The sequence below is a fragment of the Phaenicophaeus curvirostris genome, chromosome 23 (assembly GCF_032191515.1).
Source record: "Phaenicophaeus curvirostris isolate KB17595 chromosome 23, BPBGC_Pcur_1.0, whole genome shotgun sequence".
Lineage (NCBI taxonomy): Eukaryota > Metazoa > Chordata > Aves > Cuculiformes > Cuculidae > Phaenicophaeus > Phaenicophaeus curvirostris.
The window spans coordinates 5,930,082-6,001,267 of NC_091414.1; the positions used below are offsets into that span (position 1 = coordinate 5,930,082).

A 71,186-nucleotide genomic window follows, 5' to 3' on the forward strand; every position below is an offset into this window, starting at 1 on the left:
GACCAGAGGCCAAGATTTTGGATGTGGAAAACGAGACAGCAGAAATCTTCTCCGTCGAAGTTCAGGAGTTGGTAGGGGTTACTCTGGGATCTGGGATATACAAGGTTTGACTGAGAAGATGAGTTTTGCTATCAGAACTGACTCTAGTCCTTGAGCTAGTATTTGGAAATGTGTTGATTCATTCCAGCAAGTCCAAGAGTTAATAAATGATTTTTGTTGTAAAAGAAGCTTTTTTTGTTTTGAGAGAAGGGTCTCAGTTTCTCTATGGAACTGTTTCTTCTCTTCCCTTGAAATAAAATGTTAAGGCATGAGATGGAGACTTTCCTACCCACTAACAAGACTATAGAGAATTGATGTTGTCAGGATGCTACCTCAAAGCTTGCACAAAGAAAGAAGCTAAATTCAAATTTAAAACTTTCAGCAAATTTTTAATATTCGCCCAAGACACATCTGCTATGGTGACATTTCTGAACAGGCCAAGTCATTCTCAAAAGCTTTTCACATAGTCTGAAGTATAAATATTTTGATACAAAAAATGAAAATAAGGAACCCTCCAAACCCAGGCACTCGTGCTCACATTCAACGGTGCTGTGGATAAACACGGCCTCTTCACTCCGTGCCTAGCCAGACTACAGCTGTTGGAGACAGGCAGCAGTAGATTCTTCCAGCCCACGTTGCTTTTTGTCTTGCTGGTGCCAGGAATCCAGGAACAGAAGAGTCTGAAAGGTATTGAGATGAACTTGCTGGCTTTGAAGGTGCTTAGAGGTGCAGGATAAGGAAGGAGCTACAGAGCCTCTGGATGACTGTGATGAAGGTGCCGCGTCCATCGGCAGCAGCTCCAACTGCAGTTCCCTGTGTTTTAGGTGCTAATGACCTTTTGTAGCTGGAGATGAGGACGTGGAGACCAGAGAGACAAGGATTGTGGGCAGATCTCCTGGGGCTGGTGTTACCAGTGCTGCCTTGGGTTACACGGAGCCACGGCCGCTGGTCATTGCACATTATCAGGACTTACCCAGGACGGGTCTAGCTCAGGCAGCTGCTACTTCTCTGAGACACTATGAGAACATTCGCTGGCTAGGAAAGCTGAGCTGCTCTACTTTCTATATTGTACAGTAGCTATGGATAAACCCAACTAGCAGCAGCATCCTATCCTTTCTCATCTGCAAGGTGCAGTTAGAGATAATTATTATATTTCACCTACTTACTGACAAATGCATCATGCTTACAATAATAAGCTGATCAGCGGCTCTGACTTTTTACACTCAGCATCTGAGTTGATTTTAAGTCATTCTGACTTTTAAATTAAATTATCTCATGCATAGAAACAAAAGATGCAGAAGAACACAGAAAGGATTCACAGTACTTCTTAACACGTATATATATATTAAGCTTTAAATCAAAACCAACTCTTTCCAGTTTTTTTATATGCACTCTATATGATGAAACAAACATAAGCACGGTCTAGCTCTTCCACACAGAGTGCTCTGCCCGTTATACAATTTCTGCTCTACTATGCTTCTTCCCTTTTAATCAAATACAGGTAGACTAGACTCTTTAACACAACACAAGCTGGCCATAGCACCATGGCTGAGCTGCCCTCCTTTATAAGTGAAGGAGTTCTAGTTTTGATACATTAGGAAGGAGGGAAAACGTATTATTTTGGGATCTTAGATGATCTTGTTCTCCAGGGCTTCGATCCTTTTGGCCACAGCTTCCAGTGAGCAAGGGTTAAGGGAAAAAAGCGACAGTGCCCATTAGTGATTCATTGCTCAAGTCCTCTCCTGGCTTGCAGAACAGCTAAAGAATAGAGCTGGGAGCAGGTAGCACAGGAATGCTGTCATAGAATCATAGAATAACCAGGTTGGAAGAGACCCACCAGATCATCAAGTCCAACCATTCCTATCAAACACTAAACCATGTCCCTCAGCACCTCGTCCACCTCTCCCTTAAACCCCTCCAGGGAAGGTGACTCAACCCCCTCCCTGGGCAGCCTCTGCCAGTGCCCAATGACCCTTTCTGTGAAAAGTTTTTTCCGAATGTTCAGCCTGAACCTCCCCTGGTGGAGCTTGAGGCCATTCCCTCTCGTCCTGTCCCCCGTCACTTGGGAGAAGAGCCCAGCGCCCTCCTCTCTACAACCTCCTTTCAGGTAGTTGGAGAGAGCAATGAAGTCTCCCTGGCTCTGGCATTTCCAGAACTGCTCAGGCTGATGAACTTTTATTAGAGGTAGGAAATGTCCATGCATGCTCACACGCACCTATAAATTTACTATAAGAGGAAGAGTAAAAAATGTGAGAATGATTGGAATGTGTTTGAATGGCTGACAGAGAAACCCTGACCTTGAGCAATGTGGGCAGCACAAAGAGTGGAGCAGAGTGTTTTTCTTAGAGTCATACAGTGTGTCTCAATTTTCTGCTCTTTTCACTAATTGCTTTTCATGATGTGCCTGGGAGCGGCAACCCACTGGGTGAGAACTACTGATTTACTCTGACCTTTGCATAACGTGTCGTGGATTTCACTCAATTTGAGTTAAAGAGTAGAAAATATACTGTGCCACTGATGTAGCAAAGCACAGAAACGTGTGAGTAAATTAGAATGCTGCCTTTGAAATTATATTCTCCCCTTATTCTGAACAATGAAAGATCTTTAACACTTTGTGAGTCCCTCCAAGGTTTCACTGATTCCTTGCTCCATAAGAAATCTGATTCCTATTCACAACTTGAATCTTTTTCTTTTCTCCTTCAATCACTTCTTAACAGTCTTTGTGCAATACGAATAAGTTCATATGGGATCCAACTCACCTCACCAGAGATGTTTGCAGTGAGCAGTTCCATGAGAGTCAATCTCTCATAACTGAGGTTTAGCTGGGTGGGAGAACTTGGATGTATCCCTGTGACTATTGAACCTACCCCTCTGACTTTATCCAGACCACCAACCAGAGGTGGTTTGTTGTAAAAAACCCTCTTTCTCTCCAACGTTATGGAGAAATTTAGGCAGCCAGCTTAGGTGTTTGCATTGTAGACTTTTACCATCAGAGTCCCATCCATGGGGCTTTAAGGACTAAGTGAATCAGCTGTATGTGCACACCAGTGGTTTCCCCTGTTCACAGTCCAGTGTCAGCCCCTGCTGCTCCCAGCTCTCATGTTCTAGGCTGCTTCACAGCGCCTGCAGCTCGCATGGGTAGCAGCAGCATCCCACGCATGAACTGTGCTTTCGAAAAACTGATCTAGGTCTTGGTGCCTACAGGTCATTGCTGCATTGCAGTGGTCTGACATATTCTACTCTGGCCCTATTGATTTTGATCTCTTTATTCTGTGTCAGACCAGTAGCTATGCACTCCAGCGCAGGGACTCTTCTTGCTATACACATTAATATACCAAGTGTTTTGTTTCCCAGGTTGGATGAGGCTTTGAGCAGCCTGATCCAGTGGGAGGGGTTGGAAATGGATGGTCTTTAAGGCCCCTTCCAACCCAAACCATTCTATGATTCTATGATTTTAGATGTTCTCACTGGTCCCTCTGAGGGACTGAACCCACTGAGTTCTGAATAGAGGCAGCTTCCAAAGGATATATTTCCGCTGCAATGAATTTATGAGGTCTTCTACTTTCGTCTGGAACTTCACAATAGATTTACATTCACATGGATCTTCCTCTGTGAATCAGAATATCGAGAAGGTGAGTTAAGTGGAATAAAAAAAAAATAGGATTAAATCAAAATTATAAGTGAAACAACGCAGTGCTTATTTTCTGTATCGCAAACATGAAGGAAATTGAAATAACATTCCTTCTAATTACCTGACTGACTACTTCTGGCTTTAACCTCAGATCACTAGAGAATCTCACATTTTTGTGCTACCTAGATTTCCAGTTTCCTAAAACCCCACTGACCTCTACTACTGATGCTTAAAGTTTGCCCCCAAAATTGAGATCTGCACAAATACAGTGCTCAAAGGAGTGTCTCTTTGCCAGTCCTCTTCCAAAGAGCATCACCTTGGAGGGCCAGGCTTTTTGCTGCTTATAGACTTCTGTGAAGAAAACTTTGGAGGCACCATTTACCCCCTGAGAGCCAGAACTTGTTTGAGCTTTGCTTCCACTCTCCATTTCAGAGTGATGCATGTTAATCAGTTTGCTAATGTACATCAATAATTCACATATGTTCTTCAAGAAAAATTAACGTAAACTGGAATAAGTGTAAAAGAGGGTGCTGAGTTGATCAGGAAAAGAAAGGAGGTGTTTGTAGGACCACAGTGAGTCTGCTCAACTGCCCAGAGAGTGGAAAGAGAAGGACTTTTAAAGGGAAAGTGCAGCACTTGCACAAAACCACAGCAGGATTAAACCAGTCACAAACAAACTAAAGCTGGATATCAAGAGAAAAATTCCAGCCATCTGTTGATAAAAACAAGCTGGCATTGAAAATCAAACAAATACAAATATTTTCTTTCCTTTCCTTTTGTTTTTAGACCCAAATGTTCAGATATTTACAAAAAGCGGTTTTTTTTTGCGAACAAGTACTTTTCCCAAAATGTATTCTTACTTTTTTTTTGAATGCTGACATCTAACTATATTTGCTTTCTCAAAAGGTACTTTTTTTTTGTGAATGGACTCCTACGTTTTAAACTAGCCATTGCAAAGAATGTCTATCTTGCAAGCCTGGCTCTCAGGCTTTGCAGACACAGGACTCTGCAGGGTGTTGTCCCTCTCAGACTTCCCCAGTAGGAAAGGAAGGTCCCATCTTTAGGGATCTGGAGGACAGGGCACTTGCCCAGCATGACCCTGGACATCTCTAGTGAAGCAAGGAACTGAATCTGATTTTCCTGAGGCTTCTAACTTCCCAAGTACTTTTCCTCTCTAATATACACTTAGGGAGAAAAACAGATAAGTCGCCTACTAATAACACCAATATTTACATGGCTATCTCTTGGTTTTGGTACAAATCACAGTGATAGAAATTGCTAAGCAAGGGAAAGAGGAGTTTAACATTTGGCAATGTGCATTATTTCATCCAGATGATGCTGTAGAGCATCTCTGCGTGCCATTAGAACAGTGGAGATCTCTGCGTTGTGCGGGGCCATGGGGCACACAAGAGCAGGTTTACACACTCATGGGATGTAGAGCTGAGCTTGGCAGAGCTCTCTTGGGAACTTGATGACCCACAGCAGAGCTGTGGAACTGGAAGGAATCGTTTGCTTATCAGGACACAGGAGCCTGAACACCTGGACTTGATAAGAGGATGCCAAGTTCCTGCTGAGCCTGGCAGCATAGATCTTGGAAGTACTGCAAGCTATTCAATGCCTTAAAAGACTTCTGAGTGCTGGGGATTCACTATGATCTGCCTGATCAAGCAGATGCATTGCAAAGGGCCAATGTTTCACAGGAGGCACGTGATTCCTTCAAACCCAAAATCTAAATTAACCGTGGTTATTTTTATCAAGTAATTTCTGGACATTCTTAAAATTTTATGTTATTTTTCACCTCCTCTTGTCACACTTGTCTCCAACTCAGTCCTCTCTCAGCCTTTGCTTCACCAGGCTACTCAAACGTGAGCAACTTAGCATTCATGTTTCCCAAATTTAGACACCTGTGAGTCATGTGGAAGGCACTACATTCTTATTTTAACTTGAAATGTGTCACCCCCGTGGTGCCAGTTTGACTGCAGAAGCAGCCAGTGGGTAGCGAGCTTCAACTCAAGTGTCCAGTTTTTGTGATGATCTTCAAATTAAGCCAAATAAATCAACCCTAAGCTTCTTTTTTAAGAGCAACTCTTCATTCCTTAAGTCACTTTTGGATATTCTCAGGACCTGGTACAGCCTGAATTCATCATTATTGAAAAAGGAAGAAAGACGGGCAGAAAGGTGGAAGAAAAGTGAAGCAGTTTGTGAGAAGAGGAGATGACTGGTGTAGGGTGGCTGTGGTTCGGGTAATTACCCAAAATGTTGATGTTTCATGGTCCTTCCAAGTACTCTGCAAATATGATACACTGAGAACACAGAGCTCTTTCTAACATCCATCTGAAGGGGCATTTTTGTATTTCTTCTTCCAGCCTTCGAACGCTGTGACTAAATCCCCCACTATCCCCGATCCCCCACTCTCACCAATGCAGATTTTCATTTGCAGCTTCTTCCCAATCTTGCTGATGGTTCTGAAGTCAGCCGTGTAGAAGTAGTGCTCGGCTACTGGTTCTGAAGCAATTTCCCTCAGCTCATCCTCAACGGCGTTGCCAACTCCTACAGCAAACATCCTAAAGCCTGTGAATGATGAGAGCGTGTCAGCTGAACAGCACGGAGCATCTTAGGCTTTGGTACCAATGCCCTGTCAGTTTGTACATCCTTGTTTATGTCCTGGACGCAGCCTCCACCTGGAACTCTAGATGTTAACTGGAAATTAAACCCTTTACCCTCACCTATAGATTTATTTCAACCAGGTCAAATAGGGTTCAAAGTATTTTTTGTAGGCAAAGTCTTACTAGAATTATCCAGACATGACCAGCACCACAAAAACAATCTTTTTGAGACACAAGAAAGGACAGATGATCATAACACCTTGACAGGATCATGCATCCAACTAATAGGGAAGAGATAACACAGCAAAAGGAAACAGTGGAAGTTTTCCCAACAGCCTGAAGCCGTCATTAATCAGCCTATGTAGCTGCAGATTCCCCTGTGCAATGGAGACCTGTGGTTCAGCAAAATTGGAGGCAAATCTCTTTCAAAAATTGCAACTCATACAGTCTGTAAGGAGCAACACACCCTGTGAGTTAAGAACATGCCCATGTATCATGCTTCACTGCCAAGGAATTGATCGGCCACCTCTGACTTAAACCTGTTTCTATTGACCTGAACTGCAGTTTTCCCCTTGTCTTCAGTGGCAACACCATTAACCCCTGCTTTAAATCACTTGTCTCTACTTGTGTGTCTAGACACAGGTAATACTCTCCACTCCTCCCCTTTTTTCTTTGTCTTTCCACCTCTGTATGTGTCAATTTTTTTGTTTTTTTCAAAGCTCAACTCAAAGGACAAGGCTGGGGTTAGAGCATCTTGTTATTTGTCCCAGTGCAATCACTTATGAGCAGGTGCTGGAGATCTCTGTGGGGATGAGAGAGAAGGAAGAAACAAGGCATAATGTTTTATCGTCACAAAGGAATAAATTGTATCGCTACAGTTTACGTGGACCTTTTGTTTTATAAGAGCTGAATGTCCACATAAGGTGTGAACATGCTTTGCAAACATCAGTTTTCCAGGAGCTTATACCTGACCTTGATTATTATGTGCTAGCCCTTAGTCCCATCTAGTGGTCAAGACTGAAGTTAAAAGAAAGTAAAGAATTTAGCAATTAATGAACGTTTTCACATAAGCTTCATCCATTTAACACAGAGATGTCAGAAGACTGGAAACTTCAACAGGTCAGCAAAGGGGCGGATCTCAAGATATTTATACTTTATCGTGTTTACACATACAAATATATCAATAAGCAGCACTTTCAATATTCCAGCAGAAGCTTCTTATTAGCGTGTCTGGATGTGTCTGGGATTTGGACAGGGTTGCCCCCTGCCTTGTTTATTGTTTTACTTCTTCATTTTCTTTTCCAGCCCTTAAGGGTGATATAGACAAGCCACACTTGGCCCTACAACTCCCACTATTCTGCAGGGGGCTCTCTGACGGTCATCTTTGCCTCACCATGAGCGCCAATGAAGCTGACCTGACTTTCATTATCAACATCAGACAAATCCTCAGCTTCTCCCTGAGGTTTTCTTCACATTTGTATGAAGCATGCTAGGCCAGTGTGCAGCCCCTACTCCATCCTGCCCAGCAGAGAGACCTCCAGAAGTCTTAGACCAAAGACACGGAGAGGCTCTGGGAATGAAAATGAGCAGCTGGGAAACCAGGATTTACATGAACCCCAGCCGGAGCTGCTCCAAGCTCTTTGTGAGTGTGCAAGGATAGTCAGGCAAAGTGACTCTATAGTAACATGTAAGAGACATCTCCAGGGAGTCATAGCCAGGTGGTTGATTCACCTTCCCTGGAGGTGTTTAAGGCACGGCTGGACGAGGTGCTGGGGGGCATGGTTTAGTGTTTGATAGGAATGGTTGGACTCGATGATCAGGTGGGTCTCTTCCAACCTGGTTATTCTGTGATTCTATGATTCTATGATCCTATATCAGGTGCGGTTCCTGGTCCAAGGGAGAAACAAGCCATGGGAATTCAGGAGACCTACCTAAGTCTTTGGCTTTCTTAGCAGCATCAGTGATGTAATCTTGTGACCGTCCATCAGTGAAGACTATGCCCACCTTGGGGACCCCAGGCCTAGCTCCATTGACGATGGAAAAGGAACTGTCAACGAGGTACTTCAGAGCCTGGCCCGTCATTGTTCCCTTCTCCATGTAGGCCATTTTCTTGACTGCTGCTTTGATGTCCTTCTTGTTCTTGAACTGCCCCAGTGGAAACTCCTGTCTGACAGAACTGGAGTACTGGACCAGGCCAACTTGGGCCTGTTTGTCTGACACTTCCAGCGAGTCCACAATTTGGTTGATAAATTTCTTCACCAGCTCAAAGTTCTCAGGCCTTACGCTCTTGGAGCCATCGATCAGGAAAACAAGATCCAGAGCAGATCCTGACCCACCACTGCAAGCTGAAGCAAAATACGAGAAGAGGGCAAAAGAAGACAACAACTAAGACCTCAATTAATTATGTAGAAAAAGATGACCCTAGTTTCATTTTATTGCTAATGTAATAGAGTTAATCAGTCAAAATTCAACAGGAGTTCACACTAATGTTTTCAAATTACTTCTTGGTTGTAAGTGCATGGTTTCCTTTTCTACCTTTTCTGAACAGAACAAATCTACTCTTTCTCAGCCCCATCCACCTTACAACTGCAGATCACAGCTCGGCTCAGTGCGAATGAAAATCATTACATACCGCTGCAGGTCTTCCCATCGCTGTTCAGCGTGAAACCCTCTTTACAAGCACACTTGTAGGTTCCTGGGGTGCTGATACAGATCTGCTCACAGTCGTGGTCTCCGGTGGCGCACAGGTCTGATACCACTGTAAGCAAAGGTGTGTATTAAATCACAGACTGCCAAAGCTTCTCAACCCAGACCCTGCTCAGCCTACGCACAAATTGTGGTGTTTGTCCCACACTAAACCCACTCTGCAGCCAGATAAAGCAGCTCAAGTCATTACTCTTGGATAGTGACTGAGATTAAAGAGGCAAAGAGACATTTTCAAAGGTCTCTGGACTCCAAAGCACAGTCAGGGCTAGGAATAGTCTCCCTACTGAGGGCAAACCCCATCCTTCTGGTGAGCATCTCATAATACACTTCATTCTCCAAAGCTACTGAATGAGGTCTGGTTTCCAACCTACCATCTGGGCTGGCCAACTCCATTTTTTTTCCAGCACAATTATGATTAGTGAGTTCAGCTCCATGAACAGTTGTCTTTTCTGGATGAGATTCATGTCCAAACATAGTTGGAATTCACTTCAGAGCTACCTATGCGCATGCAGCTTTCAGATTTGCTCTCTACAAACATTTCTGCCTGCTGATGTTAATGTGGATCTGACTCCTGAGATGCTGTGCAAACAGAAGCCGGATGGCAGCATTCTGAGCCAGCAGTGTTCAGTGACTGACAACACTGTCACAGCTACAGCAATGATGATGGAAACCAAACTTAAAAGTAAACAGATTTGGTTGAAGCAAATTAATTTACAAAAACGAGGGAAATCTGTGCAGAAAACGGAGCATTTCTGGTTCTATCATAATGATGGGAAATGGTGCAAATTCTTTCAAAGGTAAGGGGCTTCTACTGATTGTTTCAAGGTTTTGTGGTCTACTCTGTGTGTATTTTGCTCTTCTCCTGACCTTTCCAATTCACACGTGTGCGGATTGTGCCAGTGTAGGTCTTTCCAGCACATATGTAGCTCACATCACTAGGAATATTACTACCCATGCATGGCTGTAACATGGAGTTGAGTTCTCTGAAGCTTTCAGAGACCTAATTATCTAACTAACTGACTATTACCTAACTATTATCAACTGGATCTTCTAAGGTCTCCCTTTTCCCATGTAGTTCTTGAGCCTGGGCAGTGCTGCACAGTTCTTCCTGCTGTCAGTACCCACTAACAGCGCTTTGCAATAGCAGGTGGTGTTTGGGTACATCTCTGAGGATGGTTTTGTGCAGCTGCTTGCATAGCACGATAACAGCCCGCTTGGCAGTTAATATGGTGCTATTCTCTGTTATCTATAATAACCCTTAGCACAGCACTTCCCTTGGATACATCTCTGAGGGTTTTTACCATGGGGAGAACTTTGTCATCTATGCGTTACAAATTTGAAAGGCAAGACATACAAAAGATTTTTTTTTCCCTTTATCATTTTGAATGACACCAATGCCAGAACTTCAAAACGCATTGTCAGGCCTCTCCACCTCTGGCTGATGGCTGGCTCCAGGGCAGCCAACATGAACTCCCACAAATATCCATGCCTCAAATTCCACCTTCTTAAAGCTTGTATCTATCCCCTCTTTAATATGTAGTATTTGTTCCCTTCTTCTATGGGAGCTTGGTACACCTGATTATAATACATGACTCACTTCATACTCCAAATTTTCCTCCTTCCTACAAAGGAAGGAATTTTCCTTGACGAAAATCTGCTCACCCCCATCATTTTCAGCCTGAAAGTTGAATCATGAGATTTTACACCTCTTGAAGCAATTGGTCTCGGAGAGTTTTCCAGGTCCATCTGTGTGTACGTGTTTGCGATGCCTTTGCCGTGGGCACCGCGGGGCATCACACTTTTTAAAAAGTGTCGCTATACATCTGTGCTTTGACAGGATGGGCGTGCGAAACCCCCACGTCTCTCTCGCTGACACAGAAAATGGGTATTTATAGACCGTCTCCTACTGGCTTGTGGGTACGTTTGAAAGTAACAAAGCGTTCTTACCGCTTGATGTAGAAGTGAATATGCGTTTGTAGGATAGTCAGGCTCTTTTTATATGCTGTGCAGAAAGGAATCAGATACTGCACCAGCCGGGGGAGGTTCCTGCCTCACAAGCCTTGCAGAAACAACAGTAAAGATGGTTCAGACTCTAGCAGGGAAGTGAAACCATCCCTTGCCCCAGTGGGGATTTGAAAGAAAATACTGGTGGGGGAAATTACAGGCCAGATTCTCAGGATTGGCTACATAGGCTTAAACACCAGGACAATGATTTAGCTATCTAAAGATCATGTTTTCCAGGTTCTTTTTCCATGCCTCAAGTCGTACATGGGTGATGGTTACAAACCCTTCTGTGCCAATGAAGTCTGGAGCCTTCTCTAGCTAAAACCTGAAATTCCCTACCCAAAACCTGTATTTCTTGCAAAGCAACTTCAAAGAGCATTTGCCTTCCATTCTGCTTCGTGATTCTGCAGACCCATGTGCTTGGAACAAGGAAGCAGATGGATGAAGGATAATCACACATGAAATGGATGAAAGAGCTGGGGTTGTTTAGCCTGGAGAAGAGGAGGCTGAGGGGAGACCTCATTGCTCTCTACAACTCCCTGAAAGGAGGTTGTGGAGAGGAGGGAGCTGGGCTCTTCTCTCAAGTGTCAGGGGACAGGACGAGAGGGAATGGCCTCAAGCTCCACCAGGGGAGGTTCAGGCTGAACATCAGGAAAAACTTTTTCACAGAAAGGGTCACTGGGCACTGCAGAGGCTGCCCAGGGAGAGGGTTGAGTCACCTTCCCTGGAGGGGTTTAAGGGACGTGTGGATGAGGTGCTGAGGGACATGGTTTAGTGATTGATGGGAATGGTTGGACTCAATGATCCTGTGGGTCTTTTCCAACCTGGTGATTCTATGATTCTCTGATCCTATGATTCTATAAAACGCTTGCTGGCAGCCACTTGTAACCCAGGGTCATGGCAGGAACTTACCACAGAAAGCTTCTTTAAACTTGTGGGTCAGCTTCTCTATGACACTGTAGCTCTCCACATAGTCCACGTGATCGTCCAGGGGCTCGCTAGCAATTTGCCGCAGTGTGTGCATGTCCACCCGGCCAACTCCGATGGCGAAGATCTCAATGCCAGCTGCTCTGGCCCTGGCTGACACATCCTGCACTCCATCCTGGGGACGTCCATCGGTCACAACGATTGCCACCTACGCAAAGAAGGGCAGAGGCAAGCGTACACTTGAACAGAAGCTAAGATCACTATTGCTGGTGGAATGGGCTGGGTTAGTAAAGACGGCTTCACCTTTCTCAAATTAAAGGGAAATGCCACACCCTCCTCTCCCTCTTCTCATTCTTCTAGAGATGACACAAGACATTCTTTTATGTGGGATTTGTTTCTTTTTGAGCTGAAAGTGTTAAACTGCCAGGGACCTGACGGATTTAATTAAGGGACAACTGGTGCATCTTGCCCCTAAGGAGACCAAAGTAAAGGTTATGTTCTTCACAAGCAAACTAATGCTCAAACCAGACTCTAACTGCCTTCATGAACCCCCAGCTGACAGTAAGGACAACTCTAACTCAGTATGGGACACTAAAGAATCTCAGGAAATGCCATGGAAGCATCATGAGATGGAGGCTTTTTCCCATTTTATAGATGGAAAAGCTGAAGCAGAGAGAGAGGGGAAGAGATCTGCCTAGTATCACAGTGTGTGTCAGTGCCTGCCATGACTCCCTGTTCCACAAGAAAGAGCAGAGATGAAATCCTACCCCTACTAACAAGAGCATTGAAATAACAGATGATTTAAATGGGAACTGGGTTTCACCCTGGGTTAGATGGAGCCCTGAACCAGTGCAAAGCCTTTGAGGGTCCTGTGACCATTGCTACATTGCCCATTTTCCTCTTTATTTTTCTTCTGATAAGTGACATTGTCACAAAAATCTTCTTTTTTGTTCTTTGCCAGTTCATCTGCTCCTGCCCCTTTTCCTTGCAGCTGTTTTGTTGTGACACCACTGTCATCTCCAAAGCAAATGATTCGGGTATAATGCAATATGGAGAAATATAATCAGCAGGAGCAGGTGAGCTACTAAGCTGAAAAAAAACTCCACATCACAGGGAAATAACCTCAGTAATGCAGAAAGTAAAGAAACATCAGACAAAAAAAGGTAGGAAAAAGTCTGGCAGCAGGGTTTGAATGAGCAATTGTCTGGTCATTATGGCAGTATTTGCTGTTCTCCTCTATACCGTGTGTGCACTCCATCTTTCTGAAGAGAAAATCGGATCCACCAGGTGCTCAGTTAGGAGAGTGTAGTGACTGTTTTACATCCTCAGACAGGAGAAAAGTCATCTCAGGTAAGGTCAGGAGTGGGGTTCCCTGCCCCATGCATCCAAGGGGCTTTGGCCATGCAGGTGAGGTGGCTCCTTCCCCCTCTGCCTGCCCTGAGTCACAGACTCAATAGAATTGTTTGGTTGGAAAAGACCTTCGACGTCATCGAGTCCAACTGTACCTGTCCACTACTAAACTATATCCCTGAGAACCTCACCTACCTGTCTTTTAAATACCTCCAGGGATGGTGGATCCACCTCTGTCCTGGGCAGCCTCTGCCAGTGCTTGAGAACTGTTTTGATTATGAATGCTGCAAGTATCAGCCCCAGAGCAATACTGCGATACCGAAGTGATCTGCTGCCCCATTCAGAGCTTTCTTTCTATGCAAAAGGTGGGTGAATCTGGAGAAATGTAGAGCTTCTCAACCAGGTGATGGTCGTTCAGTTCAGGTGTTCATCTGCCCTTCCTAAGGGCTCCAAAATGAAAAATTCCTGGTGGCATCAGAATTCTGTAACTGGCTGCTTCCAAGGGAAAAAAAGTAAATAAATGCAAGTAATTCTCTTCTGCTCATAGCCAGAATAAATATAAGTGTCACCTATGGCAGATGTCAGCGTGTGCCTGAAAGGGAATGAACAGGAAAGCCAAAGTCTGATGGAAAGGAGCACTCGGGTTGTTTCTGGACCAGCAGCCAAGCCAAGATGTGGATCCAGCCATGCAATCGTGCTTTCTGCCAGGAGAGAGAGCCCTCGACTCAGGCACTCAGCAACTCTGCTTTCTGCACACAGGCAGCAGCTCTGAGATGGGAGCTGCCAATTAGAGCTTATCAAAAGCCAACCTGTCAGGGAACAAGATACATTATCACGTACCTTCTGTGAACACCACCACCCTGTGAACAGGTTTCTTTCAGAAGCTGCACATCTTTCTCTCAGTGTTTGTCAAAGGATGGAGGTGTGTGTCCTCCTGGCCCTTCTCTGTCTAAACAAAGTGATTCTCTGAGTTTAATCAGTTCCTTCAGTTCTGCACCTCCAGGGTGGCATCTTCACATAGACTTGAACCCCAGAAACGACTCTGGAGGTGTCTGGTGGCAGTTCCCATGTCTGGATCTGGTGGGGAAGATCTTCATTATGGGTCCGTGTGAATATCTACTACAGAGCACTCAAAATTCATATTGTTTCTGACCTACTGTTGGAGAGAACAAAGCTCGGAGATGCAAAGACTCCAGATCAGGCATCAGAAATTAATCAGTGACCCTGTGGCTAAAATGAACGTAACAATGAGTCAGACCAAGTGCCAACCAGCCAGGAGCCTGTCTGTGACCTTGACCAGGATCAAGTGCTTACAAAAAGAGTGTAAGAAATAGAACAAGTATAAAGTGATCTTCCCATCATATGCAGTCATCTTGATAATCAGGAAATCTTGATTTTATTCCCAGGATTCTCCCTCTAGTCTTTGCCAGTCTGAGGCAGTGATGAAACTCACTGCCTAAAAACTCACTGCATAAAAAAGGTGTCCTTGGTAATCAGGGTTTTGGTTGGACTTGATGATCTTAAACGTCTTTTCTAACCTAAATGATTCTGTGATTCATTTTTATTTTTACAAACCTCCTCCAGTTTCAGGATCTCTGTAATTCTCTGTGTTATGACCTTGTCTCGTAGTCCTGGTATGTGCCTAGTTTGGTAAAGAGATTGGAAGACAGGAGCAACCGCTACAGCCGGGACAGGTTGCCACTGTTCTGCGTGGAGGGCTTGTGTTAGACTCAGCAGGTACCCGTGTGAGGAGAATTAAGGAAGGGTGAATGCTTTTGCTGTCTCAGAGAGCTGAGCAGGATCTCTGCCCTAAGGAAACTCAGAAACTTTGTTTTTTCAAGGGCAAACTCTTACTCATTTTAACCACAACCTTTCATTTTCCTGTGAATTCCTAACTTTTTGGATCCTTCCTGTGCTGCTTCTGTTGCATCAAAATCCCCCACGTTCTCTTGACACAATTTATTCTTGGTTAACTAAGACACCGGAGCATTCACAGCATCCCTGGGTATCTGTATTTCAGAGTTGCCATGTGTAGGCAACCCAGCAGCTAATGAGGTGGTGGTGTCTCATTATGCAGTGTGCAACGTGAACATTGCAGCAGCCTGAAAGGAGAATTGGACAGAAAGTTGAATAAGCCCTTGATTTTCTCAGCAATTTGACAATCTATTTGTTGTTTCTCCTAAAGAAAGATAAAAGTAATTGGGCACCCCCGTAGGTTTTGATAATGGTATAAGCAGACTTGACTCTGAGCTCCTGCAGAAACAAATAGTGCTTTTCCCTGTCCTGGGGTGACATTTGCTGCACAGAGCACAGCCAGACTGGATGATCTTGTGATGCTTTGACCAGAGTCCCACATGACTGACAATCATAGCATGGATTTTCACAAGGTTTTGCTGGATTTCTGCTGTTTGCAAGGAGCAAGGACCATACCCAAGGTTTCTGGACGGCTGACCTCCCTAAATTACTGCACGACCTGTTCGTCTTCCGAAGCAGATGATGGAGCCACCACGAGCAGCATGAGGGGCACAGATGGGAAAAGTTTGCTGGACTTCAAGGCATCATGGAAAAAAGAAAAACAGTAACCAGGAAAATGAGAAATGCAAATGGTTCTGGAGTCTCCCAACTTGGAGGTATTCAAAAGCCACAGTCCTGGGCAACCCGCTCCAGGGGAACCTCCTTGAGCAGGGAGTCTTTGTCCATATCACCTCCAGAGGTCCCTTCCAACCTCAGCATTTCTGTGATTCTGTCTCTTTGACCAGGTCCAGGGTGGAAGGAAAGAGGTAAAAGCCTGTAGTGATTTTATTATTCTTCTTTTTCAATGCCTAAGATAATGAAAAAGACCGAAACTATTCTTCAGCTCTTTTAGATGTCCAGAAAATAAATGAGGTTTCAGGGAGATACTGCAACTTCAGAGTTCTTTGCACCACTTTCCTCCAAAACTTTGATGCTTTAGCCATGCTACTGCAGTGATTTTGATTTTTTTGGAAGTGTTTGGATATTTAAACGTAAAACTTGTTTGGTAACTTAGGAGGGCATAGCAGCTCTTATGCATATTGAGACGACAGGAAAACACAAGAACTGCAAGAGCATGTTGAGTAAGTTGTCTAGCAGCCCAGCTGTAGAGTAGACAAGAGCAGGGAAGCAGTGCATGAGGAAAGAGGTTACTTAGATGGTGTGGAAGAGATTAATTATATAAAGACCCAGGCATTTTCATAGGCAGCTCAGTGAAAATGTCTCTTCAATCTACAGGAATGGTCAATGCTGTGTGTAAGGTGTCAGGCTGTTAAGAAAAGAAATAGAGACTAATACGGAAAGTATTATAAGAGTATTGTATAAATCAGGTCCGAGTCCCAGTCTTGACCTAAATATAGTCACCTTTTCCTAAAATAGACAATTGGGAATTAAATAAAGGCAGGAGAAAATAAAGAAAAATGGTCTGAGGGTTGTGAATGGATTGGGTAGCTGCCCTAGAGGAAAATGGACATGAAAATGACCCATTATTTGTTCTATTTGAAAGGTAAAGAATAAGAAAACCAACGAAATCAAAGGGACCTGCCTTCACGCAACAAACTGGAAATGAGACCCCACCTTCAGGATCCTTCATTCATAACCCAGGTTCTGTTCTAGGCACAACGGATTTTAAAGCTCTTTACTAAAAAATAATGTTATAATACTAAAAATGCCTTTCATTTTTTGCAATGATTTTTTCCAGTGAACCTCAAAGAATTTGACGAACAAACATGATATGATTTTAAATAAAAAGCCATAGCAATTAGGTCTCTGAGATCCCCTGTGAGAGCCGGGCTATTAGATTTTGCACCAGGTGACTCCTAAACTTGATTAATGATGTGATCATGATAGCTCATCAGATGAGCTCCTCTCTCAGGCAATGATGAGCTCCTCTCTCATCCCTGGAGTTATTTAGAAGACGTGTACATGTGGCACCTAAGGACGTGGTTTAGGGGTAGGCTTGGCAGTGTTTGGTTTCTGGTTAAACTCAATAACCCTCAAGATCCTTTCCAACCTAAATGATTCTGTGATTCTATGACACAGAATCTATGAGCCCCACAATAAGGGACCATGTGAGGATGGATTCATGCACATTTGCAAGTTGCTTATAATTCAGCAAAGAGAGGGAACTTGCAGGGCATTTAACTGCATCATGCATTTAATTCCATCAGCCACATTTTCAGAGATACTTTGTTGACTGCAGACCAGCTGAGCATTCAGGTTGCTGATTTTTGGTATTGACAGACCTTTACTTGTACCTATTTTTCACTTTTCAGTGTTATTTTTGATTTGGCATCCCTGGGCATCTTTTCCATGTTCTGCTCAGCCCTCCCTACAGCATTACTAGCAGCAATGGAAATGGAAAGGGACTGATGTTCAAAAATGTTATAATCAGGAGAAAAATCCCGGGCTGCTTTGCTCCAGCTGCCAGTCTTTTGTCCAGCTGGTGTAAAGGTTTAGCCACCTGCAAATGCCTTTGCTTATTTTTCTGATCCAGTCTCATAGCAGACAGCCAGTGCAGCTGGCATGGGACACAAGGATCTTGGAAGTGTGTTCACAATGTTTAGCTAAAACACATGTTGTTGAGAACTGAGAGAGTTGGGGTTGTTCAACCTGGAGAAGAGAAGGCTCCAGGGAGAACTTAGAGCAGCTTCCAGTACTGGAAGGGACTCCAGGAAAGCTGGGGAGGGGCTCTTGATCAGGGAGGGCAGGGATAGGATGAAGGGGAATGGTTTTCAGCTGAAAGAGGCGAGACTGAGACGAGATGTTAGGAAGAAATGTTTTGCTGTGGGGGTAGGGAGGCCCTGGCCCAGGTTACCCAGAGCAGGGGTGGCTGCCCCATCCCTGGAGGGGTTCAAGGCCAGGTTGGATGGGGCTTGGAGCCCCTGATCCAGTGGGAGGTGTCCCTGCCCATGGCAGGGGGTGGGACTGGATGGGCTTTGAGGTCTCTTCCAACCCAAACCATTCCATGATTTTCTCCACACTCAGAAGGGAGTTTTTCTGTTAACCATCTCTGGGTTTAGGTTTAGTTACATTCATGGTCGAATCCAAAGTGATGAGCAAGGTATTTGGGGAAGGACTTTTTAAAGAATGAGCCTCTTGGACTAGGAATGTGGATCAGGAGCAGTGATGCCCTTTACAACCATGTGTAGAATTAAGCTGATCTACCACAGCCCTAAATGCTAAATGGTCAATAAAGTCTGTTTACCTGAAGAGAATACCTCGAATGGAGAACAGAGCCATCAGCAGTCTCTGAAAAACTGGAAGAGAAGTGGAGGACACTGAAACAGCTCTTTGCTTTGTACCTGCCTCTGAAAGGGGCCATTTCAAAGGAAACTTAAAGCAGTTCATCTCACTTTTACTATGGTGGATTCTGAAACATTTTTATTAGTATATTTTGGGAAGATGAGCATTGTTCATGGCTGAAATCATCATCTCACTGGGAGCAGGAAACCATGTCCCAGAGGACAGACACTCCAGGCAGAGAGAAGAGCTAGTGAAGCTGAATTAAATTTACCCTGACAACTTCTAGCCAGCCCTGCTCAAATCAAAGCTGAGCTCTCTTTTCAAGATGAGTTGTGAGGTTCCCACCTCCTAAAGGTTTTCCACCTTTGGCAATTAACTCTGGCTTGGCCCCACACACTGAAAGCACAGAGAAATTCACCTTTCCTCCTTTGCTGATTTTTCCAATCACTCCATCATGAGCCACACGAAAGAAGGAGCATCTGAGAAATGAATCATTTGCTTACCTTATTAAAATTGGGAGACCTCACCCTGGCCCCTTCTGAGTCACTAAAAGCCCGGCTAATGGCAAACTGGATAGCCAGACCAGTCATGGTCCCAGTGGAAAGTGGTTCTATCTTCCGGACTGCTTGCAGGAGTCCCGCTTTGGTTTGGTGGGTCTTGAGGGAGAATTCATTCTTGACAGCACTGGCATAATTGATCACACCCACCCGGGTGGAGTTTGGGCCCACGTCCAGCCCCTCAATCACCCGGGACATGAAGACTTTGACTTTCTCAAACTCCTGTGGGCGCACGCTCCGAGAGCTGTCGATGATGAACACCAAATCGGTGGGCTTGGTTCTACACAGGGTGCCTGGAAAGAAGAAGGAGGGAGCAGAAAAATAAAAAAAGAAGAAGAAGAGAAAAGCACACTAGAAGGGAGAAGGTGGTCTTCTTCGAGCAGCGGCTGAGGCTAGAGGACCTGCAGCTTCAATCTTTTCTCTCTCTGTCAGAAAGGCCCAATGAGACCACTTTAACCTAATAGTTCTGTGTGTTCTTTTTCCTTTCATAGGAAAGTGTCTGCAAGAAAAGCACAGTTATGGGTTGACAACGTGTATTTCTGAAGGAGTGAGTTGATGAGGTAGCAGCGCTGCACTCGTGGGAGCAGGATACCCTCTGTCACCCCAGGCTACTGCTAACGTCTACATGAAACATGATTCACTTAAGGCAGAAGTGAGGGAGGAATAAAGACATGAACCGAAGCCTGCGTGTGCACTTCTGCATCAAACCCACTCTCGAAAGGAGATATTGCATTTTGGACATGGATAAGCAATCCGCATGGATGTTAATTAATGAGATTATATCTTTGTCATGCGTGACCAGAAGCTGGCATGAAACTCAGCCGCGCAGATTCAGTGGTGAATCGAGGCCCCAAATCAACCGACCAACCCAACGTGAACCGGGCTTGTGTTTTTCAGCTGGCGGCACTAATAATGAAATTCTGTAACACAGCAACCACCAGCGCTGTTTTATTCCTGAGAGCTGGTGAGGAAGGATGCAACAGAGAGATGCAGAACCACACAGTTGTTAGTTAATCTCTACAACCCCATAGTAAGACACAAATTTCCACTGTAAAAAGTAAACGGCACAAACAGGAAGCATTAGTGATGCAAAGAGCTGGGTAATTTTTTCTAGTTTCTCATTTGCATGCCACTTTCCATCCTAATTTTCAACTGTGGCGAAATATAAAAAGGAATGACATTTTTTATTATTTTCTAAATGAATTGTCCTGTTTTCCCCACCAGATCTATAGCATTCTGTCCTTTTAATTTTTTCCTGTCATTTAACCTGTCTCTGTAGGGGCATCAAGTGCTCTGTTAATGTTTGATTTCTACAGAAAGGGGCCATATAGGTTATATCATAAAGGAGATTTCTGTGGACAGATTTTTAAATGTGAGTTCTTGGGCCAACAAATCTGTTCCAAATTATGACATAAATATTACATCTAGTCTTCAGTGTGAAGTCTAATGGAGCTTTCAGGCTTTCAAACAGATGAAAATAAATATCCTGTGATATATCCATAAAGAGTATAATCAGGTTAGTTTCCTGAGAGACACTAATACTGAATTTGCTTCTGGCTCTCAAAAAGACATCTCTAAAAGCCGCTGTGTGTTGAAGGGAAGCTGGCACTGGTTACTTGGTCAGATGCTCTAGTTCCCACTAAAACGCCATGTAACCTTTTCCCATGTGGGTAACTTTTGCTTTGTCACCATAATTCATTGCAGATGAAGGAAAAACTCTGCTGTCAGTCCATCTACAGTATTGCAGATCCTTTAATCAGGGGCTGGCTGTGCCCATTTAACAGGTGAGAAATGAAGGTCTAGAGAAAAGCTCTAAGTCTTGCAATCAGTTCTTCTAGAAATTAAGCACATATTCCCCTTTGCCACTGTAGCTAATGAATCATGTCTGGGTTTATTTTTTCAGGAATAGCTGAACCTCCTGCACTGTTTTAGCAGAAAATATCTCTTAAGGCACCTTTGCCATATTCATTAAAAGAATGGGAAACTTGCCTAGTAATTCCGAATTAAAAGGTGTTTATTTTAGGAATAAGTAGAGCTGCATTGAATGACTTGTCTGTTTAGTTTCCTGACTTGGGTAGTGCTCAGTTGTTCTGCAGCAAAGACAGCTCTTCCTTTCCAAATTGCTAAGGAGAAACTGGTCAGTGCATTAGAAAACGCTTGTCATAAGCAACAGCTAAGCCTGCAGTCACTGTCACGCCTGTTTTCCAGCTATCAGTCTGCCCAGGTATGTGCATTATGCACCATCATAAGATCATCCAAGCATTTTTAAAACCCAGCAGTAATTTTTGCCTTGGCCACCTCTCCTGCAGAGAGTTCTCCAGGCTGGTGGGAGCCCCCAGCACCAACATATCCCTGGCAGAGGAAAGATGCTTCCCCGCTACCAGATCCACCAGCCCTTTGGGTTTGGTATTTGCTGGCACTAGTTGCAGACTAGAAGTAAGAGACCGTGCAGTCTAAAGATCAGGCAGCGTATCTCCCATCTGGCTGCTCTACACCCTCCTTGGAAGGACAAACAGAGTATGATTCCGCTCAGGAATGGGTGAAGCAAAACGTAGGAAAGGCCCTTCCTCAGAAACCTGACCCAGACCTTCCCACTCGGTGAGGTTAACCAGATCTCGAGGCATCTGGCCAACTCCCCCTCGAGCCCCTAGCCCTCTGCAGAGGAGAGAAGCAGCTCTGGAAGGCAGAGGAGAGCCCTGTTCCTGCCTGAGCATCCTCCAGCCAACAAAGCAAACCTCGAGGCTGCTGCTATGCTGGGCGATAGGGCTGACCTGATACCACCTTTGCCGTGCCTCTGTGCAGACCTCCCACTGTTTCTCTAAAGCAAAGTAACAGGCAGAAGCAAACACATGCCCAGGTTTCACAGCCTTGGGAAAATATTTGAGAAAGCTCCTTTGCTTCTCTGACTGATGTTGGGTACTTTTTCCTTCATCTCCTTCTCAGTTCCAAAGCAGGGTGGAGGCAAGGAGGTAGAGAACCAACACCGTGCATCCCACCACCGAGCTCCCCACTTACCTCTTGGCTGGGGAGGTGTCCCAGAAACTCCATAGCTCTGGAAGAGAAGCAGCAGAGAGAGCAGCAAGGCAGAGAAAATCCTGTCCATGGTTGCAGAGGAGCTGGAGGCTCGATGCGAAGTGGCAAGCGAGAACCTTGGCCCAGAGGTATTAACCTACCCTTCTTCGGGGAGGCATGGGGCCAACCCCTGACACGTGTGAAGTGCTGGAGGGGGGCACCGAGGAGAGAGGGACAAGCAAGGACTAGGAGAAAATATTGCACCAAGGTGGGGAGGGGGAGGATGGCGAGTCCTGCCAGCCCCCATGCCCTCCACAATGGCCTCATTGCTGGCGAAGGGGCCGGGAAGCTATAAAGAGACCCGCAGCGGGCGTGGTATGTGGGGAATCTGGGACCGTAACAGTGGGAGCAGTGAAACCAGCCCTGGGGAACTGGGGTTGACCTGTCAATCTCCAGCTCCCATCTGCAGATCCTGGACTTTGCCACAGTAAGCAAACAGTCTGTGGTGTGTCAGTCTTGTGTCCTTCCTCCGGCAGAGCCCAGGGAGGCGGCGATGGTGGGAGGGGGAGGTGGGAATAAGGGCACACAAATCATCTCTCAATCCCTGCCTTTGGAAACCAGCCTCTGGGATCAGGGGGCTTTGCTTCCTTGGCTTCATTTGTGGGTGAACGCTCGGTTGCAGGAGGAAGGAAGAGGAAGAGGAGAGCAAGGCTTGGGGAGGCACAGGGGAAATCATGGGATGCAGAACAAATTTCTTCCTGCAGGAAACAGTTACTTCTCTGTGAGGCTGTGCCCCCCTGTACAGGAGAGCAAGGAGGGAAAGAACAAACTCAGGAGCCTCAACTAGCTAGATGAATAGACAAGAAACTCAGGGTCGATCGGCAGAGTAGAATTTTGATTTATATTTTACAGCACAGCGCTCAGGTCTGTACACACAAGGGAGATCCAGCTCCTGCCACAAAAAGCCCAAAATCTAAATCAACAAATAAGACTGAGGGTGCTGCAAGTGAGCAGGAATTGAATGCTTTCTTTACGGAAGAGCAGCAGGGAGGTTTGGTACTAGATAAAGGTGAATTTAATGATGGGCTCATCACGTAAAGGTGGATTTAATGATGGGCTCATCACGAAGAGTGCATCTATTTTCTTTTTTTAACTACTGTATTGCCCTATTGTCAGTTGATTAAAGCCCTTCTCCTCTGATGGATGAGTCTTGCTCACTTTTCCAGAGGAACACCCTCGGAATACTCTTCTATTTAATCTGTGTTGTGCTAGTGCAGCACCACGGCAAACTACCTTTAATTCAAAGCCCAGCTTCTCTTCTCCTACACAGAGTCACTTTTCATGCCAAAAGTGCTTCGGCAGAGACCAAGGGCTCCTGTAGAGAAAGGCTCTTTGATTAGGAAAAAAGAGGACCTGTCCTTAGTGAAGTTGCCAAGCTATTCTTAACTCTTTCAACATGAAAAGTGTTAATTAAAATATTAAAAGATGGCCATGTTCGCATGCAAAATCAGCATGGATCTGCCCCACTGCTATTTCCCAAGTACACGCCCTCAGTCACAGGTTTTCCACCATCTCTGGAACAAGCTGGAAATTTTTAACCAGAAGGAGAAAGTGCTTCAGATGAAATTATTTTTTTTGCTCTCATTTCACCTCTTTCTGTCATTAGGGCCCTTTCTCAAGCTTGGTGGCATTTTATTTTATTTGCTTCTTAGTTCTGAGCCCAGGAATTAAAAGGGCTACCATGTAGGGTGTGAATAAAGAAAACACACATAGACCTTGGCGTATAGGTGTGCACACACAAAGAACCCAGTATAAAAACTTCACGTATAGATGCTTATACCTGTGAATGGATACATAAAGGTGTATCAATATAAACATGATTGCATGTATGTGTTTATGTATATAAATAGGTGAACATACATGCAGCATGTAACTCTCCACCATGCATGCTTTTCGTGGATAGATCTATATGTGCACGGGTTTAGGTGAGCGCTAGAATGCGTAAATACTGCTCACTAACATCCTTGTGTGCTTATATGCACGTAGGTACATTTGCTCCTCAAATATATAGAACAGATACACCCATACATTTGCTACCATTAGGGAACAAAGTGAAATAAAAGCATAAAATCCAGGCGGTTTTACCTCCAGCCCCATCTATGGTGGGATTTCTCCTGTCATTCTGCCACGCACACAAGGATCTGTTGGTGCAGACAGTGCTCATTTGCCATGAATAGGGATCATTCAGAGCCCTCCGTAAATGAAGCCTCTATGGCTGTTCTTGCTGAGGAAAAATATAAAGTTTCTCTGTGTCATTTTGCTGTTAATTAGCAAAGAAAGATAAATACATTTCAGGTGCCTATTTTCACTTGTCGAGGTTGAGGTACATAAGCAACATTAAAGCTTTGAAAATACTGTGAGAGGCAAAGGTGTGCTGGATACTGTAGGTCTGCATTTATACCTCTGTAAAAGCAGTGTTTATTTTGAAAATATGAAACATAATTTTTCCCCAGGCCTCCAAAAATGAAAACACTCGATTCAATATTTCAAGAGGAAAATATGCATTTAAAGCTCTTCCCCAGCCTGCTTGTAATGTAAACAGACAAACCATTAACGGCTCCTGCTGTCCCCAGTGCGGCCGCTCCGCAGAGCTGCTGTTGTGGGCTTCACATGTCCTGGCACAAGGAAGGGCTGCCTCTCCCTCCAAAAATTCCATGTCCAAGTCCCCTTACTGAAAAAGTGCTTGTTTTAAATACCAGATCCCCTCTTCTGTTCCGCTGCTGGATGGTCAGCAGGAGATTCTGCGCCCACCTTGTTCTTGCTGAAAATATAGGATGGTTTTGGTCAGAAGGGACCCTTAAAGATCATCCAGTTCTAACCCCACTGTCATGGGGCAGCCACACCTTCTCTGGGCAACTTGTGCTGCTGCCTCACCATCCTCACAGCAAAACATTTCTTCCCAACATCTCATCTCAATCTCCCCTCTTTCAGCTGAAAACCGGCCCCCTCATCCTGCATTCCCTGATCAAGAGCCCTTCTCCAGCTTTCCTGGAGCCCCTTTCAGTGCTGGAAGCTGCTCTAAGATCTCCATGGAACCTTTTCTTCTCTAGGCTGAACGACCTCAACTGTCTCAGCCTGTTCTCGTACAGGAGGTGCTCCAGCCATCATCTCCATGGCCTCCTCTGGACTCGCTCCAACAGCTTCATGTCCTTTCTGTGCTGGGGACTCCAGAACTGAACACAGGGCTCCAGGTGAGTACATCTCATTGCTGGCTCATGCAGAGCTTCTCATCCCCCAACACCCCAAGTCCTTCTCCTCAGGGCTGCTCCTAATCCGTTCTCCACCCAGCCTGTGTTTGTGCTTGAGATTGCCCTGACCCCAGCGCAACTGGCTTTGTTGAACTTCATGGGGTTCATACAGACCCACCTCTCCAGCCTGTCCAGGTCCCTCTGGATGTCATCCCTTCCCTCCAGCGTGTTGACCATGTTACACAGCTTGGCATCATCAGCAAACTTGCTGAGGTACTGTTCTCAGGTTGGAGGTGACAATTATTTTTTGGAGAAACCTCGAACACATGATAGGACAATCAGCTCTGCTCCATCCACTCTATAGCTAAAAACCCTTTGCCAATGGCAGAAGCCTCCATGCTCCAATCAGCAGGTGGACAGAGGAGCTGGAGCCACTGGGACCATCTTGTCATTGCTGATGTAAGACCATGCCCATTGTTGCCCAGCTCAGGTGGATGCGCTTGGCTGCACTAAGATTGTCTGCAGCGTCTGGATGTCACAGCATGGATAAGACACGTTTAATGACACAGCAGCATGATGCTCACCGTCAGAGTGCTTAAACTGCTGGGAGAATTCAGCTGGAAAATAATAATACCATAAATGCTTAGCAGGGCTGGAGAGCCTTTGCACTGCCCTACCGACCACCAGAGCCAAACTGCAGCCAAGGCTTCTGCCTGCAGGAGAATGAGACTGAATTAAAATAAACGGCTTTCCAATGGTCCAGTAGAAAACTCCAGCATGAAATCAGGAGATACAGCTTGTCCTCCCTGGCATGACCAATTGGAAACATCATAGAATCATTAAGGTTGGAAAAGACCTCTAAGCTCATCCAGTCCAACTGTAGCCCAACCCCACTGTGCCCACTAACCATGTCCTGAAGTTCAAAGTCTACATGCTTTGTGAACCCCACCAGGGATGGAGACTCCACCACCTCCCTGGGCAGCCTGTTCCAAAGCTTGATGAGCATTGACCTCTGCACCCAGGCACGAGAGAGGTTTTCCTGTGCTTGCTGGTGCCTCAAAGCTCTGCGTGATATCCCAAACTTTGCTGCCCCGTGGTTTGCTTACTGTGCTGTGTTCTCCTTTGCATTCTCCCTTGCTTTTCTAACAGCCTTTCCCTGGTTTGGAAAATTTTGATGCTAAAATCCTGCTTTGCCGGATCCCTTCATTATTGGGATTGTCAAATCTACCAGTCGTGGGATGGGCCAGGAAAGAGCAAAGCCCAGTTTAAGACTAAGTACTTAAAGTACTAAAAAGCAAGGACACACTAATATGGGCAGAATCACAGCTGGGAGAGGTCATGATTTCTCATTTGTCATAAAACAAGCAAGACTGGTGGCATAAACTATATAAATGCAGGTTCTTTCTCTATCTCTATACACAACATTTCACATGAATGTAGATCAGATGGGAAAAGCCTAGAAAAAAAGAACATTTTAGTTTCAGTGGTGCAGATATGCTTTGTTTGGCTGTGACATTTTACTTTTCCAATTAGCTTTGCTCAGGTTTTATTTAAAGCAGTATTTTAGTTTTATATTTACATATTTCCAATAAACATACCATTATTATATTTAATATCTTAGCATAAATTTTACACCTCAACAAACTGAAATGATAAAATCAAAATTAATCCATCCCTGAGGAACTTCCATGTAAATGACACAGAAGAATGGGAAGGTTTTCTGCAGGGAAAAAGGAAAAAGATAGTTCAATGATCTCAAGACATTTCCGAACTTCCAATAGAGTTCTAGTGGAAGGCATATAAAAGAATGGATTTTTCTTTTGAATAAAGCACGGTGTTTGTAGCCTTGGACCACAAATGCTTCTTAGAAGGGATTGGAGATGCGGTTGAGTGACACTGGTTGGGGCAGCAGAGCAAGGGGAGGGCTGGGAAGGGACAAGCAGCCAAATTCTGAGTAGTTTATTGTTGATTTTTTAATTCCATTCTGAACAAACCTGTCAGCTGTAGTAAGCACGGCTTCCTTGCCCTCCAGCCACTGGAAGACTCCAAGGTTTAGCAAAATCGTAGAATCACAGAATAGTTGGGGTTGGAAAGGACCTCAAAGCTCATTCAGTTCCACCTGCTGCCACAGGCAGGGACACCTCCCACTGGCTCAGGGGCTTGAAGCCCCATCCAACCTGGCCCTGAACCCCTCCAGGGATGGGGAACACTCAGGAATTGTTTTGTCTAGTGCAGGCTTCTTTTGCTGCCCCTGGTCGGGGTTTCTGAGCTGGGGTCACAGCTCCATTTTTCAAATACTCAGAGAAACGGTGACACAAGCTGCCATTTAGGCAAAGCTGCAATCTTATATTTGATCCCTGTGGTGTTTCTATTTCAGTTTGTTAGAGGGAGTGGTGGAGTCCCTCCTAGCCCGCTTCATTTCCAGAAAGGATATTTACGGCACCACCTCTGTATTGCTAAAGTGATATTTACAGCAGTGGGATTAGAGCAAAGCATAAAACAAATGGTGTAAAGGGGGAAAGACTGGGGAGAGATGAATAGCTTTAAATATAACCTTTTTGACAACTCAGGATCAAAAGAACTGCTGTTTATGCTTGTAGCTGCAAATGGCTGGCAAATATCCTTGTGCTCTGATGCTGTAAATAGCAAATGCTGTTTATGGTTAGTCAATGTTTATGTATTTTACGGGTCACATTTATTTCAGAGGGATCATTCTTTATTTGCCATGTAAACCTTGCCCTCATCTTCCTCCTGGGACCAAGTTGTCTCCTGGGCGCTATTTCTGGCTCTCCTGCTGACCACCTGCAAACCTTTAAGCAGCTCATGCCCTCCCTCTGTGCCTGGACTTCTCCACCTGTATGATGCCACCAAAAGTGCTGGCCCGGCCCAGAAGTCCCTAAGGTTCTATCATCTGTCCTAGCAAACTGCGTGAATGAAACAGCAGTACAAGGAATAATTTGCAAAGCAGAAGGTCACTGTGCAGGCAGGTCTTTTTCCCTAAGGTGAATGAGACAACATGCTGGCTGGATTGAGGGAAATGATATGAAAGGATCAGGCTAGGAAGATATAGTAATGAGGACTCTGGGATCATCCAAGAAGAAGAATGTCTTTGTAAAACCACTTTTACATAATTGTAGAATGGCTTTTGTTGGAAGGGACCTCAAAACCCATTCAGTTCCACCCCCTGCCATGGGCAGGGACACCTCCCACTGGATCAGGGGCTCCAAGCCCCATCCAACCTGGCCTTGAACCCCTCCAGGGATGGGGCAGCCACCACTGCTCTGGGCAACCTGGGCCAGGGCCTCCCCACCCTCACAGCAAAACATTTCTTCCTGAGCTCTCATCTCCGTCTCCCCTCTCTCAGCTTAAAACCATCACATTTCACTAGCAGAAATGTTACAAAATACCTGCGGGCAGACGCATGGATCTGTGTGCTCCTCAGCTGGAGTCTGAGGGGATGTCTGTCAGAAAAGATGAGTGTGTAGACAGAAGGCAAACGGCAGCAAAAGGATTTGGGTTGATGCATGACCATGTTGCCAGTTTCTGTCATTTTGGGACCACTGCTAGGGACAGAAGTTGCAGTGACTTCATTTCACCGATAGACGTGAGTAATTACCTTAATGAATTGTCGGCAGCAAAGCTAAAGTAAAGTCTGTCTTTTTATGGTGTTTGATTTATGCAGTTACAACAGTGCCTGTCCCAGGCTGTAGGGTCTGAATCCTGGGAGGTTCATAGGTATCATTCAAGCCTAGGCAACAAGAAGACTAAGGAGGACAGCATGGTCCCTTGATGCAGATGGTCCACAGTGACAGGCTCCTGGAGAAAAGCCACACATCCATCATGCGGGATTCCCTCTGCTGCTCCAGGGCCACTCAGCACGTTGGATTACATCAGCTCGAGGAGATGCCAGGGAATGCTGCCAAGTTGCTGTCTTTGCCCTCTTCAAGGTCTATTTATACCCACTCATGGGCATCAGAACACCCTTGGGGTAGGAGAGACCTTTCCATCATAGTGGATGCTATGACTTGACCTGCCTGGGTTTGAGCACTGTTGCTCCTATTGCATTACGCATTAGATTTTGCCAAGTTCCTCATAGCTCAATCACGTTTCCGATGCTATTTCAAAGTCTGATAGAAGACGGCACCAGAAATTTTTTTCCAATTCTCCCCAGGCTTTCCTGACTCTGAGTTTTCTGCCAGCTTCGGTGCTGTTTAATATCCAGGAAGATTTGTAGAATCAGAAGTTTTCCTGAGATTCCATGTCAAAGCATCTCTTACAAAAAGACACGGTTTGGATTGCCGGAGCAACCTGTGCTGTTACCATCACCAGAAGACATTCACATCAGTGGGATCATTTATCAAACACGTGGCTTAAAGGCTGCGCGTGGGAGCACATCCAGCACATGGCTGGGGTTTGCAGTGTCATCTTACTGGGACCAGCCCAAGGCTGAGGGAAGGAACCTCCAGGAATGCTGTCCCATGTCAATAAAACAAATGCCTTCTGCAATGGCACAGAGCACAACTCCATCTCCCCCAAGCACGAGGACTGCCTGCAGGCCATATCTAGGGTCTTCCTTAGACTTTCAGGGGTTTTCTTGCAGTCTCAGCTACCGAGTCTGGCTTTGTGAGTAGAACAGGATCCTCTCCCATACAGCAATTTCCCTCCCTCCTCTAACTGGGCCCGTGATACTGCATAAGTTATTGCCTTCTCCTTCACACCTCAGTTTCCCTTTCTGGGGAATAGGGAGAGCAGCAACGTGCATTTGGTTGTTTCCTTATTCAGAGCAGAGGGAGAGACACGTCTCCTCCAACTGAAGACAGTGGCACCAGAAGGCCTGGAGAAGAACAAGAAATTAAGCAAAGCAGAAGTGCTTAAAGCAACACACAAACTCTCAAAGCAAAAAGCCCTTTTTCCACTGGAGCTTTTCCTCTGAGTCAGATAAGGGGGAAAAGCCACAGTCGGTCAAGTAATCTAATGGACAACTTTGGAGTCCTGGAGCATCTCCACCTCCATGAGATGATCAAGCGATCAAGTCCCTCTGACACATCTGTTCTGCCACAGCTGAGATCATCAGCTCGGTCCGCTCTACCTCAGAGAACTGCTGCTCATTTCTTCTCTGCCGCAGAAAAAGAAGTGCAATATGCGGAGCAGCATTAGGTGTATTTGTGTGAACTGGTTCACAGCCTGTACTGGAGAGACTCACATCAGTAAATCAGGTTAGAGAAGAAAAAACACTATCACAGTAGCATATTAAAAAGAGTTTTCTATCAGTCTCAAAACCAGCATTGATAGCACCACCGTCTGACTTATTAACAGGCTGGGGACAGCTTGTGTTCAGTTTGCATTGGCCAAATCATCTAACATTTCAGAAAACCAAAACCACTTCCCGTCTAGAACTCAGCCCCTGACCTGGCTGGAAACTTACAATAAATCTATACATTTTATCATATTTTGGGGTTTTTTTTTGAGCCAGGCTTTCGTGGAGAACTATTTTGAGCCCTGGAGAGAAAATACTGCATGAAGCACAAGGGTCGTCTGGCTTGCTAAGAGCCACAAAACATCAGGTTAATTTAGAAGATCAGGTGTGTACCTGAAGGCTCAATTTGTCATAACATTGAAACAAACTCCATCCCTGCAAGAGATGCATTAAACTCACTTTAGCTGCCTTAGCTCTATTATCAAAGTCAATTAAATCAAGAGGCTTAGGGAATGTTTAACCCTGCTGCAGTAACTAAATAGCCAGAAGCATTACTAATGAGAATTTAATTAGAAGTAGAATTTGAACCATTTAAAGAGATGGATTTTTAACACTGTTTATTTGGATCACATAGAGAAACCTTCTTCTGGGTTAGAGGCCAAGTGAATTGCCAGCATTTCTCCTAATGGTATTTTGAGCAGCTTTTGGTCAGTCCTGGCCAGCGAAAGGCAGCCTGGTGAAGAAAACCCTGTGCTGGGGTGGTTGCCACATGTCATCGTGGCACCTACAGATTTTGATGAGGAATCTTAAGGGCAGGATGATGCCTTCAAATACCTCTCTAAACTTACAAGGAGAGAAGCGTCATCCAGGTAGCCCACCCCGTGGCCTCCTCCAGATGTGGCTTTGAGCATGGCAACCAAGGGAGGGGGTTGAGTCATCTTCCCTGGAGGTGTTTAAGGGACAGGTGGATGAGGGGATGAGGGGCATGGTTTAGTGTTTGATAGGAATGGTTGGACTCGATGATACGATGGGTCTTTTCCAACCTGGTGATTCTACGAAAAATGAGAAGCAGCAAGTTTCAGCATCAAGCCTGATCTAAGGATTGTAACCAAGAGAGCTAACCGGTGATATCTGCAAAGTACTGTAGGCCTGTTGATTATGTGTATTTCAAATACAACCTTGACAAGCTTGAGAGGTGGCCCTGTGTGAACTTTATGAAGTCCAGCAATACCCAGTGTGAGGTCCTGCACCTGGGTTGGAGCAATCCCAAGCGCATATACAGGCTGGGTGGAAAGTGGATTGGGAGTAGCCCTTAAGGAAAGGACTGAAGGGTGCTGGTGGATGGAAAGATAACATGAGTTGGCAATAAGGTGTACTCCCCTGGAGTCCTGTGTTCAGTTCTGGAGTACTCAGCACAGAAAGGACATGGAGACGATGCCAGGACTCATTCAGGATGCCTCCTGAATGAGGACAGGCTGAGAGAGTTGGGGTTGTTCAGCCTGGAGAAGAGAAGGCTCCAGGGAGACCTTAAAGCAGCTTCCAGGACTGAAAGGGACTCTAGGAAAGCTGGGGAGGGGCTCTTGATCAGGGAGGGCAGGGAGAGTGTGAGGAGGAACAGGTTGAAGCTGAAAGAGGGGAGATGGAGATGAGATCCTAGGAAGAAATGTTTTGCTGTGAGGGTGGGGAGGCCCTGGCCCAGGTTGCCCAGAGCAGTGGTGACTGCCCCATCCCTGGAGGGGTTCAAGGCCAGGTTGGATGGGGCTTGGAGCCCCTGATCCAGTGGGAGGTGTCCTGCCCATGGCAGGGGGGTTGGAAATGGATGATCTTTAAGGCTCCTTCCAACTCAAACCATTCTGAGTCTACAACGTTTTATCTCTCAATCTAATTAAGCAAGAGACTTGGCTTGGACCTTGATGCAAGAACCTAGGCTCTTCCCCTGCTTCTGCATGGCCTTCTGGTTGAATTTTGGCTTGGTCTCATGCTCTTTGTTCACAGTGAAACAACCGCCAGATTAAAGGTCAGAAAAGTTTTTTCAGCTTGAAGAATTTGAAGGGTTTGTACTTTTGCGAGTGATTTTAGGCATGTTTTAAAGCTCTGGGGACATTAAGCTGTCATTGTGCTACAACCTGTCAGACTTTTTCGCCTCTTCTAGAGTATCCTGGTCCCCACAACAAGGGAGATGAAGCACAGAGAAAGGAAATCGTGACCCCTCTTCAGCGACGAGAAAACCAGCTCAAAATACGTTACTAATACCATTATCTTCATCCCCATGTACACAAATACACATTCAATGAAAAGAGCATGGGGCAGCACTGACATTCCTTATTAACACTTTGGCAAATCTTCCATTGTAACTTGTTTTACTTTGTTTCAGAGCAGAACAAAGAGCCCAGGCTGTGGTCCACACAGCAGATGATGATGTAATAGTCTTGACTGAACAAATTACACTTTCATACTGAATTGCTTTAAAAAGCAGGCAATGATCCAAAAAGGTGAGCAGATGCTAAATTCTAGATATCTTTCATCTGTCATCAGCCACACTATTCACTAACATCCACAAAGGCTGACCTAGGCAATCAGAGTCAGTCATGAATGTGCCACAGAATCTTCATCATGGGTAATAACAAACAAGAGGAAGGAACAAGTTAGATTTTTAGGTGAAATTGCCAGGTTGGCACCTAGAAATACCATCTTTGCCTTTGCAAGCACCACACACATCAGATAGCATCAGCCTAAAGCCAAAGTACCATTCTTGCTAACTAATTTGTTTAGAAAGCCAACACTTTCTTCCTTGTGATGCTTCAAGACAGCAAGAACAGCATCGTTCAGAAATCAGACAGCAAAGTACTGAAGCCATTAATGATTTTTTTAATTGAAATTAATCTTTCAAGTCACACTAAAAGCAAAAAAAATGCATATCCTCAGGTATAGAATGGCAGAGCAATACAGTGACAATTCCAGTGCATCGAGAGTTCTGGACTGCAGGCTATTTATCATCATCATAAGCAGACAGGATGAGAGCTGCATTATAGTTCATTTGAGATCTTCATTCTTCGGCTGATCCCTTCCCCATAGAGTCCTTAATAAAAGATGCTGCTTAGCGTAGCTTCAGGGTTGGACTATCTCAGCAACAAGACCATTTCCTCTTTTCCCCCTATTCCACTTCCTAAATAGCTCAGCTGCTGAGTTAGACGCTAGACATTACAAACAACATCTTGCTGCTATAAGCAAGCCTGACAAGGGATTCAGGCCAGTGCCTACATGCACATTAGCCAGATGTCAGAGGCCAGTGATGGGAACCTCTGCGGTGCCTGGTGCCAAGTCTGTTGAAATTAGCACTGTGGCTTGGTTGTACCAACACAGACTGCCAGTATAGAACAAGACACCGGCTCCAGTGGTTCACCATCCCTTTGTAGGCTCATAAAGGGATCTGCATTGTAATAAGCAGGTGAAGTAAGGACTTCTCAATGATGCTGACTGTCTGACAGAAGGCGTAAGAGGAACCAACAGCAATACAGAGCCGTCTTCTCTCCATGAGTGGAGCTCAGATTGTTACATAGGGTGGTGGGGATTCCTTGAAGGGTAACTCTACAGCTTCCTCATATGATGGCAGCACAGCCTGAAAGAGAAGACCATTAGTTATGAACTCGGGATTGCATGAAAGGTTTCGAGTGGATTTGATTTTGGATGTTTCGCTGCCTTGTTCAAAGGTGGGTAAAAGAACCACCTGAGCTGTAAGAGATAAAGGGCAGAAATCCAGGACAGTTAGTGGTCAGCAGCACTTTATATCCACTCTGCTGCCTATCCCACCTCCTTCCCCCAAATCCAGGCTGCGATAAATGGACCAAGGCTCTTTAATTTCCAGAATATAAGCCTCATTGCCTATGCAAAAAAGCCAAGCTTGAATCGTAGAGGGCCACGATGCATGCACAGCAGCGGCACACATTGCTGGCAAGACAAGGCTCATATTTGCCAAGTTTCAACAAGACAAATGCCTACACTTAGCATTTCATATTCTTCCTCTTTACTTCTCATCCATCTTCATGGTATCTCTTATTTTTGGAAGGGCTTCAATATATTTCCAACATGTCAGATAATCTGGATGCCACTGTTAAAGAGCTCATCAGTAATCTAAGTAAGGACATTGATATCCATTATTTAAAAAACTGTTAAGGTGAAGGGCAATGTACTAAATCTCTTGGATGTTGATCCAGTGAAAGGTGAAGACAAACTTAATTTGAAACATGGGTAGCACTATTAGGCACAGAAACCAAGTTCCAACTAAATTTTTCAATTAAAAACAGAACTCTGGATCAGAGAATAGAAGTTATGTATTCCCATTTATCTGCTTTGCCTGCAGCCTGAGTTTCAGGTCCCTTAGAGATGCTATTGACTTTGAAAGGTTTTATATAAAAGTAAAGTTAGAGGAATATAATATAATTGGAAACTGATACTTAGGACCCATTAATGCACATTTGAAGGGTTGAACTATCTCTCAGACCATCAAAGAAGCAAAAGGAAGGATCATGATGCATCTCGTTAGCCTAAATCATCCCTTTCCATGGTGTAAATCTGAGCCAGTCTTTACTCACCTTTTCAACTGTTTGTGGGTCAACCTTCACCTCCTTTTTCTTGCTGGCTTTAATGTACTTAAAGCAGTTCAGGACACATTTGAACATATAGGCCTGAAAAGGAAAGGAAAGTCTGCCATTGCATTGCAAATCAACAAGACCATTGCCATTTTTACCACCAGCCTCCCCTTGTCCTCTTCTCTGAAGGTAAAAGCCTAGGAGTACGTGTCCCAAAGCCTTACATCAGTCTCTTCATCCTTCAGTAGGAAGGTAACAACTCCATCTGTTCAGGGCAGCACACTGGCATAGGAAGTCATTAGGGCTAGTAATACCATCACATATAAAGCTTGAAACCTCCTTCATGTTATTTTCCTGAGCAGGTTACAAAGTTTGGGTGTCTCAGAAAAGCACCTTGGGCACAACGTTCACCTTCCAGAGATCCAAGGCTCCCTGGTCAACTAGAACTGACATGAAATTTCAGCTCATTCAACAAAATCCTGCACTCACAATAGCTCCACTTTTCTGACAAGATTGCCTTGCACCTCGCAGAGTTACCAGTTGCAATAAACAGAGAGCTTTTCTGAGAAAAATGGATCGATTGACGGATTGTAGCACAAGAAAATAAGCAAGACCTGTGAAACATACCGTATTAAGTAAATATTTTCCCTACTCTATGCAGTGAAGCAAAGTCGTGTGCCTCTTATTTTTATTGGCATTAGATTCTGCTTTAAAAACAGTTGGCATTTTCAGAGGAACATAGGGAGTTGTATGCCCCAAGAACAAGCTGTGTAGCTTAGGATTTCCTAGAACAATGAGGACTGTTTGTCTTGACACAACGCCAAGACAAAGAACTAGAGCAAGGAATGGAGTATCCAAGTTGGAGGAATCTGTCTCTCAAACAGACTTCCAGAGATGAGGAGCAAAGTCCAAACTTTGAGCACCTTTAAGGAATACTGCAAAAAACATTCCTTCTTCCGAAAGCTTCTTCATACAGAGACCAAACACAAGACACTGAAGCCATCATATGAACTGTGCACCCCCCCATCCTTAAAAGAAATTAAAAAAAGATCCTATAACAACAGGAAAAACTAACTCCAAACACTCAAGAGTCAGTGTAGGATGCTTTTCTCCACACTGAATTGAAGAGGGAAATCTTTACCGGCAGTGATTGACATTATAAATGGTTGAGAGGCTTGTCTTAGAGGTCAAGAAGTGAGCTACTTCAGAAGTGATTATGTTAAATCCTTTCTTTCATTTTCCATGAGAATATATTTAATTCCCCTTGGTTTCTGCATTTCCACCACCACGGTAGTGGAAGGATAACTTTATCATATTGAGATGAGATAAAGATTACTTGTGGGCACATAGATCGCCAAAAGAGGCTACCTTAATAGTGCTATGTGGCATCACTCCTTCACTCATGTTGCTCTTTGAATACTAGAACTCCAAGGAAATTAGACTAGAACAACAGCGCTCCCACTGTCAGGGCTCTCCAAGCAAACATCCAACCAGCCACCACACTGGTACGGAGCTGTCAAGTTGCATGGAGAGGCTTCCACGTTGCAATAGGATGTGCTCCTTGCAAAGGATGATGTTATGAGAGAACAAAGCTGGAGGAGTGTTATCGCCACCCTAGCGTTGCCATGTTTCCTAGAATCACAGAATGACAAGGTTGGAAGAGACCCACCGGATCATCGAGTCCAACCATTCCTATCAAACACTAAACCATGCCCCTTAGCACCTCAAAGGTTCCTGCTAAAGGATGAACAAAATCTTGCAGGTCTTATGTGAGGTGATTGGCAGAGGCATGAAGCAGGGCAGGTGCCTCATCTCTTCTTCATCTCATGCTCTGATGTGGAATGCAGATCACTAATTGGGGACAGCAGTTGCAGACTGGCAGGCAAACCACACCAGACACACAGAACAACATTTCAGAATAGAGGGATAAATGTGTCATTAAGCAAGTCATTTTGTGTAAAGACATCCTGGACATGTCCTGGCAATGGGTGCCTGCAGCCCAGAAAGTCAATCGTGTCCTGGGTTGGAGTATTTGTGCCTGTCCAGTATTTTTAACTTATCCTTCCCCCACCCCTCCTCCTACAAACTCCAGCACAGTAAGTCATTGCAAGTTCAGCAGTCTTATAGCTAACCCAGGGGAAAATCCAAATCAACTGATTTTCCAGGTTTCATGGCTTAATCCTAGCCAGCAGTTAAGCACCACACAGCCACTCCCTCTCTCCCTCCACCCCTGGAGTAAAAGCGAGAAAACTTGTGGGTTGAGATAAAGACAGTTAACTAAGTAAAGCAAAAGCCATGCAAATGGGCAAAGCAAAACAATGAACTCATTCACTGCTTCCCACCAGCAGACAGGTTTTCAGCCACCTCCAGGAAAGCAGGGCTCCATCACACACAGCGGTTACTTGGGAAAGCAAATGCCTTAATTCTGAACATCCCTGCCTTCCCTCTTCTTCTCCCCAGCTTTATAAGCTGAGCACGACATCATATGATGTGGAAGATCCCTTTGGGCAGTTGGGGTCAGCTGTCCTGGCTGTGTCCTCTACCAACTTCTTGTGCACCACAACCTGCTCGCTGGTGGGGTGAGAAGCAGAAAGGGCCTTGGCTGTGTGTAAGTACCACTCAGCAGGAAGAGAACCAGCCCGAAATTATGAAAACTCTTCAACACAAATACAAAACACAGCCCCATACTAGCTATTATGAAGAAAATTAACTCTATCCCAGCCAAAACCAGCATGCTGGGTCAGTGAGATTTCTGCTGAAGACCCAAGCTGCCAGAGAGGTTTCAGGGTTACCTCCACTCCTGTCACTCAATTTATGCAAATATTAAAAGATATGCTAAAGTCATGCCTGCAGTGCAGTCATACAAGATGCTCCGCTCCACTTCTCACTGTCTTGTCTGGCCACCTGGGAAAAGTTTGAATAAAAAATGCTTTCCAGCTAACAAGTAGCTTTTTTCACTGTAACAGATTCTGCTCCAGATGCAGTTTTCTTAGTTGGGCTGAAGCCCCTCAGTGAAAAACCTGTTGTCTGATCCACTGAAGCAAGAAGAATGGAAACCATCTCACAGTGGAGTTTACTCAGATATAAGCAGGATTTAGCAGCTCACGTATTTTAATTAAATTTCAGGGTATCAGTGTGCAAAACTCTGCTTATATCAGTGTGGATACAGCGACTTACCCACGTGGAAGATCTAACCTGCTGCTTAATGATGAAATTAATTTTAGCTCACAACAGCAGAACAGTTTCCTATATTTGTTTTCAAACATCTTATCCTTCTAGACATGGATGGGCAGTAAGAGTTTCTGGATACAAGAGAGGTTTTTCTCTATAACCCACATCTGCAAAAGCATAAAAAATGGTGATTTGAGCATTAGATCTGCCTCAGACTCTGCACTGAGGCATAGCTCCTGTTATAGAGCCATGAAATGGTTTAGGTTGGAAGGGACCTCAAAGCCCATCCAGTCCCCCTGCCATGGGCAGGGGCAACTCACATGGGATCAGGGGCTCCAAGTCCCATCCAACCTGGCCTTGAACCCCTCCAGGGATGGGGCAGCCACCACTGCTCTGGGCAACCTGGGCCAGGGCCTCCCCATCCTCACAGCAAAACATTTCTTCCTAAGATCTCATCTCAATCTTCCCTCTTCCAGGTTAAAAGCCTTTCCCCTCATCTTGTCCCTTCAATCCATGATCAAAAGCCCCTCCCCAGCCTTCTTGAGCCCCTTTCAGCACTGGAAGTTGCTCTAAGTTCTCCCTGAACCTTTCTGTTCTCCAGGCTGAACAAGCCCAGCTCTCAGCCTGTCCTCATACAGGAGGCGTTTCAGCCCCCTGATCATCCTCACGGCCCAAGGAGAGACCAACCAGGCTTTACAACACCCTGGCAGTTTTGAGAGAGAGGCAAACCCAATTCCTCACATCCCTCATGCAGGAGAGCTTCATTTCAAGCCTCACCAGACACTGCAGTTATTTACCTTCAGGAAGAGAACGGCAATGAAGGCAATGGTGAAGGTGACCATCACTTTGGCATATTCCTCTGTTGGTAATTTCTCCAGGGTTGGAAAGGAGCCCTGTGAAAAGAAGGAGAGGGTCTCAGTCATAAATAGTTGTTCCCTTTACCAGGGTCACACAAAGTGGTGGAGATCTCTGTAAGGTTCTCAGCCTGCCTTTCAGAAAGGTGAGACAGGCCACCTTACTTTCCTCATCAGAAAGAGCACAGGGACATTTTCTTCCTCCTCCTGTTTACAATCCCTTGGCAAAGCTTTTCTGAAGATTATTTAAATGAGAACTAAATGTATGACTGCTTAATAAAGATGAAAGGTTGATGTGTTTTCAGTGCATGCAGGCAAGCTCTATCCAAATAATTTTGCTCTGCAATTTGCATCCATAAGACTCTTACAAGAAAAATAAGGTGTACTTTTAGGAAACACATGCATAAGCAAGCTGTCAGTCAAGAGCACCGTGTTGGTGAGAACATATGGAAAAGCGTCTCTTGCCATCAAGCAGAGCAGTTCGGGGTGCGCCATAGGGATCAGGGAAAGTTTATTCTATCTTACCAGCCACTGAAAGAAAATTCACAGGGTTTCATAGCATGACAGACTGCTGGATGTGCTCACTACTTACCCTGTGGTCTGCAGACTTGAGGCTGAAATAGATGGGGACCTCCATGTAGGAGCTGCAGAGGGTGAGAATACTCAGGCAGGAGTCCAGCAGCTGCAGAGCCAGGAACGGGATCTTCGAGTGTCCCTGCTGCAGGAAGGTGAGAATTGGTTATGCCTACAAGATTGCATCATAGAATCACCAGGCTGGAAAAGACCCATCAGATCATCGAGTCCAACCATTCCCATCAATCACTAAACCATGTCCTACAGCACCTCGTCCACCCGTCCCTTAAACCCCTCCAGGGTGCTTAAACACCTCAACCACCTCCCTGGGCAGCCTCTGCCAGTGCCCAATGACCCTTTCCATGAAAAAATTTTTCCTAATGTCCAGCCTGAACCTCCCCTGGTGGAGCTTGAGGCCATTCCCTCTCGTCCTGTCCCCTGTCACTTGGGAGAAGAGCCCAGCTCCCTCCTCTCCACAACCTCCTCTCAGGGAGTTGGAGAGAGCAATGAGGTCTCCCCTCAGCCTCCTCTTCTCCAGGCTAAACAACCCCAGCTCTCTCAGCCGCTCCTCTTGTTCTCCAGCCCCTTCACCAGCTTCGTTGCTCTTCTCTGGACTCGCTCCAGAGCCTCAACATCCTTCTCGTGGTGAGGGGCCCAGAACTGAACCCAGGATTCAAGATGCGGTCTCCCCAGTGCCGAGTCCAGAGGGAGAATAACCTCCCTGGACCTATATCACTTCTACAGATCTTACAGAGGGCCTGGGCTTTGTTCGCATTGACAGCCTAAGCTATTTATTTCCCTTCTACTACCCAGAACAACGAGCAACCCATCTTGTTGGGCTGATTTATACGAGCTCCATAGAAGAGGCCTCTAGCTGGAGCAGTGATAGTCCCAGCTTATCTCCAGCAAACCCTTGCAAGTCTGGACAAACCTGAGATTATCTCCCCCAAACCATGAAACAGAAAATAAAATCAACAGGAAGATTCCTAGACAGTGGAAACTAAACAACATCCCAATTAGATATTATACCTTGGTCTCCATCTCATGGGGATGGTCTCCTTATCTTCTCAGAGAAGACCACCCCACCAGTGAGCTGATACCTACCGTGTGGCTGAGAGACGACACAGAAACAATCACTGGGACCTGAATGTAGGAACTGAACATGGCGAGGAGGCTGAGGAGAAAGTCTATGACTTGTAGAGCAAGGAATGGGATCAGGAGACGTTCCCTTTTCTGAGGAAGTAAAGTAACATCAGTTATTTCTGTTCTGAATAGGAGAATGAGGCCAGCTATCAATACCTGAAAGAACATACATTAAGGTGCTCCAAGAATAAATACTTCCCTGGAATTTCTGCATCTAATTCCATGTACTTTGGTGACAATTGATTCAGAAACAATGAAGGACATCAAATGAAGGACATCAACATCTATTTTCTTTTAATTCCCTTGGAAAACATCTGTGAATTTTTGCTGTGTGATATTGGCACTTGATCACATCAGAGCCGTCACTGACCTGACCTCAAAGTTTACCACTATAAAGAAAGCTGATGCTTGATCATTTCTTTTCCTGAAATGGGAAGAGAATCCCCAGTGTAAAAAGGGAGTTACAGTTCCCCTCCAGGACCTGACTTGCAAAAGAGCAAGGAAATGATGCAAAAAACCCAACACTTCCAAATCAGAACATTTCCATTCATTAACAGAAAAATAGTCTTGATGGAAACATTTCCCAGATTTGGTAAATCTGGCAGCAAGCAGCCTTGCAGATGAGCCTGAGGCTACAACCCAGTCACCTTCCCCTCTGTAAGAGAGCAGTGGTATTTATCAGAGGTTTTGATCATACTTCAGCATTTTCAGTGAGCATCCTCTAGATCTCTCCTCTGATTCTTCCTAACTCAGAGTGGCCTCAGCCAGCGGGTAAGTGTTACTTGTGGAGAACGTACCTTCACCACACCGAGGAGGAGGTTGAAGCTGATGATGAACAGCATAATGATCAACAGGAAACAGGTGACGACATCAGCTAAAAGTAATAAAAGTCATTACCACGTTACTAAAAGCTGGAGTCCGATGTTCCGATTCAATTGCATCTCTAAGTAAGGGTTAAAGTGTCATAACCTGGCAGAAAAAATTTGGTATGTGGAGCGAATGAACACTGTGCAGCTGGAAGGTAACATGCATTTTCTCTTTGTTCACCCACTTTCTCATGTATCTTTGAAATTTTTGTTACTTTAGCCACTGGGCTGAGCAGTCTGTCAGCTCTGGCACGAGGGAGCTGAGAGTCTCGATTGCCTGGCCTGAGATTTTAATTTGTAGAATCACAGAATGCTTTAGGTTAGGAGAGACCTTTACAGGTCATCCAGTCCAACTCCCCTCCAGGAGCTGGTGCACCCTTAACCTGCTCAGCTTGCTCAGAGCCCCATCCAACCTGACCTTGAAAGCTTCGAGGAATGGGGCAGCCACTACCTCCCTGGGCAACCTGTGCCAGCATTTCACCATCCTCACAGAAAAAGCATTTCTTCCTGAGATCTCATCTCAATCTTCCCTCTTTCAGCTGAAAACCTTGTCCTCTTCCTGCACTCTCTTATCTAAAGCTCCTCCCCAGCTTTTCTGGGGCCCCTTTCAGTACTGGAAGCTGCTCTAAGGTCTCCCTGGAGCCTTCTTTTCTCCAGGCTGAACAACCCCAACTCTCAGCCTGTTCTCTTAGGGGAGGTGCTCCAGCACTCAGATCATCTTTATGGCCCTAACATCTTAGGCTTCAATATTAACTTAGAATGAAGTAGAAAAAGCAGCAGAGTGCTTCTAACTAATGATTAATGACTCTGAATGGAAATTATTTTGAAGCTCAAAGATGCATAAGGCACCAGAAGTGATTCCTGGTGAAAGGTCTGCAAGGTTCTCAAGCAGACAAGAAGCACAGGTTGTAAGCACCCACAGCTGGTACAGATCAGAGTTTCAGCATGAAATACCTCCATCCCCTCCAGGAGCAGAATACAACATCTACATTAAAACTAAATCTGTGAGGAGAACAACATGAGAGACGGTTCTACCTATGAGACTGGAGGCAATCTATGTCAGCTGCTCTGCATACAGGAGGGCGATCTCTTCCATACACAGAGCTTTACTGAAGAATTCCCAGGAAGCAATTTTCCCTCTTGGTATCACAGCCTGCCCTGACAGTGACTACCAAAGCCTCGCTTGCACTGTACTGTGCACACATTTGGTCTTTCTAACAGTTCAGACAGTGAGAGACCTTTTGTAACACTGGTTTGCTTCTCAAAAAACGAAAGAGGAACACACTCCAAAAGGCGAGTAGTGCCACTTTCTTTATCCACATTAGCACAATGTACAATCTCTCACAGTCCCTCCTCCAACTCACTCTCCAGTTTCTTTTATTGCTTTACCTGAGTTTAAAATAGCAACAGTCTGTCTGGGGTCTCCAGCTCTGAAGTGTTTGAATAAAGGGTTTAATTTTATTAGAAAATAGCCTAACTTTTAGGTTTTCTGACTTTTTAAAAGTAACTTATCCTTTCCACAGGCACATTTCGCAAACATCAGAAACATTTGCTTACTGATTTGCTTCCCTCTCTCCCAACTGCCCAGTTTATTCCATGACTATTAAATAAATCCAGTGCCTAGTTCTATTTTTTCCATTATCTTTTTCCCTTGCTTTCCTAAAGAAATCTAGAAATTCCACTTTAGCCCATTGGGTTCCTGATATATTCCAGCTGCCCTAAAATCCCTCTTTGCTCCATATTACGTATTTTTTTCCCCCCATTAAAATGGCCCTGTATTTCTCCCAGCTGCAAGTATTTGCCTATGGCTATGGTACCACTTCACATTTTTACGGGGTTTAGGAGTATTTCAGTGTTTGGGAACACACCCAAGCATCCTTAATTCACTTCCTTGCTGTCAATAGAATAAAATAATTGACAAAGACCTTGAGACAGAGATATCCACCCCACTTTTTCAGGCACACCAGACCAACACTGTTTACCAAACATTTGCACTAGAGCAGTCACAGCTATATCCTAATTCGGCCAGTTACTCTGCTTGAGGCAGCAAATGCAAATACTCATCCCAAAGCAGAGGGAGAGCCACGCTGGAGAAAGGCAGACCTACCACCCAGCACTGCCCACAGCATCAGGCAGGAGCTGGATGCCCATTAGAATCATAGAATCATCAAGTTGGAAGAGACCCAGTGGATCATTGAGTCCAACCACTCCTATCAATCACTAAACCATGTCCCTCAGCACCTCGTCCACCCGTCCCTTAAACACCTCCAGGGAAGGTGACTCAACCACCTCCCTGGGCAGCCTCTGACAGTGCCCAATGACCCTTTCCGTGAAATTTTTTTTCCTAATGTCAAGCCTGATCCTCCCTGGTGGAGCTTGAGGCCATTCCCTCTCGTCCTGTCCTGTCACTTGGGAGAAAAGCCCAGCTCCCTCCTCTCCACAACCTCCTTTCAGGTAGTTGGAGAGAGCAATGAGGTCTCCCCTCAGCCTCCTCTTCTCCAGGCTAAACAACCCCAGCTGCAGCACATGCAAACTGTCCAGTACCTCACCGGGGCCAAGATAAGCAATGCGGGTATGGACAAATGCCAGCTGAAGAAAGGACCAAAGATGATACTGAGAAGCTCTGGAGCCTCTCCAGGGTTGTAGAGGACCTGCCTGACAGCTGGGCTGAGCCACATGGGGCAGCAAGGTCAGCAGAAGAGGGTAGGTGAGACCAACAACAACACTCCCTTACTCTGCTAGTAGAGACTGCAAGTCGTTTCATTTAAATACATTAATACAAAAGATCACAGAATCACCAGGTTGGAAGAGACCCACCAGATCATCAAGTCCAACCATTCCTATCAAACACTAAACCATGCAAACCATGCAGATGTTTTAACTTTCCCTGCTGTTTTAAGAATTAGCAACACACTTAAGTCTCCTCTACAAATGGGATTTGCTTATGAGGAACCTTTGGTTTGTAAAGAAGCTCTGACCATCTCTTCCTTCCCTGAACAGGAGAAGCCTCTTCCTTTATGGGGCTCAAATTGGAAAACCTTTTCAGGAGGCTGCATCCCTGAAAGAAGCAAAAAAGCTGCTCTCAAGAGAGGAAGGACCTGTACACGAGCTCCTGCACATGCAGGTGTCAGGCACACAAGACCTGAGGGAGTGATCAAAAGAATCCAAAAAACATTTAACCTACACCAGGAAAAAAGACTTTGGATGGCACAAACCAAAACAGAACAAATGAAAAAGGTTTTACTTATAACCTGCTAAAAAGCTGAATGTGGGATCCATAGAGACCCTGGCCCAGGCTGCCCAGAGCAGTGGTGGCTGCCCCATCCCTGGAGGGGTTCAAGGCCAGGTTGGATGGGGCTTGGAGCCCCTGATCCAGTGGGAGGTGTCCCTGCCCATGGCAGGAGTGAGACTGGTTGGGCTTTGAGTTCCCTTCTGACGCAAACCATTCTCTGATGTGTTTACCACAAAGTATTGAAAACTGAAACACAGAAGAGGAAGAAATCTTAGCAAACAGCAAAGAAGAAAACTCAAACCCTGAATGAAAACAGAGATGGGAATGGAGAAAGGTCTTTATGCAGAAGAGGCTGCTCACAGCTCTGCAGCTTGCCAAGGTCATGGGAAGAGCCTCAGCTTCAAGGCAGGAAAACCAAACCCAGCTTTCAGAAGCAGGAAAGTAGAGACCAGACAACAATCTGGTGCACAGAGGTCCAAAGATTGTCACAAGGACTGTATGAATTAAAACAAAAAATATTTTAACAAAGAAGACAGACCCAGCCATAAACGGAGACAATCCCAGTTACGTTACACACCAAACTGCCTGAAGCCATTCTCCCCAGTTTTCTTCTTGGACTCAACAATTACTAGTTTGCCCCAGAGAGAATTTATCTCTTTAGCACGGTGTTTCCTCGGATTCAAGACAGCTGTGTTTTTCTGCCTCTCTCTGCATGGTCTCATGCTCCAGCTCTCTCAGCAGGCTCACTAATTAATTGGGCAACTGGCCGTTGCGTTTGCAGGCTAATTGCTGGCAGAACCCAGCTGAATTTTCCAAGCAGAACCTATATCAAAAAAACCTCTAAACAAAATAAGAAAGAAATAATGAACCTAGAGACACAAAGCAATGGAAAGAAAAGGAAAACCGAGAGCAAACAACTTTCCACATGCTGTCTGACTCCTACTTGTTCATCAGAAATATAGTCCTCCTTTCTGCTGGCAGCAGATCTCTCCGTTCCAGGGGTGCTGTAGAACCAACAGATTTGACCTCAGTAATCAAAGAGTTTGCTTTAACAAAACAAATTCTTCCTTTGTAAAAGCATAGTTAGCAGATGGACCATATTTGCTAAAGGAGCAACCCCCTTAAAGAGCGGTAGCTGCTGGCTCTTAGCCCTATCCTGGCAACCCCCTATGAGATGGGAACAGAGCACGTGTTATAAAGAAGCCAAAGACCACTTGAAATACTTTGGGCTGGCAAAGTGGTAAGTTACTCTCCATAAAACTTATCCCCTTTGAAGTGCACCTTCTCAAAGTATACAGGAATAGACAGCAGCAAGAGACAAAAAAACACTCTCTTTCTTGTGGTTTTCCTTACTCAAATTCTATGAGATGACCGAAGCCTACTAGAGATCCAAGGGAATTTAATGAGTAGAGATTTATGCGTGGTATGAAATAAATGCTGTTTTCTTTGGGAAGGTGGTGTAACTGGAACAGGGCATATCATAGAATCACGGAGTGGCTTGGGTTGGAAGGGACTTTAAAGCCCATCCAGTTCCAACCTCCTGCCATGGGAAGGGACACCTCCCACTGGATCAGCCCCATCCAACCTGGCCTTGAACCCCTCCAGGGATGGGGCAGCCACCACTGCTCTGGGCGGCCTGGGCCAGGGCCTCCCCACCCTCACAGGAGAACATTTCTTCCCAAGATCTCATCTCAATCTCCCCTCTTTCAGCTGAAAACCATTCCCCTCATCCCATCCCTGCCCTCCCTGATCCAGAGCCCCTCCCCAGATTTCCTGTAGGCTCCCCTTTAAGTATGAAAGAGCCTCCCTGGAGCTGTGTTTGGTTTCTGCAATGTTAGCAAGTCGTTCAAAAACCCCACCATCCAACTGGAAGAGGGTACATTCATTTGCCAAATGTCTATTTTTTTTGTAACTTCACATCAGGGTTTTTGCCCTGAATGTAGCCAGGGGGGACATTGAATCCTAATCCTAATATTTCCCAGGAATGCAGTGAAACCCCTTTCTTGTTTACAGCCCGATAAACAGCCATGGGAAATAGAAACAGGGCTCATAAAGCTGGGGTTTAAACAGTTGCATTCACAGATTGTCAAGGATGGCAGTGTCTGCTTCAGTGTAGCTGATAAGCTGCAGGGAGCTGTTTCTGGACAGCAGTGTTCAAGGGATGAGCAGGACCAGCAAGGCAAAAAGCCTCCCAGTCCCTTCAGCTGATTTGCATTTCATCAGAGCAGGAGGGAATATTTTCTGTGTAGGAAATGGTATGTGTTGGATGTGGTATATGCTGTGCACGCAGGTCTTCAGGCAGAACTGAGGTATTTTTCTTGGCTGGCTGGACAGAAATTGAAACAACATTTCCAGTTGTACTTTGTCCACAACCTCAATTTTTATAGTCATTAATGAAAAATAAAAGTGATTAACGTTCGGAATGTTTGCAGGTATGAATTGCAGACATCCTAAAAATCTTACCTTAAGGCAAGCAGTGGGGTGTAACCTTTTTAAAGGCAGAAAGCCATTCATGTTAGCAGCTTAGACCTGGTAAGGAGGTTTTAATTGAAATGATTTTGGGGGCTTGCTTTTTTGGTTTTATTTTTCCAGCAGTTAAAGCCTGCCAAAGCTCATAGGCTTTCAGGAATGAAGCACTGCCAAGAAGGCTTTTGTTAGGAAGGCTTCTCAGCTCCAGGATGAGATTTGTAACAGGCTGGAAATGGGGAAGGCTGCATGGGAAATGCACATCCAAATGTCTGCTGTACGCAACTGAGATAGAGCGTAGAGATGTGAACCAGACCCTTCCAAATTGCAGCTGAGTGCCCCAAATCACCGTGCAACAAAGTCTGACTCCTGTTCCCTCTGCCTGGCCAAATCAATCTACTTTAGATTAGCTGCCATCCTGGCATTGAACCCACTAGGGTGGGAAGGCTTCCAAAGATGAAGAAGAAGCTGGGTCGTCTTCCCATTTTAATTTGACATTTTCAGCAGGTTTTATGTTAGTTTCTTGATCAACTTTCAGTGAAAAACAAATTTCAGAGGAGCGATCTTGGTGTTGTGCTGCCTGTGGCATTTTGTAAGCTTAGACAGCAAGAATTAGCAGGCTGCAAGGGGCAGGGCATCCGTCTTCTATAGAGAGCTGACCCAGTCACTCCTTCCATAACTCAGAATCACAAAAAACTACAACAATACTAATTCTCATGGGATCATTAAGGTTGGAAAAAGATCATCCTCTAAGATCATCCAGTCCAACCATCAGCCCACCACCACTGTGCCTACTAAACAATGTCCCAAAGTGCCATGGCCACATGCTTTTTGAACCCCTCCAGGATTGGAGACTCCACCCCTGCCCTGGGCAGCCTCTGCCAGTGCTTCACCACTCTTGCAGTAAAGACATTTTTCCTGATATCCAATCTAAACCTCCCCTGACACAACCCGAGACCATTTCCTCTCATCCTATCTCTTAATACTTAGGAGGAGAAACCAACATCCACCTTACCACAAGCTACTTTCAGGTAATTGTAAGGAGCAGTAAGGTCTCTCTTCAGCCTCCTTTTCTCCAGACTAAATAATCCCAGTTCCCTCAGCCGCTCCTCATAAGACTGGTGCTCTAGGTCCTTCTCCAGCTCTGTTCCCCTTCTCCGGATGCTCTCTAGACCCTCAATGTCTTTCTTGGAGTGAGGGGCCCACAACAGAACCCAGGATTAGAGGGTGGCCTCACCAGCACCGAGTACAGGTGGACGATCCCTTCCCTGCTCCTGCTGGCCACACCATTTTTGGACGTAAGCGAGGATGCTGCTGGCCTTCTTGGCCACTTCTGCTTCACCTCTCTGACCACACTTGTGGCAGTCAAAGCCCACCCCAGCCCCTCTTTTTAAGGCAGCAAAACATACTGCTGAGAAATCTTGAAGGACCTCCGATTCCTTCAAAAGAACTCCTGTATGTATTTTTTCCTACCGTATTGCGTTAAAGGCGTTTTCCCATAGACTCTGCCTTGTTTATATTCTTGGGCCGTGACTACAGTGTTAGCATTATATATTCTGAGAAGTGCTTTAATCTGGCAGGATCTACAAATAGAACAGCAGATGCTGAGGGCATCGACGGAACCTCTCCTCAAATTGTTCTCCAACTCCTCCATCTGGATTTCGAAGTCTAGTTGAACTTTTTGTACTGCTTTGCTGGGTTGCTTCCCTCCTAGTTTCTGGAAATAGAAGCGTTGCACTGTTTATTCCAACTATAATCAGAAAACACTCACAAGCTCCCAAGCAGAGCCCTTTGAAATCCTTGGGAAGAGAAGCCAAGTGGAAGTGCTGGGGATTTCATTATAAAATGTTCTGGTTTGTGTAGGAGGCAGTACAAGAGGGGGAGGGGGAAGACTTGTCATTTTGATTGTGTGGGAAGAGGGGGGAGTGGTATTAAAAATGGGGCCAATTTAACTCAGAATGGTTCTATTCTTAAAGCAAATACTCCGGATTTCCAGAAAAGCACATCTTGCTTAGAAAGCACATAATGGTTTCATATGGAAATTATATGAAAAATCTCAACAATATGTTTCATTTTCTTTAAAGAATATTCTACTCAGGTACTTGATAAATACAAATAATTGTTGCCTTTGGATGATATTTCTGCAAAAAATAATGAAAAACAACTGCCATATTTACATAACTGTATCTGCAGGAAAGTATTCTGACCTGTAAATACCATAGGAGGCCCTGGCCCAGGTTGCCCAGAGCAGTGGTGGCTGCCCCATCCCTGGAGGTGTTCAAGGCCAGGTTAGATGGGGCTTGGAGCCCCTGATCCAGTGGGAGGTGTCCCTGCCCGTGGCAGGAGGTTGGAACTGGATGGGCTTTAAGGTCTCTTCCAACCCAACCCATTCCATGATCCTATGTTCAGTTTTCAGCAGTGAGGTAGGAGGTTCCTGCATGGGATTATACATGATGAGGAGAGGATGGCTCCATGGCACAGAGGACAGGGTAGTGGAAGCAGCATCAGTTCTGGGCCCCTCACCACAGGAAGGATGTTGAGGCTCTGGAGTGAGTCCAGAGAAGAGCAACAAAGCTGGGGAAGGGGCTGGAGAACAAGAGGAGCAGCTGAGAGAGCTGGGGGTGTTTAGCCTGGAGAAGGGGAGGCTGAGGGGAGACCTCATTGCTCTCTGCAACTCCCTGAAAGGAGGTTGTGGAGAGGAGGGAGCTGGGCTCTTCTCCCAAGTGACAGGGGACAGGACGAGAGGGAATGGCCTCAAGCTCCACCAGGGGAGGTTTAGGCTGGACATTAGGAAAAAGCTTTTCACGGAGAAGGTCATTGGTCACTGTCAGAGGCTGCCCAGGGAGGTGGTTGAGTCACGTTCCCTGGAAGGGCTTAAGGGATGGGTGGATGAGGTGCTGAGGGGCATGGTTTAGTGATTGATGGGAATGGTTGGACTCGATGATCTGATGGGTCTTTTCTAACCTGGGGATTCTATGATTCTATGATTGTTATCCCCCACACCCATGGGGTGTAGTGTGGGGCTGCAATTTCTCCCCACTCCAGGACATCAAGGCCACTGTCCAGAATGGGTCCATTGAGGAGCTGGTCAGACACTTCAGTGTTTTCCTGGGAAATGCTCACTGTGTGAAGTCAGTCAGCATTGTGTGTGACACTGGAAGGCTCTACAGTTGGTGAAAAGAAAGAGAAGGGGAAAACAGGATTTTCAGATTAATGCAAAGTGTATTGCAAAGGGAGTGGGAATGCTGGAGGAGTATGAGGGTACTGGAGAGCTGGGCTGATGTACTGAAACAAAGACAATTTCATGCTTGGACTTGATGATCCGGTGGGTCTCTTCCAACCTGGTTATTCTATGATTCTGTGATTCACTGGGCTCCACATCAGTTTCCAATCAGTTTCCCAAGCCCACACAGCCATAGCCTAAACCAAAATTCAAGTCTTTGGCGCCTGAATTTTGCCTCTGGGTCTGCGCTTTATGGCCCATCTGCTCTGTATACCAGTTTCCTATTTTCTTTGATGCAGGATGTTGGGCTCCCTCTCAATCCCACAGAACTCTGCTGTTTCCCAGCATCCCAGTGACTCACCAATTCTGTAGTAATCCTTGCCCAGGTCTTTGCAAAAGCCTTTCCCACTAGCCACCTCCAGGGAGTACTCAATCAGCAGCAGAATGCTCATAACCTGGAAGAACAAAAGCAAAAGACACAATTCACTAGTCCCTGCCCCGACTTTCCATCAACAAATGTGTTCCAGGGACCGTGCAAAGGCCATGGTCCTAAATGCAGGATGGGTCGTCGAGTGAGGCTGTTGTGAAGGGTTTAAAATCCTTTATGAGGAAATATTGAGGCAATTGTTATCGGGTTATAAATGGTTTGGGTTTAACTGTCTTTTTCTGCCAGCTGCTGAAGGAGGATGGAGGAATTACAAAGTGAATGACTTTGGTTTCAACATTTTTTTATCCAGAAAGTCCCGGCTTTACATTTTGAAATTGTGTTTTGCTGTAGAATTGAGCTAAATGTAACAGTAGTATTTCAAAGTGTAAAAAGAAACACACAAAGAATAAAGATATCTCTGTAAGTCTAGCTCTACCACTTCACTGACACAAAAAATATTTTCATTCTTTTATTGAATTGAGAACAATCTCCATTTGTGGGTTTTTTTATGTTGAACCAAAATGATTTTCTCCAAGTTTCTGAATTGGACTGTCAAACCCCAGACTCCAGGATTCATCCTATTCTTGAGTTTAGCAAGCTGGGAAGTGGAAAGAGGCTGAGAGCTGTGGTCTCAGTCTTAGCCCTGCACTTCTGACTCTAAATAGTAATGATCTGCAAGGAAAAATTAACTTGTAACACCCAGGTTAGGGTGAGCTCCTGGTGCACTTGGCAGTCAGGGGCCACACGAGACCTCCCTAAGGCTGGAGATCATAGAATCATAGAATAGTTTGGGCTGGAAGGGACCCCAAAGCCCATCCAGTTCCACCCCCTGCCACGGGCTGGGACACCTCCCAATGAATCAGGGGCTCCAAGCCCCATCGAGCCTGGCCTTGAACCCCTCCAGAGATGGGGCAGCCGCAACTCCTCTGCACAACTTGTTCCAGTGTCTCACCACTCTCATCGTGAAGAAATTCCTCCTTATGTCTATTCTAAATCTGCCCCTCTCCAGTTTATACCCACTGCTCCTATTCCTGTCACTACAAGCCTTTGTGAACAGCTCTTCCCCAGCTTTCTTTTCCTCCCCAGACAGTAGCCATCAACAAAGAAGAGTTTTCCATGAAGTGGTAGCTGACAGAAGCTGTTTTATCTGGATTACGCAACCTTTGTGAGTGATCTGAACCTCACACAGATGCAGGAAGCAAGTTTGTATCTGCCACCAAGATCACCACAAGCTTGGGTACCGTATAGCTGAAACAACTGCTCCACCACAACTGTAGCAGCATTTCATTTCAACAATCTCTTCAAGAAGTGATGCAGGCGAGGAGTAACGGGGTCTGTTGTGGTCTGTACTCATGTTTGCGAACTTCCCGTAGGAAACAGCGCAAAACCAGCAGTTGCAGGGAACTGAGGCAAACATCACATTTGTGTGAGCAGAAGAGAGCATAATTGTTGTCTTTTGCAGAGTGATGGCTGAGAGATCCAGACAGAGCTCAGGCAGGAGTGAGGAGTAGTCAGAGGTGCTAGGGCTGACAATGCAAACCAACAAAACCAAAAGGCATGGAAAGAACCGCTTTGCGTTGCCCCCAGAAATGGGGAAGCGTGGCTGGGAGGGACGGCCTGTGGCAGACAGGAGCTGCATGCAGACTCTCCCACTGTCTCTGCGTTGGCTGCAGAAGACCGAGAAACTACTTTCAAAACCAAATTTTTCAATCTTCTGTGCCACAAGCTCCAAGTATAGCTTCCCAAAGAGCTGTAGCACAACCCTCAGAACCCTTTGCTTCTGGAATAAGCCTCCACCAAACCACACTCTTGCTGCAGTGAGGACTGGGACTCTGTCCCACTACTAGACTGCCCTCTGCATTTAAAATACTGTCTACAGTCTGAGAAGAAAGGACGTGTCTCCTGGCCTGTCTGATATCAGATTGTTCAGTAGCTACATGAGACATGCTAATTTTGTTCAATTTTTAGTCATACAGTAAATGAACTTTGCAATTTGTTCATGAGGTTGATAGGAAAAGGAGAAATATCTAGATCTCACTACATGTGGACACAAGAAAGCTGGCATGAATTCAGTTTAATTTAACAGTGTTTGAAGTCCCGTGGAAGCACTGAACCTTGTCAAGGATGAAATTGCATCAGTCTGAAGATTTTTTACTCTTGATGGTCTTTCCTGGGATTTAAAGGATCCCTTAACTATCTACACATGGAGATGACGCGTTGACTTCAAGTGCCCTGACTTGTCTGAGAGGTTTCATGTACGTGATCCCAAAGTGATTTCACTTCCCTTATTCCTACTGTTGGTCTAACTCCTCACATGTCATAATGGGAAATAAAGGAAGAAATCATCTTTTCAGGTTTCTATTAAATGGAGACTAGAGCAAAACAAATGACCTGAGCCCTAACCATCTGTTTCATTCCCAAAAGATGAGTGGGAGCAGGACATCATTGCATTCCAGAAAGTCCCACACCAGTTGGATTTACACCCAGACCAGAGACAGAGTCTAAACTTTCGTTATGAAGAACCATCTCTAGTGTCTATCAAAGAGGGAAACAGTAAAACAAAAGAGGCCCTGGCTTCCTTGCAGGTGTTGAAATGAGCCACACAACCAGATCAACTGCAGTTACATAAAATAAGTACTAGTCAGATAGAAAACCCGAGCTCAACCTGAAAGGTTAATGAAGAAACTTTTAAAGTGAAAGCTGGTTTAAACTTTCCAATTAAAAAGGCTTTTGCATAAAATTAGCCACTGAACTTCAACGAGATAAAACAGTGCAAGATCTCGTAGTCTTTTCCTCAGCTTTCCATCACAAGTGCTGTCTGAGGATCAGGATACCTCTCCATCCCCTGCTTTGGCTTTGACATGCTGCTCATTTATTCCTGTAGAGAAGATACGTACAAAATGATGAAACCCCTACAGTGAGCTGCTTGCTTCAAGCTGAGAAGAAGGTGAAGACTGATATGCTGTCTACCTGGCACTCCTTGCCTCTTAATGCTTTATATAGTCTCACTTGAGATTCATCTCTCAGCTCCAGAAGAAACTGAAAGGTTCCTGTTTCAGACAGACAGGACTGCTCAGACAAGCATCCAGTTCCCTCTCTTGTTGCTATGTCACAACTGGACAGAGAGGGGCTTAAAATTTCATCTCCCACCAAGCAGCTTCCTTGATGTGCTGCAGCCTCCCAGCTCCTCCACCAGCCAGCCCTTCTTATTTTGTGTCCTACAGCTGCAATTTATGGAAGACACCTCTTATGGAGGACACACCTTATGAGGACTTATCTCATCTTGTTGCTGTCTCCATTTAACAGGAGTGCTTCAAATTTCTTGGTAAAAGATGTACAACACCTCTAAGCAAAGTGGCAGCCAAATAGCGTAGGACTGAGGCAGAACCAGGCGTTAAACCGAGGCAGCTAATTTGGGGGCATCTTGCAAAGCAGAATCTTAGCAGCATGACGCACGCAGCCACTGTTCCCTGGTGAATGATTTTGCTGCAGCTGCAATAGGCTTAAACTGCTGTTAGAGGTTGTGTCATGGGCCTTTTTTTTTCAGATACATGTGTAGCTTGACTAATCTCCAAATAATTTATCTTAATGCACATGGCCACGGTGTGATGGCCGCTCCATTTTTTTTCCCCACACCCAGTATTTCTGCAAGAGCTTGAAGTTTTAATGAACAGGGGTGGATGGGGACAGAGAAATGCTGCTGTAAGAGGACATTGGGGTGCTGTGGAGGTTTCTGTCAGTGGTGCACACAAGCAGGTGATGCTCAGCATTTTGAAGGCAAATAGCACCGCATATAAATGCTCCACTTCCAGTGCTCCGCCTTTTCTTTAATTTAAAAGTGGTTGTTGTGGCAGGACAGGATGAAGCGAGGAGTGTTTTAGCTCCCATTTGGTTTCCTTTCAAAACATTTCATCTTTTTCCTCCTTTCCTGCTGCCTCCCTCTCCTTCTCTTGTTTGCACAAGGATGAGGGAGCAGCACAGGCTCTGCTAAATATCTGAGGTCAGCCACAGGCTGGTGAAGACACAAAGAATCCAACACATCCACAGGTGAGGACTGAGCTTGTGGAAGGTCCTGAGGATGAGGCTCTGCTCTGTGAGTTAAAGAGCTGCCAGAGAGAAGAGCTTGGCTGCAACAGAGGCACAACCAAGCTGCAGGCATGCTGCTTCCTAAGACCTGCTTTGGCTCTAATCAAAGACTAGCGGCAAATTAATTGCTGGATTTCTTCCCATGCTTTATGCACAGAAGCGACTTTCCAGCCTTATTCTTGAAGCTAATGTCAATAACTTGAGGTCTCTTCAGGCCTGGGAGAAGCTGATGAGCAGAAGAACAAACTCCTCCATCCTTTCTTTGAAAGTCACCTGCAAGTCACATCCAACACCCAGTGAAGCTTTGCAATTCATACAACTCTTTCCCCTCCTTGTTCCTTTCCTTCCCTGTTTGTTTGAGAATGCCCACAATTTATTTCAACTGTCTATGGAGAGATCAGCAGAGAGACAAATCTAATTTATAGGATGATAAGACATCATCACAAAGCCTGAGAGCTCGTGTTTGATGGCATTACTATCACTCAGCATCACTATGATTCATCACTAGGACCCACAGCAATAATTTATACTGATACAAACCAAGTGTATTGATGTAGCAAATCACCCAAGTCACTGCCAAGTTATAAATCCCATTTTCTTTTTCCCTCCCTCTGCCCAGCTGCAGCTACACAATCAAAAAAGTAGAGAAGAGGTAGGGAAAAAAATGTTTGCTATTCTACGTTAACTCTTAAAGCAGTAAGATAGGACAACCTCCTCCAACATCAATCTGTTTCCCAAGGGGGTCTGTGTAAAAGATACCGATGAGATGATACAGTAGGTACAGATGCACTGGGACCCTCAGGGATTTGGGGATTTAACAGGCTCTGGTATTGCAGTGATGGTCATTCTGTCAGGAGCCAGCAGCAGCAGGGATGAAGAGTTGAGGGCTCAGGCTGCCCCTGCCCTTTCCCCATATCCTTTACTGGTTCAACCCCAATCTTCAAGACTGTTTCTGTCAGCCACCAGTACCGAGAGCTGGTGTCTCATTCTGTTCCCTCACACACTGGTGCAAATCAGGAATCTCTATTGACGGTGGTGGCATCATAGTGAAACATTTAGGAGAAAGGTGTATGTCAGCTCAAAGCATTTGCTGACTTCTGAGAAAGACAAAAGAAGCTTTTTTATGATTCACCCTGCCAGCTAAGAAGAAGTAATTAGTTTCTGCATCTCTGTTTCACTACTGATATCAGATAGCTCAGGCTGCACAGTGTGCTTCCAGCTCTCTGGAGAAAATGTGTTGTGGTTCCCTGTCTTGTGTCTCCCACCTTTGCACAGACCTTTAATTTTTCCAGCGCCTCTTCAGATCTTGGCTGTACTTCCTACGAGGCTACCATTTCTAAACAGGTCATGACCGTCCCTCTGTGATGCCTGTGTGTTTAATTGGCTGTCAGAAATTGCTTGTGCTCTGCTGCAAACTCTCAGCTTTCAAACATTTCAATTTTTGTGTCTTGGGGTCATGAGAATGAGCAGGAAATGCAGCAATTTCTTTTCCTTTAAAGCAGTGAGATTATAAGCTTTGAGCTTGTGGCAAAAAGACGAGTAGCCTGCCCAGAATGCTCAAAAGATAGAAGGCAAAAGAGGCATGATTCCTTTAACCAATCTCATAATATTTTTGATTTGAGGTCCCCAAAGATCAAGATATGGTGCTGAACTGCCAGTACAGCACCTGACTTTCAAGTAATGCTGGGGGGAAAGTGTTGGCAGTTACCTTGCACACAAATGTGGTGGAGACCCAAGTTTCCCTGCACTCCTGCTCTGGGCTAGGAGGTGCAGAGTTGATGCACCCAAGCACAGCCACCCTCGCTCACCACATCCAGCAACCCCCAGTGCTGCTGCTCCTCGCATGTTTATGAAGTCCTATTACTCATTGAATGCTTTCCCTTCCCCTATTGTTTTGCTTTTCATTTCATGAGCCGAATCCTCCACTAATCCATCCGTCGTGGAATTCAAGACCATTACACCAGCAGGTTGAACCCCTGTTTTGGTTTTTTGTTAGTGAGGAGGAGGCTGCGGCGCGGTGAGATTTGCTCAATTAGCGAGGACATGCCTGGTTTGCTCCTGCTGCCATGCCAAAGCCAGCTGGAGGACCATGGAATGTCCTTCCCATGCTTGGCTGTGCCCACCACATACCTTCAGGCTACAGCTCCCCTCACTCCTCCCGTGCTAAGAGCCCCCAGTAACCACTATCCCCCTGCAGGCTCCCAACCCACGACTGCGCATGCCGACCGCGACAGATGGGATAATTTTAAGTGTCTCTGCTGTGCAAGAAACCACATCCTCGGTACGAATTAAAGGCACCTGAAAGCACCTCTGTGCAACCGGGTGGTGGAGAAGAAATGTCTCTCCAGGCTCTGCTACCTCTGCTCGCTGCCATCTGTGACCACCCCAGAGCAGTTACGCCAGATGCTGGCAGCTGAACACAGAGCCACAGAGCCAAACGGAAACCAAACCAGCTCACAGAGTGTCCAGCCGGCTGTAAAGAGAAAAAGGAGGCAGCTTTGCCCACCTGCCCTTGCCTGCTTGGGGCTCGAACCCCTCCTCCCTCCCGACCTGTGAATTCATCACTCCCACTGCTCCCACTGCTGTTCTGCTGCCTGGTTTCTAACCAACAGGTGCAGGCAACGGTGCTGAGCCCTGGCCAAGCTCCACAGCCCTGCGTGGGTAAGAGCTTCTGCGTTAAACTGCAAGGAAAACTAGGGAGCAGAGTGAGTTTCCATGAGCTCCTGTAGGTAAAGCCAGGAAAAAGTAGTTAAAACACCCTCTGAATACAATGAATTTCTTCCTGTTTCCTCTCCCTCCCCCCCAACATCTTCTCCTCTTTTGCCCATCCCTCTTAAACCACCGATTTTTCTCCTTTGAGGGCACAGAAAAGTCAACAATCAGGAAACCTTGTGCTATGTGATGATTACACCTCCTGCAAAGATAACACCTCCACCTCTCTTTTCTTTCCTCTCCCTGTCCCCCCTTTCAGCCCTGTAACTTACCATGTGAAAGATCCCTAGAACGACTGTTGCTGTCTTGATGTTGAAGAAGCAACATTTGGGGGGCTCGGTGGTCGTTTGGGTGGTCATTTTCTAACCCCTCTGCCCAGTTGTGAGTTAATGAGGTTGAATTTGCAGCAACCACCCCACTGAAAAGAGAAGCGAGCAGTGCAGCTCAACTTCCTTCCTGGTCTATAAATGTGTTAAGTCATCTACAAAGTCACATGAGGTCTTTGATTTCTCAATAATAAAGAAAGCAAAATTGTGTTGCTTTGCTAACAGATCTTTAACTGCTTGCAACATCCCAGCTGGCAAACATAAGCACAAACGCAGCTTCAGGCAGGTGGTGTTCAGCAAGTGAGGTGTACGGGGAGGGGAGGGATCCAAAGCAGCTTTGTCCTACAAAAATCAGCAGAAATGAAAGCAGGGGGACAAGAATTTCACCTTAAACTTGACCCACTGTTGTTGCAGTGAAGTATCCAAATTCCTCAGTTTGAAGAGGCTTGTTCTTCGCCAGCAAGGTCACTGTTCCTTGGAAGTGCTCCTGGGAGCTGATATCTGAGCAGCTCATGGTTCTGGGACCAGAAGGGTGGTGGGATGCCAAGGGTCAGGGCTTTTTGCTGAGAGATCTGCAGATTTGCTCCTGGCTCCTGGGACGGACAGATGATGTGATGTATGTTAGTCAGCTTCTGGAAAAGCAAATCAGCTGAGACATCTCATCCTGGTGACTTAGCCACTGTGCAGGATGTCAAAGTGTCTACCCCTGCCTGAACTTACTGACAGGTGCTCTGTGCTATACATTTATTCCCATTCTCATAAAAAACCATTGTTTTCTTTTCTTTCCCCCTTTCTCTGCCCTGTGGGATGGAAAAGCCATGCTTTAGACCTTCTGTGGAGCAGCTTGCCTTGACTTTCTGGTTTCCTGGGAAAGTTCTGGTCTGCCATGCAAGGTGGCAGCTCTCCAGCAGGTAAATGCAGGTAAATTAAAGAGTTGGGCACGCTCAAGCAAGCTTTCAGAGGACTGGTGTGCCAGCACGCCTGGTTTCAGCATCCCAAATGTCCTCAATGAGTGTATTGTTTCATGCTTCCAGGAGCATTCCTGGCCAGCAGAGCCCTACGGTGCTTAGGCAGAGGGTTTTCTTGATTGTTGATGTGAAACTAAAGGCACAAATTCCACCTCAATACCAGGGAATAGCTGTTCCATAGCCCTCCAAATCTTACACATCCTGCTGTGTTATGGGAGATGTGCTGGAAAGCTTCAGTCTGGCTGAGTGGATGTTCCCAAATGCTTTGAAGTTCCACAGTGCTGTGTTTTTAGAGAATGTCACGAGTTTGGGGCAGCAATGGTAGAGAATACAAGTAGCTGAGCGCCCCTGCAGACACCGCATCCGAGGCAGGGTCAATTTATAACTTCAGTAGGATGGTACATAAAAGACTGGCCATGCCTTTATGTGCAGGGTTCCCCTCCAGAGCCAGGGATCTCTGCAGCAAAAAGACATTTCAGGGCAGGGCAAGGTCAGCACACTTGGGACCTGTTGCATATTCCCGTGGTTTTCTTTGGAATCTCACCAAATCTGACAGTTTATTACTTAAGTCACAGGTTTTGAAGTCACATGTTTCTATGTTTCTTTTCCCTTTGTGGATGCCTCTGTGTTTTTCAGTCTTACATTTGTGGGAAACTGTAACTGAAAGCTAAGCCCAGCTGAACAGAAGAAGAAAAGGGAAAGGATTCTCTCTGGGGTTTTTTCACTGTTTGGTGGTTACACTGTATTTTAGCCAATCTCATAACAAGCTGGGGAAGAAGATGGACTCATGTTCTTCAAAAACCTGATGACAGCAGTACAAGCTCCCTGTGGCTGGCAGGAGGCTGAAAGCAGCTTTGAGCTTCCCCTGGGGACCAGCTCTGAGTCAGAGCTGACACTGCTGTGGATAACTTGCGCTCTCCGGCATCCACTGGTTTGGGAGAAATGCTCAAATGCAAAAAAAAAAAAACAAAAACAAAACCAAAAAAGACATTAGAAGGCTGAGCATCCTGTGAGAGCCTGGAAATAGAGTCTGTTTTAGCTCTGGGTTGCTCCAGCCCCTGGTTATGTGATCAGTTTGGTGTGTTTTATTTTGTTCCAAGTCACCACCAGTTCACCACCAGTTGAAAATTTCCTAGCAAACCCAGCTGAGCCTGCACTGCTGGCCCCACAGTAATTACTGCTCATCAAGATCTGCAGTCCTGCGTCCAGCTCTGGAGCCCTCAGCACAAGAAAGTCATGGACCTGTTGGAGTGAGTCCAGAGGAGGCCATGGAGATGATCCCAGGGCTGGAGCACCTCCTGCACGTGGACAGGTTGGGAGAGTTGGGGTTGTTCAGCCTGGAGAAAAGAAGGCTCCAGGGAGACCTTAGAGCAGCTTTCAGTGCTGAAAGGCGCTCCAGGAAAGCTGGGGAAAAAATATTTTAGCAAGGCCTGTAGTGATTGGACAAGGGGGAATGATTTTTAACTAGTAGAGGGGAGATTTAAGTTAGACATAAAGAATAAATTTAATTTATTGTGAGGATGGTGAGGCACTGGCACACGTTACTCAGAGGGGTGTTGGATGTCTCTGAAAACACTGAAAACCCCTGCAAACATTGAAGGTCAGGTTGGATGGAGCTTTGAGCAACCTGATTGTGTTGAAGATGCCCCTGCTTATTGCAAGGGGTTGGACTGGATGGACTTTAAATGTCCCTTCTGACCCAAACCATTCTATTTTTCTATGACAACTAGAGAAACTTGCTTTGTTTCTACACAGCTTTCCATCGAAGAGCATCAGCATGGTCCATGGAGGGGGAGCAGGCAACATTATCCCTTTTCTACAGAAGGAAACTGAGCATAAATGCCCTGATTCATGGTCATTGCTGGCCAGAAGAGAGCTAGCAAGGTAACTGGTGCCTGTGGATTCACAGGCTGCTCAATTTATGAGGAGAAACTTCATTACAAAGAAAACATGGAATTTATAGACACTGAAATTATAGTGTTGGCAAAAGATGGCATCACTGTAAGTTATATTCCTGAAATCCACTTGAAATCTGCCTGGCTCTGAACAGCTCCAGATTTCAAGGGTATATTTTTTATGCAGAGTAAATTTGAAGTATGTTTGATCTTACTCCTTCCTCGCTTGCGTTTTTAGATTCCACCTCTTTTTAGGATGGGAAATAAAGCAACTTCTTTAATGCCCCTTCTGACCCAAAATTCTATGATTCTATGTTTCAATAAATCATGAACAGTTTTTATAGGTTTATGAGACCCCAGACTAAGTTTAGACTAAATCCTAGCACTTTGGGGTCACTTTTGAACCAAATGACTTGTGGCTAAGAACTCCAGAACTAAACACAGGGCTCCAGGTGGGTCTCACCTGAGCAGAGCAGAGGGGCAGAATCCCTTCCCTCACCTGCTGGTCCCACTTTGGATGCAGCCCAGGACACGGTTGGTTTCTGGGCTGCAAGCACACGTTGCCGGCTCATGTTGAGCTTCTCACCCCCTAGCACCCCAAGTCCTTCTCTTCAGTTTTAAAAGCTGATCTCTTTAAGTATCTTTCATGTACAAATCAATTGCAAATACAGGCTTTGCTTTACCTTCTCGACGTGAAATGTATTTTCTTTGGGGTTTACCTCCCCTCTGCGGCCATTCTGCGGGCCCAGCCAAATGAAGGTGAAGGAGGATCAAGTATTTCCTGCTAATCTGAAAAGCTGGTTCATAATTTGAGCCTGACTTTGCTTGAAAAGTGCATTTTCCCTTTGCAATCTCCTCTCTCCTTTTAGAGGCAGACAGAGCCTTGCTTGTGTGTCTGAGCATACCCAACTCAAACTTAGCTCAAAACGTGTAAAAACAAATAGAAAGTGTGGCCCAGGCTGGGCCATTGGCTTCAAACAGTCCTGAATGCCACCGCATGTTTGGCTTTCAGCATTATCCTGAGTAGCCCCTTTCAGTGGTCTGCATACCAGCCTCCTCAGACACCCAGACCGTTGCTGAAAGATCAATGTTGTAGGAAGCCAATCTGCTCTAACACAACCGTGCTTCTTTTTCATGGAGTTAAGGACATATATTTTACATTTCTTTGCAGAGTCTTGCCTCTGACTCCTTCCTGGAAGCAATCCCAGGTGGGACCTCTTGTTTGAAGGTTCGTGGTCCTTCAGCTTCATTTACAACCTGTTGCTGTCAGAAAGTATCTCTGATCAAGACATCTCGTTCAGCAAGAGCACGAGGAGAGGCTGAAACGAGTCACATGCTGCTCTCCTTTGCACCCACAGCAATGAAGTTCTTCCCAGGTTGGGGTGTGCTGCTCCTCAAGGAGACCAGAGTCAAACTGGAGTGTAGGGCAGCCACCGTGAGTAAATCAGAGCTGCCAATCTGCCTGCATTGCTCACAAGGGTATTGACACAGCCATACCTTCCCTGTCTAAATCTTTATGCCTAATTCAGGCGTCATTTCAGGCATGCATTGTTCTATATAAGGATAATTATGGAAGAAGTGAGAATCCTGAAAGCCAGAGGTTGGGTTAGGAAGAGAAAGCTTTTAGTCTGAAAAGCCTATGTGGACTTCACAGATGAGGAAACACAATACAAAGAAATTAAGCAGCTTTTCCCAGCGAAACGACCAGCCTACAACAGAGCTGACTTGTACTCAAGCTTCCTGCACACAAACCTATAACACCCTCCTTGTACCAGGCTCCCAATTTCCATGCAGCCCTGATCCTGCTTAGTCCTGGGTCTGGCCCCAGCCAGTGGGGAATGTTTCTTCTGTCGTTCCTAATTGGCTTCCTCCAAAGCATTGCTTCATGTATTTGCACTTTAGAAGAAGCCAAACGACAATGTAAGAGCCTTAATGAGAGAGGCGCTGCATGCCAGCAGAGCAATAAATCTCTGGCAGAGGCTGGCATTGGGTCTGCTACCACAAATTCATGTTGCAAACCAGTTGGGCTCAGGCATCGGCTGCTGCCAGGAAAAAGAGAGAGTTTGGTTAAGTGGTTGGCAAATGGCTTCTGCTTGTAGAGTCTAATAATTAAACTGAATGCACTTGCCTTTCAAAGCTATTAGTAGAAAGAGGTTTGTAAAAATGCACCTAGCGAAGGATGTAACAGAAATGAGGTGATGTGCAGGCACTGAATCGTCACTGCCTCTTGCCAGGCTGCAGATGAAAGCTCCAGGGGGACAGGGAAGCATGTAGGGCTTTCTCCAGAAGTCAGCAGGCCATAAACATTTGCATCTGCTTGTGAGCTGTGGCCAGAGCTCTGTATCGTGAGGTCTTGCCTTGGACTGAGGTGAAGGGAGCTCATAGGCAAAAATACTCCCCGATCAGGGAGTTTTACAAGTCAATGCTTTACTGACATCTCTGCTTGAGTCCATTCCGCTGAAGCCCCCTGCAGCTTTGATCTCTTATGGGGTGTCCCTTGCACTCAAGCAGCAATTACTTGGGTCCTTCTGCTCTCTTTATAAAACTTCTTGTCTCCAAACAAGAGGTGGTGAAAAGTGGTTTGCATTCGCAGTTACTGTATAACATGTGAATTACATCTTCATGCTTTAAAAAAATATTTTCAAATACATTCTTAACAAAGGTGAGAAACAATACCCCAGAGAAAGTTAGTCCATCTGTGCTTTTCTACGTACATCTTAATGAGTAGGTTGTGTTTCATCAGAGGTATGTGGAGTCTTCTGCTCTGGAGATATTCAAACTACACCTGGATGTGTTCCTGTGCAACCTGCTTGATGTGAACCTGATGGGGTATCCATCCACCTGATGGATGCCCCACCCCTGGAGGTGTTCAAGGCCAGGTTGGATGAGGCTTTGAGCAGGGGATTGGAACTGGATGTGCTTTCAGGTCCCTTCCAACATAAAGCATTGTATGATTCTATGATATTTGGGGAACAAGTATTTGTGCAAGTGAATACCATGGGGATGCAGCTCTGTCTGGGGTTACTGCAATATCAGCATAGGTGGATTTTGTAATACTCCCAGCCTTGCTCCCTTGTGATGTAAGCCATGCTGAACCGTCTGCCTCCTCAGTCTCCAGCCCATGCTGCTTCATGCAAACTCTCACCAAGACCAGCAACAAAAGTTTTCAACCTGACAGGTTTTCAGACCTGATGATAATATTCAATGAAAGGTATTTGCAAGTGTCAGATATTATTACTTTCTGAGTAAGAAAACTAGCAAACCTTCCCCATAGTCCTGTGCAGCCAGAAGCTCTCCAAGGGCTCTGAAGACAAAATGATCATTTTGCTTATTCTGAGTGACAAGAACAATCTATTCATTAATGTGACTTTCATCCATCAGTTCATTATGCTTTATGTCTATGCTGATACGTGTTTTGCCATTTGCTACTTTTTTATCGCTATTATGTGACATGCTTTATTCATTGCACCAGGATTTATATCCGCCTTGTTACCTGCTTTATTCTTTCATTATATTTTATATCAGGTTTGCTATGCTTGATGTCCATACAGCCTCCCTCTAGATATACCTTACTATATTTTATACATTACTTTACATGCCTTCTGCTTTACTTAGACATAAAAAATAATAATCTTGAGTGTATTTAAGTGCTCACAGAGGAAAAAGACTATTGTTGTCATTCAGTTGGATGAAGGAAGCTGCTGTGTTAGCTTTCACTCACAAAGCTACACAGGAACAAGACCGTCCTTTGTTTTTAACTAAGGCAGTTGTTTCATTGAGATAGTCAGACAACAAGGATGAATTAATAAAGCACTGTTTCTATTTAAAGAACAACAGAACCACTGAACGGTTGGGGCTGGAAGGGCCTTCTGGAGCTCATCCAGTTCAATCCCTCCTCTAAAGTGGGATCACCTTGAGCAGGTTGCCCGGGAACTTGTATAGGCAGGTTTGGGTATGTCCAGAGAAGAAAACTCCACACCCTCCCTGGGAAGCCTGTTCCTGTACTCCATCACCCTCACAGGAAAGAAATTTTTTCTCACATTCAGACAGAAATTTCTGAGCTCCAGTTTCTGCCCATTGCTCCTTATCCTGTTGCTGGGCACCACTGAACGGAGTATGGTCCCAGCCTCCCGAGCCTCACCCTTAGAAATTTATAAGCATTGATGAGACTCCCCTCTTCATCTTCTCTTTTCCATACTAAACACACCCAGGTTTCTCAGCTTTTCCTACTAAGAGAGATGCTCCCATCCCCTCCTCGTCTCCGCGGTCTCTGCTGGACTCTCTCCAGCAGTTCCTTCTCTTTCTTGAGCTGGGGAGCCCAGAACTGGACACAGACTCCAGATGGGGTCTCACTAGGGCGGAGTAGAGGGGAAGAAGAACCTTCCCAACTCGCTAATTGTTATTCATATGAATCATTATTAGAGAGATGGAAGCTATTTAGGTCACCTTAAAGCAGACACTGATACTCCATCTCCATTGCTTCTCCTAATAGCCTCCACCACGAGCACACAGAGAGATCACCATCCAACACCAAGTTGCTGCTCCTTAACCTGGAACTAAATCCCACCCTGGATGTGCAATCTGAGCCACATGAGTTGATTCCCTCTCCTGAATGTGGGAGACTGGATGAGTCACTTGGACTTGGTATCTAGCTTATAATCAGAGAGGAATCCTTTTTGCAGTGGCAGCTGGAGCTGCCTGCACTTTGTTGAGGAAACCATGACCCAGCTCTCTTCCAAAATGGAAAGGGTACACAAGGACTTTGAGGTGTGTCCTACAAATCCTCTGCCTCAGAGCTCCTGCAGCTTTGGGAATCTCTGCTCGAGAGGTGGCTGAGACACAAGGGATCCATCTACGTGCAGGAACAAGCACCATGTGCTGCTGGAACAGCACGTCTCCAGACTCCTGCAGCATCAGCACACGCATTTGTGAATGTTCACTGGACTCCAAAGGACTGAGGGTGCTGCTAAGTGCTGGTCCTCTTCCAGCACAGAGGCCAACCCGGGATCAGGTCAGGCCAGGAGAAAGAGGGGCATACTCCATAAGAGCAGTTCACATCCAGAGCCAAATTCACCTTATTTAAGGGCAACGCAATGTCCTGTTCCAGAGTTCAGACCTGCACTGTTCATGCTGCAAACTGCGGGAGGTTTGTCCAACTAGTGGCTTGCTGCTTGCCACAACGGGAAAACAACATATTTCTGGAACTTAGTCATCATATAAAAATCTGATCCCTTTTTTCATTTTCCATCCCCAGGTTTGTTCACAACCTGCCCCTGTTGCTCACTGTAAGCATCTGCTACCACCTCCCATTAATGATATTTTTGTCCCTAGCCCTAATTTGCTCAGGAAACAAACAAACAATGGATTATTTAGCTGCAAAAGGGAACAAGACTGCTGGCTGTTATGTTTGCAAACCTCAAAAGATTTATTAGGATCACCAAAAAAGGTGAGTGCTTTCTGCACAAAGCTTGGCAGAACAGACTGTATGAATAACTGAATGACCTTTCAAATATTTACACGTACATAGGAGCCTCCTTCACCCACACCCAAGCTTTCCACTCATATTCACTTGCAGCACATAGAAATGCTGAAGCTGTTTTTTCAACAAACCAACCATGGCCAACAACAATAGCTGAGAAATGCAGGAAAACACGGGCAATTTGCACGGCAGAGTGAAGCCTCATCAGCACCATGAAAGTCAATTAAAGTCTAAACTGAGCCCAGGAAAGCAGAGAACTTCTAGGAGCCAGTTGTGCTGATACAGGAATTGTGGGGAAGAAGGGCAAATTTAAACCATAATGCTTCTGTTGGTTTGGTTGGAAAGAGCATTTCATAGAATCATAAAATGGTTTAGGTTGGAGGGGACCTTGAAGGTTATCTAGTTCCAACTCCCAGCCACACATTTGCTGTGTAAAACACAAGCATCTTGGTAAAATTTAACTGCTCATAGTTCCACTTTGAAGGACCATTGCCTGTAGTGGAATATGCACCTTGAAAGCTAGAAGAAAGGCTCTAAAGGGCAACTCTTGAGACAGCGAAAGAGGGAGGAGCCTCGATCAGGAGCGATGTCCTGCTGGGACTTGGATGCTGCATTAATGCTTCCCTTGAAATAGGCAGCCTGTCCCCAAAATTTTTCATGGAAAGGGTCATTGGGCACTGGAACAGGCCGACAGGGAGGTGGTTGAGCCACCTTCCCTGGAGGTGTTTAAGGGACAGGTGGACGAGGTGCTGAGGGACATGGTTTAGTGTTTGACACAAATGGTTGGATCCGATAAGTCTTTTCCAAACTGATGATTCTATGATTCTATGGAAACTACCTTGCAAGAAGCAGGATGGGGAGGAGGTATACGCAGCCATCGCTGATGCGCTGCACATCCCAAATCTCTTTGGGGTGTCACCACTTCAAGGGATTTCACAATTTTGACTCCTCAGATCATGTTCTTGGATAAATACTGTGATTAAGAATCAAATACCTCTCAAATAAACAACCTCACAGGAAATAGTAGTGGCATTCTTGGCCTTTGGTATTGTCTCTACTATTTAGCTTTAAGATCAAACCTTTGCCTGGTAGGAAAGTTGCGCAAGGCAGCCCCTCTCCCCACAAACGCTCGTGGAGGTCGGAGGCACCAGGCTATATTTCAGTCCTACATATTGAGCGCTTAGCCCAAGCTGAGCCTCCTGAAGCATGTTCCTGTGAATAGGAGAAAGCTGTCCTGTCAAAATGCTCTGATGTCCCATGACAGAGGAAGTTCTTGCCTGGTGCCGGGCAGGGATAGTCAGGACTAAGAGCCAGATCCTCCCCTGCATCCCAGGGCATGCAGGAGGGTGGAGGATGCTGTGCTTCAGCACCAGAAATTTAGCAATATAACAACTAAAGAGTATGTTTGCACATAGTGTCCCTTGTGCAAAGACCTTCAGGAGGCAGAGAGATGGCAGACAGGGACAGCAGGAGAGGGGATTCTGTTAAGCAAGGCACGGTTCAGAGAAGGAGGGCACTTTGCCCATCAGTCCTTGCACTATCACCGCTCTCATCTCCCAGGAAGTAGAAAGAACATCTTGGTGGCTATCATGCAGTTCACAGAAGCAACACCTTCCTGTTTTTCTCAGAAATCCCTGCATGGTGGCATTTCTTCAAGGTTATGAGACTGCTGCTCTGCCTCGCTTGGTCTGGGCATGCCTGACAGCGGATCCTGCTAATCCCATCTTCGCATGGGAGACTAAGTTCTGCAGAGCAGTTGTGTCTCCAGCACAGCAGTGGCCTCTTGATGTCACCATAATACAGCTGATCAGCTGTTGGCTCAGATGGCTTTGGATCAGGCTGGGAGTCTTTTTAAGACAGTAGAAAGAAATCTTTGCAGTGTTTTTCACCCATTCCTGAGAGGAAGCATCAATCTTGGGGGGTGGCAAATGGTCTTTTCTTGTGACTGTCTTTGGTACCATTGATCTTAAAATATTACTGCAGTTTGTGTGCCTAGATCACACAAACATTCATCTTTTCTGCCAGAATGAGAACAATCCATTGTCCCCATATATGGCCACTATGAGTATCTATAGAGGGGGCTTCTTGTGCAAGTGGTTCCTCTGCAGCTTTAGCCAGGAGAACTCCTGTCATGGGTATGGAAAGTTGATACTTGAGCCAAACATTTGAACCCCAAAACTCAGGAGCAGGGGTAGGATGAGGGTAATGGTTTTAAGCTGAAAGAGGGGAGATTGAGATGAGATCCTAGGGAGAAATGTTTTGCTGTGAGGGTGGGGAGGCCCTGGCCCAGGTTGCCCAGAGCAGTGGTGGCTGCCCCATCCCTGGAGGGGTTCAAGGCCAGGTTGGATGGGGCTTGGAGCCCCTGATCCAGTGGGAGGTGTCCCTGCCCATGGCAGGGGTGGAACTGGATGGGCTTTGAGGTCCTTTCCAACCCAAACCATTCTGTGATTCTCTGACTGAAACTTTGCAGTTTTAAATAATTCTCCATTATAAAGTAAAAACGGGAACGTTTTTGTTTGACATTTCATATGAAGCATTTCACCTTCTTAGACTGAAAAAACACTTGACTTCAAAATACGTTTCAGTGTTATATCCAGCAAAATATTAAAAAAAAATAAAAGGTGTTGCAATCAAATCAAAATGTTTCACTTGACCAGATTCTGACAGTCTTATTTTTCAAGACACCACTACTTTGAATACTTTCATTTCAGGTTGAGTTTTTTTTCTTTCTTCCAAACTTCAGAACTGCCTAAGGACCAAAAATGCAGTTATTCACAGATATACTGTAATTAGCTAGAGCTTCCCTGTATCTCTTAAGAATCCAATCAATGATTACTCAAGTGAACTACAGAAGCCTTGCCGGAATTGAAGTAGAGTCGAGTCCTTAAGCTGATTTTCTGCATAGAGATTAATTTCATCCTGGTTAGAAACAAATGGAATATATCCTGCTGTCTGTGTCCCCTGGTGACTGTCCTTATTAAGGGTCTAAGCTTAAAATTCTTGGCCAGACCAGGCTCCCACTGAGTTAATGAGGTCTTTGAATGGGATTTTCAATTGTTTTTGAATAGGGTGGTTGGGACTCTGTGGTTTGCACAAAGACCCCTTCTTTATTCTCCTTGCAGAAGACCCTCACTTTGCATAGTGCTCATCTGCCATCCTGCACATCTGACATCCATATCCCACTGCAAAATCCTGCTAGGAATCTCAGTTTTGGTGAAATAGCTGAAAGTGTCATTTCTCCAGCTCCGGGATGGAGAACACTGACTCTGCTGACAGAGTTCCATATCAATTAGGAAGATAAAGACCATCCTGGCACTCATTTCAGGAGACAAGATGCTTTGATACCCACAAAACCATCTGTTTGTATGAGATTATGTGACCCAGCAGTTGAGCAATCTTATTCCCATAGGAAGTCTTTCAGCAGAGTCAATAATTCTGTGGGACTTCTCTTCAGCATTAGTCACCATGGCTGTAGCTTTATCCATGATGTTTTAGTGTATTCACCAAAACTAGGAATGTGAACATAGAAGAAAACATAGTTGGTTAGTGACTCTAAGGACAAGCCCTGTTCAGGCAAACAGGATGGGGAGGCCCTGGCTCAGGTTGCTCAGAGAAGTCATGCCTGCCCCATCCCTGAAAGTGTTGAAAGCCAGGTTGGATGGGGCTTTGAGCAACCTGATCCAGTGGGAGGTGTCCCTACCCATGGCAGGGAGTGAAACTGGATGGGCTTTAAGGTCCTTTCCAACCCAAACCATTCTGTGACATTCCAGCTGGAGGCAGGCAAAGGGGTTAAGCCAGCTTAGATACATCTCTCAGCTAAACAAGTGGTGCAGAAACAGAAATATAAGCAAAACTTCACTGAAGCAAACCTTGTGTTAACACTCCCAGGACGTTATCACAGGACGTTCCATCACCATAAATAGAATGCATCATAATTTTAAAATTTTGATCAACATTTCTTTAAAATGCATGAAAGAAATTTCTGTGACGGCTTCTCAGTGGAGTTGTTGAACTGTAGAGTCGATGGGATGTTTTTTAAGATTTTAGTGAAGGAAAAGGAGAAAAATAGCTGCAAACATTTAGCAATTACTGAACATTCTTCTCAAGTAACACAGACGAAGAACAGAACAAAATACAAAGCAAGCACTTCCTCTCCTTTCTACACTCCAAGAAAAATGATCTAAGCAGAATTTTATATAGCCCAGTAGGAGAAGAGAGTAGAGATTCCGTTGAATTCACTGACGACTTCATCTGTTTTATATGGATACCGTTTGGATGGCCTAGTGATGAATCTCAATGGGAAATTTCTACAATACACAAAAAGATATAGTTTTTACATATTCATTTGCTGTTCCCATGGATTTAAAAGTGACATGTGAGTAGCAGCTACATATGTTTGATAGGAACTGTAGAGGAACCCTATCAGCTGGGAGTTTCTTCTGATCCTGGTAGCTGTCCTAAATGTTACATTTCTTTCCAATTTTTATTTTAATTCTTTGAAATTCAGGCCAGGAGCCTCTGAAGAATTGCATCCTGGCAATAAGTCAGCCCCTTTGGGCCCGAGGAGAGGTCTGGATTTAACCAACACTTGGCATCACGCTCCAGCCTTTATGTCTGTTTTGTTCCCTGCTGGATATAGAGAA

At 45.4% G+C, this 71,186-nt stretch overlaps 2 protein-coding genes across 2 annotated transcripts; both read right to left on the reverse strand.

Annotated features, from left to right (window-relative positions):
- Positions 1-3,493: 3,493 nt before the first annotated feature.
- On the reverse strand, positions 3,494-22,381 carry MATN1 (matrilin 1). Its single transcript, XM_069875450.1, has 7 exons — positions 22,092-22,381; positions 19,023-19,369; positions 11,899-12,121; positions 8,909-9,034; positions 8,208-8,621; positions 6,089-6,241; positions 3,494-3,648 (listed from the first exon to the last, which is right to left on the reverse strand). Exons 1-7 carry the CDS (start codon positions 22,177-22,179, stop codon positions 3,494-3,496), a joined length of 1,506 nt encoding a protein of 501 aa, XP_069731551.1. The 5' UTR covers positions 22,180-22,381.
- Positions 22,382-33,378: 10,997 nt separating this feature from the next.
- Positions 33,379-58,351, reverse strand: LAPTM5 (lysosomal protein transmembrane 5). Its single transcript, XM_069875411.1, has 8 exons — positions 58,148-58,351; positions 51,012-51,105; positions 41,661-41,737; positions 40,825-40,953; positions 39,740-39,865; positions 39,091-39,186; positions 35,126-35,218; positions 33,379-34,152 (listed from the first exon to the last, which is right to left on the reverse strand). The coding sequence occupies exons 1-8, from the start codon at positions 58,232-58,234 to the stop codon at positions 34,078-34,080; spliced, it is 777 nt and encodes a 258-aa protein (XP_069731512.1). The 5' UTR covers positions 58,235-58,351; the 3' UTR covers positions 33,379-34,077.
- Between the last annotated feature and the right edge of the window lie 12,835 nt (positions 58,352-71,186).

Excerpts from the sequence above, each read along its gene's own strand:
- MATN1 (XM_069875450.1), bottom strand. The coding sequence starts at position 22,179 with ATGGACAGGATTTTCTCTGCCTTGCTGCTCTCTCTGCTGCTTCTCTTC. Across the intron at positions 9,035-11,898 it reads GTTTAAAGAAGCTTTCTGTG|TGGTATCAGACCTGTGCGCC; the intron begins GTAAGTTCCTGC and ends CTTTGCTTACAG. Across the intron at positions 8,622-8,908 it reads CGATGGGAAGACCTGCAGCG|CTTGCAGTGGTGGGTCAGGA; the intron begins GTATGTAATGAT and ends ATTTTGCTTCAG.
- LAPTM5 (XM_069875411.1), bottom strand. The coding sequence starts at position 58,234 with ATGACCACCCAAACGACCACCGAGCCCCCCAAATGTTGCTTCTTCAAC. Across the intron at positions 41,738-51,011 it reads CAAGGATTACTACAGAATTG|CTGATGTCGTCACCTGTTTC; the intron begins GTGAGTCACTGG and ends TATTACTTTTAG. Across the intron at positions 34,153-35,125 it reads ACCCACAAACAGTTGAAAAG|GCTGTGCTGCCATCATATGA; the intron begins GTGAGTAAAGAC and ends CTTCTCTTTCAG.